The 54,664-nt window shown below is 45.4% G+C and overlaps 1 protein-coding gene and 1 non-coding gene across 4 annotated transcripts; both read left to right on the forward strand.

Annotated features, from left to right (window-relative positions):
- Positions 1-15,406: 15,406 nt before the first annotated feature.
- On the forward strand, positions 15,407-35,638 carry ITGAX (integrin subunit alpha X). 3 transcript variants are annotated; one of them, XM_036825007.1, is made up of 31 exons: positions 15,407-15,495; positions 16,071-16,208; positions 16,789-16,891; positions 17,387-17,490; positions 17,781-17,851; positions 18,005-18,119; positions 19,576-19,706; positions 19,838-19,983; positions 20,231-20,384; positions 20,689-20,839; positions 21,044-21,117; positions 21,283-21,412; positions 21,523-21,665; positions 21,815-21,955; positions 22,044-22,253; positions 24,446-24,576; positions 24,709-24,866; positions 25,009-25,163; positions 25,882-26,013; positions 26,102-26,175; positions 26,393-26,534; positions 29,723-29,833; positions 29,930-30,009; positions 30,100-30,183; positions 32,307-32,385; positions 32,496-32,603; positions 32,714-32,797; positions 33,001-33,114; positions 33,238-33,339; positions 33,608-33,718; positions 34,265-35,638. In XM_036825007.1, exons 2-31 carry the CDS (start codon positions 16,148-16,150, stop codon positions 34,361-34,363), a joined length of 3,498 nt encoding a protein of 1,165 aa, XP_036680902.1. In that variant the 5' UTR covers positions 15,407-15,495; positions 16,071-16,147; the 3' UTR covers positions 34,364-35,638. The 3 variants fall into 3 exon arrangements, with proteins under 3 accessions (XP_036680902.1, XP_036680903.1, XP_036680904.1); XM_036825008.1 differs by having other exon boundaries at positions 15,434-15,495; positions 16,120-16,208; XM_036825009.1 differs by lacking the exons at positions 15,407-15,495; positions 16,789-16,891 and having other exon boundaries at positions 16,130-16,208.
- A 5,299-nt stretch (positions 35,639-40,937) lies between these two features.
- On the forward strand, positions 40,938-41,010 carry TRNAG-CCC. Its single transcript has one exon. It is a non-coding gene; the product is annotated as a tRNA-Gly (tRNA).
- Positions 41,011-54,664: the final 13,654 nt, after the last annotated feature.

Raw genomic sequence — 54,664 nt, forward strand, 5'->3', positions numbered from 1 at the left:
TGGGACGCAAAGTAGAACACACACCTTGACACTTCCCACCCGAGCAGAGAAGGAGCTGGCGTATGGATACACCAATTCCACATAGTTATTGGCTGAGGGTTGCTCTTTGTGGGGAAGGAAGCGCTAATTCCCTGGCACCTCTGGCCGGCCCTGAATGTAGGCAGAGCGGCTCTGGTGGCCAGAGAAAGGGCTACAGATGCTGCCAGTTGGAAGTCTGCCAGGTGAGCATAGCCCCTGGCAAGGCCCGCAGGGATCTGGGCAGGGTACCAACAGCACTTGCTGTGAAGAGTGAGTACAGATGAAGTTTTGATAGCTGTTTCTAGGTAGCCCTCCCTCCTCTGGGGAGTTCTCCCACTGCCCATCTCCCAACCTTTGCCAGTGCAGTACCCACGACTCTGCCCTTAGCACCCATCCTAATGCTCACATCAGTCCTGCTAAGTGGCCATCTCTTGCTATTTACTGATGTCTGAATTTCACTTATGAGGAAGCTGAGACTTAGAGAGATCATCTCAATTGCCTGAGGTCATACAGATAAAGAGGAGATGGAGCTGGGATTCAAACCTGTTTCTGTCTGGCTCCAAAGCTTTTCTCTTTTACTGTCCCAACGGCCTCAGAGGAATGGCCTGTAGCAGGCACGAGGGAGGTAGTGGGGAGAGAGTGGCTGTTGTTTAGCTGTTATAATATCAGGTGAACCATATGAAATCGCTGACACATTTGTTGACAAAAATGGCAATTGCATGCAGTTCATCGAGATACAGGAAAATCATGGCTTAGATGGACATCTGCTCCAGATGTGATAGGAAGGAGGGCAGGTGAGGGAAGTGTCCTAGGGGAGGCGACCCCTGACTCAAGTAGGGGCAAGAGTCTTCCAGTCAGAGGGCAGCACATGTGGGGCTAGCAGAGTGGGCAGGAGCTTGGGCATATGTGCTCTGTAAGCTAGAGTGAGGAGTTTGAGTTTTATTCAAAGTGCAATTAGATGTCATCAAAGGATGACTGATAAGACAATGGCCCTTTGTATCTTTGGGGGTGTTGCAACACATGTCACTTGAAATTGTTCTACATGATTTCTTCTTCTGACTTCAAAATCCATTAAAAATCCATTTTCTTCTTCCTTAAGTTGAAAGACAAAAGACCTCAAGATCTCCAGATGTCCTTAAGTGACCCAGAAGGGAGAGGGCCTCTGTACCTTCAGGCACCTGTCCTTGGATGGGCAGTCAAGGCTCAGAGTCCACATCGGCCTCTTTGCACTGGAAACTTGTGTTGAATTCAGTCAGATAGGAGCTTTATGATAGGTTAAAAAGTAAATTATTTCTAGTGACAAATTACCCTAGCATGATCACAAAGTTACTAATAAACAGGGCCATAGATCTCTGGTGAGAAGCAGATAAACCCAGGAAAGTCTGTCCTTGTTTTTACTTTTTGGGGTTCAGAATAAACAAATCTCTGCAGTCTCCACCCTTCTTTTCTTACTTAGTAATAGGTTCTTATCTGGGACACCGTGGAAGATTGTTATATTGTTATATTAATAGTTATGACCCTCGATGAATTGTGTCTCCCTGCATCCCACTCCCTTGCAATGTGACATTGCTGCTGCTCCCATCAAGTGGTGGGGTCTTCCTCTCTACCCTCTGGAATCTGGGCTGCTCTTGTGCTTTGCTTTGACCAATAGAATGTGGTAGAAGGGCTATTGTGCAAGTTCCTGGGCCTAGACCGTCAGAAGCACTGCAGCTTCTGTGCTCAACCTCTCAGACTCCTGAGACCACTGTGCTGAGACCCAGCTAGCCTATTGGAGAATGAGACAACTGAGGCCCCCAGCCGACAGCCAGCACAACCGCATGCATGAGGCCATATTGGACCTTCCAGCCCAGTCCAACCATCCAACAACTGCAGCCACAGGCAAGTCCAACAAAAGAACTGCCCAGATTGTCACTTCCCAGAACTGTGAGAAATCATAAATTGTGGATGTTTCAATCCACTGTGTTTTGGAGTGGCTGGTTATGATGCAATGGATAACTAATGCAGCCAAACAATGAAAGAACATTTCTCATTTTCCTTTGTGGCTAGGTGTGGCCATGTAGCTAGATTCTGGTGAAGGGGATGTGAGTAGAGTGAGTGAACAACTTTAGAGTCAGGTCCTTTGAGAGAAGGAGTATGCTCCTTTTCTCCTTGCCATCTTTTCACCAGCTGGAGTGTGAATGTTGTGGTGCACCATTTTTTCTTTTTTCAATTTTATTTTATTTTATTTTTTTTAACATCTTTATTGGAGTATAATTGCTTTACAATGGTGTGTTAGTTTCTGCTTTATAACAAAGTGAATCAGCTATACATATACATATATCCCCATATCTCTTCCCTCTTGTGTCTCCCTCCCTCCCACCCCTCTAGATGGTCACAAAGCACGAAGCTGATCTCCCTGTGCTATGTGGCTTCTTCCCACTAGCTATCAGTTTTACATTTGGTAGTGTATATATGTAAATGCCACTCTCTCACTTTGTCCCAGCTTACCCTTCCCCCTCCCTGTGTCCTCAAGTCCATTCTCTAGTAGGTCTGCATCTTTATTCCCATCCTGCCCCTAGGTTCTTCATGATCTTTTTTTTTTTTTTTTTAGATTCCATATATATGTGTTAGCATATGGTATTTGTTTTTCTCTTTTTGACTTACTTCAGTCTGTATGACAGACTCTAGATCCATCCACCTCACTGCAAATAACTCAATTTCGTTTCTTTTTATGGCTGAGTAATATTCCATTGTATATATGTGCCACATCTTCTTTATCCATTCATCTGTCGATGGACAGTTAGGTTGCTTCCATGTCCTGGCTATTGTAAATAGAGCTGCAATGAATATTGTGGTACACGACTTTTTTTGAATTATGGTTTTCTCAGGGTATATGCCCAGTAGTGGGATTGCTGGCTCATATGGTAGTTCTATTTTTAGTTTTTTAAGGACCCTCCATATTGTTCTCCATAGTGGCTGTATCAATTTACATTCCCACCAACAGTGCAAGAGGGTTCCCTTTTCTCCACACCCTCTCCAGAATTTATTGTTTGTAGATTTTTTGATGATGGCCATTCTGACTGGTGTGAGGTGATATCTCATGGTAGTTTTGATTTGCATTTCTCTAATGATTAGTGATGTTGCACATTCTTTCATGTGTTTGTTGGCCATCTGTATATCTTCTTTTGAGAAATGTCTATTTAGGTCTTCTGCCCATTTTTGGATTGGGTTTTTGGTTTTTTTTGATATTGAGCTGCTTGTAAATTTTGGAGATTAATCCTTTGTCCGTTGCTTCATTTGCAAATATTTTCTCCTGTTCTAAGGGTTGTCTTTTCATCTTGTTTATGGTTTCCTTTGCTGTGCAAAAGCTTTTAAGTTTCATTAGGTCCCATTTGTTTTTGTTTTTATTTCCATTTCTGTAGGAGGTGGGTCAAAAAGGATCTTGCTGTGATTTATGTCATAGAGTGTTCTGCCTATGTTTTCCTCTAAGAGTTTGATAATGTCTGGCCTTACATTTAGGTCTTTAATCCATTTTGAGTTTATTTTTGTGTATGGTGTTAGGGAGTGCTCTAATTTCATTCTTTTACATGTAGCTGTCCAGTTTTCCCAGCACCACTTATTGAAGAGGCTGTCTTTTCTCCATTGTAATTTCTTGCCTCCTTTATCAAAAATAAGGTGACCATATGTGCGTGGGTTTATCTCTGGGCTTTCTATCCTGTTCCATTGATCTATATTTCTGTTTTTGTGCCAGTACCATACTGTCTTGATTACTGTAGCTTTGTAGTATAGTCTGAAGTCCAGGAGCCTGATTCCTCCAGCTCCGTTTTTCTTTCTGAAGATTGCTGTGGCTATTCGGAGTCTTTTGTGTTTCCATACAAATTGTGAAATTTTTTGTTCTACTTCTGTGAAAAATGCCAGTGGTAGTTTGATAGGGATTACATTGAATCTGTAGATTGCTTTGGGTAGTATAGTCATTGTCACAATGTTGATTCTTCCAATCCAAGAACATGATATATCTCTCCATCTGTTGGTATCATCTTTAATTTCTTTCATCAGTGTCTTATAATTTTCTGCATACAGGTCTTTTGTCTCCTTAGGTAGGTTTATTCCTAGGTATTTTATTCTTTTTGTTGCAATGGTAAATGAGAGTGTTTCCTTAATTTCACTTTCAGATTTTTCGTCATTAGTGTATAGGAATGCAAGAGATTTCTGTACATTAATTTTGTATCCTGCAAATTTGCCAAATTCATTGATTAGCTCTAGTAATTTTCTGGTAATATCTTTAGGATTCTCTATGTATAATATCATGTCATCTGCAAACAGTGACAGCTTTACTTCTTCTTTTCCGATTTGGATTCCTTTTATTTTTTTTTCTTCTCTGATTACTGTGGCTAAAACTTCCAAAACTATGTTGAATAATAGTGGTGAGAGTGGGCAAACTTGTCTTGTTCCTGATCTTAGTGGAATTGGTTTTAGTTTTTCACCATTAAGGATGATGTTGGCTGTGGGTTTGTCATATATGGCCTTTATTATGTTGAGGTAAGTTCCCTCTATGCCCACTTTCTGGAGGGTTTTTATCATAAATGGGTGTTGAATTTTGTCAAAAGCTTTTTCTGCATCTATTGAGATGATCATATGGTTTTTATTCTTCAATTTGGTAATATGGTGTATCACATTGCTTGATTTGCGTATATTGAAGAATCCTTGCATTCCTGGGATAAACCCCACTTGATCATGGTGTATGATCCTTTTAATGTGCTGTTGGATTCTGTTTGCTAGTAATGTGTTGAGGGTTTTTGCATCTATGTTCATCAGTGATATTGACCTGTAGTTTTCTTTCTTTGTGACATCTTTCTTTGGTTTTGTTATCAGGGGGATGGTGGCCTCGTATAATGAGTTTGGAAGTGTTCCTCCCTCTGCTATATTTTGGAAGAGTTTGAGAAGGATAGGTGTTAGCTCTTCTCTAAATGTTTGATAGAATTCACCTGTGAAGCCATCTGGTCCTAGGCTTTTGTTTGTTGGAAGATTTTTAATCACAGTTTCAATTTCAGTTCTTGTGATTGGTCTGTTTATATTTTCTATTTCTTCCTGGTTCAGTCTCGGAAGGTTTTGGTTTTCTAAAAATTTGTCCATTTCTTCCAGGTTGTCCATTTTATTGGCATATAGTTGCTTGTAATAATCTCTCATGAGCCTTTGTGTTTCTGCAGTGTCAGTTGTTACTTCTCCTTTTTCATTTCTAATCCTATTGATTTGAGTCTTCTCCCTTTTTTTCTTGATGAGTCTGGCTAATGGTTTATCAATTTTGTTTATCTTCTCAAAGAACCAGCTTTTAGTTTTATTGATCTTTGCTATTGTTTCCTTCATTTCTTTTTTAATTTATTTCTGATCTGATCTTTATGATTTCTTTCCTTCTGCTAACTTTGGGGATTTTTTGTTCTTCTTTCTCTAATTGCTTTAGGTATAAAGTTAGGTTGTTTATTTGAGATGTTTCTTGTTTCTTAAGGTAGGATTGTATTGCTATAAACTTCCCTCTTAGAACTGCTTTTGCTGCATCCCATAGGTTTTGGGTCGTCGTGTTTTCATTGTCATCTGTTTCTAGGTATTTTTTGATTTCCTCTTTGATTTATTCAGTGATCTCTTGGTTATTAAGTAGTGTATTGTTTAGCCCCCTTGTGTTTGTATTTTTTACAGATTTTTCCCTGTAATTGATATTTAATCTCATAGCGTTGTGGTCAGAAAAGATACTTGATAAGATTTCAATTTTCTTAAATTTACCGAGGCTTGATTGGTGACCCAAGATGTGATCTATCCTGGAGAATGTTCCATGCGCACTTGAGAAGAAAGTGTAATCTGCTGTTTTGGGATGGAATGTCCTATAAATATCAATTAAATCTATCTCGTCTATTGTGTCATTTAAAGCTTGTGTTTCCTTATTAATTTTCTGTCTGGATGATCTGTCCCTTGGTGTAAGTGAGGTGCTAAAGTCCCCCACTATTATTGTGTTACTGTCGATTTCCTCTTTTATAGCTGTTAGCAGTTACCTTATGTACTGAAGTGCCCCTATGTTGGGTGCATATATATTTATAATTGTTATATCTTCTTCTTGGATTGATCCCTTGATCATTATGTAGTGTCCTTCCTTGTCTCTTGTAACATTCTTTATTTGAAAGTCTATTTTATCTGATATGAGTATTGCTACTCCAGCTTTCTTTTGATTTCCATTTGCATGGAATATCTTTTTCCAACCCCTCACTTTCAGTCTGTATGTGTCCCTAGGTCTGAAGTGGGTCTCTTGTAGACAGCATATAGATGGATCTTGTTTTTGTATCCATTCAGCCAGTCTATATCTTTTGGTTGGAGCATTTAATCCATTTACATTTAAGGTAATTATCAATATGTATGTTCCTATGACCATTTTCTTAATTGTTTTGGGTTTGTTATTGTAGGTCTTTTCCTTCTCTTGTGTTTCCTGACTAGAGAAGTTCCTTTAGCATTTGTTGTAGAGCTGGTTTGGTGGTGGTGAATTCTCTTAGCTTTTGCTTGTCTGTAAAGGTTTTAATCTCTCCGTCTACTCTGAATGAGATCCTTGCTGGGTAGAGTAATCTTGGTTGTAGGTTTTCCCCTTTCATCACTTTAAATACGTCCTGCCCTTCCCTTCTGGCTTGCAGAGTTTCTGCTGAAAGATCAGCTGTTAACCTTATGGGGATTCCTTTGTATGTTAGTTGTTTTTCCCTTGCTGCTTTTAATATTTTTTCTTTGTATTTACTTTTTGATAGTTTGATGAATATGTGTCTTGGCATGTTTCTCCTTGGATTTATCCTGTATGGGACTCTCTGTGCTTCCTGGACTTGAGTAACTATTTGCTTTCCCATATTAGGGAAGTTTTCAACTATAATCTCTTCAAATATTTTCTGAGTCCCTTTCTTTCACTCTTCTTCTTCTGGGACCCCTATAATTCGAATGTTGGTGGGTTTTTTTGTTTGTTTGTTTTTTGTTTTTGTTTTTTTTTTCAGAAATAACATTTTATTGAACATACCCACACACCTTTATCAGTGGCAGAGTTGAGTAGTTGCAACAGAGACCATATGGCCCACAAGCCTAAAATATTTACTTGCTGGTGCTTTTTTTTTTTTTTTTTTCACACACACACACTGTATTTTATTTTTACAAGAGATAAATAGACTGACACCAAGCATTGTACATGGATGACCACAACAAAAGCAACAATGATTGCAATTACCAAACATGAAACACACTCATACTATGTCATAATATTGACATTCAGTCCAGTAATCCTCCACTGTAACAGCTCCTTTACTTTGCAGTGAAAATTGATTTGTATATTCTTTGCCTCTGAGTCCTTGTGGGATTTTTTTTTTTTAATTCAGACAGAAAGTCACAAAAATTATACTCATCCTCATCAGTTCACTCAGTCCCATGTAATTAATTTTTTTTTCATCTTGATCTTTTGTTAGCACTTTTATGAGTTCATCAGTTTTTTATTAGAGTTCTGAAAATGCTTATTCATTCAGTTCAGCAGTACAGTCAGTTACCAGAAACCTGTACTTGTCAGAGTCTTTTCCATGAATTTTTTAAAGATGAAACCCTTTATAGGAACATATTTGCAAAAGCATCAGAGTACACCCAGAACTGTCTGTAAATGACAAAAGACTTAAAAATGACCACAGTTAAAAATTTGATGAAAGTTCATAATAATGCAGTTGACAAGAAAATTAGTTATTTCTGAGATATACATTTTAAGGTAATAACTAGGATTATGACTTATAACATTATACCAGAACATATAAGATTTTTAGAAATTTCATGTAATGTCTGAAACATTTATATTAACATATTTCCATACAAATAACCCAATGAAAGTTTAGTATTAGTTGTTTTGTTTGTTTGTTTTTTTATACTGCAGGTTCTTATTAGGCATCAATTTTATACACATCAGTGTATACATGTCAATCCCAATCGCCCAATTCAGCACAACACCATCCCCACCCCACCGCAGTTTTCCCCCCTTGGTGTCCATATGTTTAAGCAATGTTTAACAAAGCAATGTTTAACAAAGACCTAGAAGAATTAAAGAATAAACAAACAGAGATGAACAATACAATAACTGAAATGAAAACTACACTAGAAGGAATCAATAGCAGCATAACTGAGGCAGAAGAACGGATAAGTGACCTGGAAGACAGAATGGTGGAATTCACTGCTGTGGAACAGAATAAAGAAAAAAGAATGAAAAGAAATAAAGACAGCCTAAGAGACCTCTGGGACAACATTAAATGCAACAACATTCACATTATAGGGATCCCAGAAGGAGAAGAGAGAGAGAAAGGACCCGAGAAAATATTTGAAGAGATTATAGTCGAAAACTTCCCTAACATGGGAAAGGAAATAGCCACCCAAGTCCAGGAAGCACAGTGAGTCCCATACAGGATAAACCCAAGGAGAAACATGCTGAGACACATAGCAATCAAACTGGCAAAAATTAAAGACAAAGAAAAATTACTGAAAGCAGCAAGGGAAAAATGACAAATTACATAAAAGGGAACTCCCATAAGGTTAACAGCTGATTTCTCAGCAGAAACTCTACAAGCCAGAAGGGAGTGGCATGATATACTTAAAGTGATGAAAGGGAAGAACCTACAACCAAGATTACTCTACCCGGCAAGGATCTCATTCAGATTCGACGGAGAAATCAAAAGCTTTACAGACAAGCAAAAGCTACGAGAATTCAGCACCACCAAACCAGCTCTACAACAAATGCTAAAGGAACTTCTCTAAGTGGGAAACACAAAAGAAGAAAAGGACCTACAAAAACAAACCCAAAACAATTAAGAAAATGGTCATAGGAACATACATATCGATAATTACCTAAACGTGAATGGATTAAATGCTCCAACCAAAAGACACAGGCTTGCTGAATGGATACAAAAACAAGACCCATATATATGCTGTCTACAAGAGACCCACTTCAGACCTAGGGACACATACAGACTGAAAGTGAGGGGTTGGAAAAAGATATTCCATGCAAATGGAAATCAAAAGAAAGCTGGAGTAGCAATACTCATATCAGATAAAATAGACTTTCAAATAAAGAATGTTACAAGAGACAAGGAAGGACACTACATAATGATCAAGGGATCAATCCAAGAAGAAGATATAACAATTATAAATATATATGCACCCAACATAGGGGCACTTCAGTACATAAGGTAACTGCTAACAGCTATAAAAGAGGAAATCGACAGTAACACAATAATAGTGGGGGACTTTAGCACCTCACTTACACCAAGGGACAGATCATCCAGACAGAAAATTAATAAGGAAACACAAGCTTTAAATGACACAATAGATGAGATAGATTTAATTGATATTTATAGGACATTCCATCCCAAAACAGCAGATTACACTTTCTTCTCAAGTGCGCATGGAACATTCTCCAGGATAGATCACATCTTGGGTCACCAATCAAGCCTCAGTAAATTTAAGAAAATTGAAATCATATCAAGCATCTTTTCTGACCACAATGCTATGAGATTAGAAATGAATTACACGGAAAAAAATGTAAAAAACACAAACACATGGAGGCTAAACAATACGTTATTAAATAACCAAGAGATCACTGAATAAATCAAAGAGGAAATAAAAAAATACTTAGAGACAAATGACAATGAAAACACGACGATCCAAAACCTATGGGATGCAGCAAAAGCAGTTCTAAGAGGGAAGTTTATAGCTATACCAGCCTACCTTAAGAAACAAGAAAAATCTCAAATAAACAATCTAACCTTACACCTAAGGGAGCTAGAGAAAGAACACAAACAAAACCCAAAGTTAGCAGAAGGAAAGAAATCATAAAGATCAGAGCAGAAATAAATGAAATAGAAACAAGGAAAACAATAGCAAAGATCAATAAAACTAAAAGCTGGTTCTTTGAGAAGATAAACAGAAATGATAAACCATTGGCCAGACTCATCAAGAAAAAGAAGGAGAGGACTCAAATCAATAAAGTTAGAAATGAAAAAGGAGAAGTTACAACAGACACCGCAGAAATACAAAGCATCCTAAGAGACTACTATAAGCAACTCTATGCCAGTAAAATGGACAACCTGGAAGAAATGGACAAATTCTTAGAAAGGTATAACCTTCCAAGACTGAACCAGGAAGAAAGAGAAAATATGAACAGACCAATCACAAGTAATGAAATTGAAACTGTGATTAAAAATCGTCCAACAAACAAAAGTCCAGGACCAGATGGCTTCACAGGTGAATTTTATCAAACATTTAGAGAAGAGCTAATACCCATCCTTCTCAAACTCTTCCAAAAAATTGCAGAGGAAGGAACACTCCCAAACTCATTCTATGAGGCCACCATCACCCTGATACCAAAACCAGGCAAAGATACTACAAAAAAAGAAAATTACAGACCAATATCACTGATGAATATAGATGCAAAAATCCTCAACAAAATAGTAGCAAACAGAATCCAACAACACATTAAAAGGATCATACACCATGATCAAGTGGGATTTATCCCAGGGATGCAAGGATTCTTCAATATATGTAAATCTATCAATGTGATACACCATATTAACAAATTGAAGAATAAAAACCATATGATCATCTCAATAGATGCAGAAAAAGCTTTTGACAAAATCCAACACCCATTTATGATAAAAACTGTCCAAAAAGTGGGCATAGAGGGATCCTACCTCAACATAATAAAGGCCATATACGACAAACCCACAGCAAACATTATTCTCAATGGTGAAAAACTGAAAGCATTCCTCTAAGATCAGGAACAAGACAAGGATGTCCACTCTCACCACTATTATTCAACATAGTTTTGGAAGTCCTAGCCATGGCAATCAGAGAAGAAAAAGAAATAAAAGGAATACAAATTGGAAAAGAAGAACTAAAACTGTCACTGTTTGCAGATGACATGATACTATACATAGAGAATCCTAAAACTGCCACCAGAAAACTACTAGAGCTAATCAATGAATTTGGTAAATTTGCAGGATACAAAATTAATGCACAGAAATCTCTTGCATTCCTATACACTAATGATGAAAAATCTGAAAGTGAAATTAAGGAAACACTCCCATTTACCATTGCAACAAAAAGAATAAAATACCTAGGGATAAACCTACCTAAGGAGACAAAAGATCTGTATGCAGAAAACTATAAGACACTGATGAAAGAAATTAAAGATGATACCAACAGATGGAGAGATATACCATGTTCTTGGATTGGAAGAATCAACATTGTGAAAATGACTATACTACCCAAAGCAATCTACAGATTCAATGCAATCCCTATCAAACTACCACTGGCATTTTTCACAGAACTAGAACAAAATATTTCACAAGTTGTATGGAAACACAAAAGACCCCGAATAGCCAAAGCAGTCTTGAGGGAAAAAAAAGGAGCTGGAGGAATCAGACTCCCTGACTTCAGACTATACTACAAAGCTACAGTAATCAAGACAATATGGTACTGGCACAAAAGCAGAAACATAGATCAATGGAACAAGATAGAAAGCCCAGAGATAAACCCACACACCTATGGTCAACTAATCTATGACAAAGGAGGCAAGGATATACAATGGAGAAAAGACAGTCTCTTCAATAAGTGGTGCTGGGAAAACTGGACAGTTACATGTAAAAGGATGAAATTACAACACTCCCTAACATCATACACAAAAATAAACTCAAAATGGATTAGAGACCTAAATGTAAGACCAGACACTATAAAACTCTTAGAGGAAAACATAGGAAGGACACTCTTTGACGTAAATCACAGCAAGATCTTTTGTGATCCACCTCTTAGAGTAATGGAAATAAAAACAAAAGTAAACAAATGGGACCTAATGAAACTTCAAAGCTTTTGCACAGCAAAGGAAACCATAAACAAGATGAAAAGACAACCCTCAGAATGGGAGAAAATATATGCAAATGAATCAACAGACAAAGGATTAATCTCCAAAATATATAAACAGCTCATTTAGCTCAATATTAAAGAAACAAACAACCCAATCCAAAAATGGGCAGAAGACCTAAATAGACACTTCTCCAAAGAAGACATACAGATGGCCAAGAAGCACATGAAAAGCTGCTCAACATCACTAATTATTAGAGAAATGCAAATCAAACCTACAATGAGGTATCACCTCACACCAGTTAGAATGGGCATCATCAGAAAATCTACAAACAACAAATGCTGGAGAGGGTGTGGAGAAAAGGGAACCCTCTTGCACTGTTGGTGGGAATATAAATTGATACAGCCACTATGGAGACAGTATAGAGGTTCCTTAAAAAACTAAAAATAGAATTACCATATGACCCAGCAATCCCACTACTGGGCATATACCCAGAGAAGACCATAATTCAAAAAGACACATGCACCCCAATGTTCATTGCAGCACTATTTACAATAGCCAGGTCATGGAATCAACCTAAATGCCCATCAACAGGCGAATGGATAAAGAAGGTGTGGTACATATATACAATAGAATATTACTCAGCCATAAAAAGGAACGAAATTGGGTCATTTGTAGAGACGTGGATGGATTTAGAGACTGTCATACAGAGTGAAGTAAGTCAGAAAGAGAAAAACAAATATCGTATATTAACGCATGTATGTGGAACCTAGAAAAATGGTACAGATGAACCGGTTTGCAGGCCAGAAATTGAGACACAGATGTAGAGAACAAACATATGGACACCAAGGGGGGAAAGCGGTGGGGGCAGGGGGCGGCGGTGGTGGTGGTGGTGGTGTGATGAATTGGGCAATTGGGATTGACATGTATACACTGATGTATATAAAATTGATGACTAATAAGGACCTGCTGCATAAAAATAAAATAAAATTCAAAAATTCAAAAAAACAAAAGCTGGATGTGACTGACTCATGATCCCACTGAGCTGAGAAGATGAGTAACTGGGGTGTCCACCCCTTCCTTGCTTATATCATCCCCTTCAATCGCAGTCTTTTTCTGGAAATGTCAAAGTCATGATTCACTGAAATAGGGCTGTGAGTTTTAGACACCCTAAGGTCTTGGCTGGAGCCTCACTGTCCTCATCTGTAAAATGAGTGCGCTGAATTAAGAACCCATCCTGTTCTACACTTTTACGATCCAAGTTATCCTTGCCAAAGGCAAGGTGCCTTACCTTGGCTTTTCTCTGAAGCATCATGGAAGTATGTTGGGCAGCTTGAGAGGAGAGATGGAGTCTTACTGGTCCAGGGTTCTTATCTTGTCCATCCTCACTCATCCAGGGTGGAACCCAAGTCTAAGAAAAGAGAGCGAAGGGAAGGCCAGGTTCAAGGTCCTTCGAAGGCTGGTGGTCTCTCAACCTGTCCACAACACCAACCCTGCGTCTCCCAGACTTCTTCTGGTTTAAATCATTTCTGGTTGTCTTTTATCCTCTCCAGCATCTGGGCCACTTCTCCTTTCTCTTTATTGGGTTTTTCTGTCACCATTTCCTCTTGGAATTGAACCCCTGCACCCTCGCTCTCTCCCTCTCTCAAATTTTCTTCATCGCCAAGAATTCCAGGACCTTTCTCCAGCCATGTTGTGTCTGAGGTCTCCTCAGGGCTGTTCCCCTCCGGGTGACATTGCTACTCCCGTCCCTGTCCCCTCCCCCTCCCTCACTGTCCTGGCACAGCCCACTCCAGGGTCACCAACAGCCTCTGTAGCCAGATCCAGAGACTTCCTCATTTCTTACTTCACTCAGTGTCACTTGACCGCAGCCTGTGATGCTGTTCACACTCCTTCTCTCCATGCTGCCTTTGCACTGTGCCCTTCTCTCTCCTTCTTTGTGGACACTTTCTTTCCCCACCTTCTTGAGCCCCTATTCTGTGGCCATCATTGGCGTTTCCTTGGGACCCAGCCCAGGCCCATTTATCTCCTTCCTCTTCACACTCCCATCAGGATCTCATCCAGCACTTCTGCCGATGGTTTCAGAACTCATCTCCAGCCCAGACTTTTCTCCTGAGATCCAGCTCTGCACACCCTTCAGGATGTGGAGGCTTCCCCCCTTGGGAAGCGCACTTACCTAACACAGTAATCATCATAGCATAGTAAGGATAATAGTCAGTAATAAAAGCTCTTAAATATTCTTTCGAGCATTTTCACACTTACAAACTCAACTGTCCCAGCAACAATAGGAGGTATTTTTATTATCACCCCACTTTGCAGAGGAAGAAGCAAGCATAGAGAGGTCGGAAGAGCCCACTTTTTTTTTTTAACTTTTAAAATTTTTATTTTTTAAAGTTTGTATTTTTATCAAAGTTATACATAGGCACAGTCAAATTATTTTACAAGTTTTGCTATGAAAAATAGCAGGTCCTTATCCTTTCCCTCCACATCTCCCTCCCTGGGAGCAGTCGTTTTCAATGAAAGAGCCCAAACACCTTTTTTTAAAATTAAATTAAATTTATTTTTATTTTTATTATTTTTAAAAATTTTTAGTGGAGTATAGTTGATTTACAATGTTGTGTTAGTTTCTGTACAGAAAAGTGAATCAGTTATACATATACATATATCCACTCTTTAAAATTCTTTTCCCATATAGGTCATTACAGAGTATTGAGAAGAGTTCCCTGTGCTATACAATAGGCCCTTATTAGTTATCTATTTTATATATATAGTGTGTATATGTCAATCCCAATCCCTGAATTTATCCCTCCCCACCCCGCTTTCCCCCATGGTAACCATTAGTTTGTTTTCTATATCTGTGACTCTATTTCTGTTTTATGAATAAGTTCATTTGTACCATTTTTTTAGATTCCACATATAAGCGATATCATATAATATTTGTTTTTCTCCATCTGACTTACTTCAGGTCCATCCATGTTGCTGCAGATGACATTATTTCGTTCTTTTTTATGAGCCCAAACTCTTAAACACCATGTTTTGGTTTCCTCAACACCAAAGTTGCCCTAGCCCACCACCCGTCCCTCCTCCAGTACCCTCCAGCTCAGGGACCATCACCACTGTCCACGCCTTAGGGACAAGTTAGCCTTCAGTTCATCCCCATGGCCACCAGCTCACCCACAGGCCCCCATCACCTCCCTCCTGAATGATCTGTCTCCAGCTAGCTCCCAAGGAAACTGTGCCCTACACTTCTCCTCTTTCTAGCTTTCTGAAACATAAAATTGAAGATCTCAGTCTTCATAATTTGCTTCTATGCTTCCCTCTGTCCTCGAGATAAAATCAACAGGCCTTAAGGGGGCTTTCTGGGCCTAGGGCCTGCTTCCTCTTCCCTTCTCCCCCACTGACCTCATCTCTTGTCACTTCCTACCTCCCACTGTCTGGTTTCTATCACTGATTTCCTAAGAGGCCCTCCTGTCTCATGCCTCTTCCACAGTTGGCCAACCCTTCTGAAATACACTCCCCTCCAGTCAGTTGCCTTCAAGACTCAGATTAAGTGTCACCTCTTCGGTGAAGCCTTCCTGGAAATCCACATGCTTCCAAACTGGGTAAGATACCTTGTGACCGATGGGTACCTTCTCCTCTCACAGCAATGTCTTGCTGTTTACATATTTTTCTTCTCCACTGACCCCAGGGCTGGAGCCTTGTGACTTGTGTTTTCTCCCTCTGCTAACAGAGCACTTGCATAATCAGACTCAAATTAGACTTGTTGAATAAATGATAAACAAATGAGCAAATACCCACTCTGTACCCCCTCCTAGGGTCCAGCTGCTTGAATCCTGGGCCCAGAGGATTCCAGGTCCAAAAAGGAGGGTTCCTACCAGAGTTTCTCTTAGGGCCCTGACCCCACCTTGGCAGCTACCCTTTCCCCTCCCCAGGTTAACTGAAATTTCAAGGTCAAGGGGAAACTTTTGCCAGTACAATGAGGGAACCTGGAGAGGTAGGCGCAGGGCAGGAGATTTGCATCCACCCAAGCCTAGGGTGGGGAGACAAAGAGAAGCAAGTCATGTCATCTCTGGACGCAGAGTGTGTGGGCTGCCTGGCCCCTTTCTCTTCTTATTTTAGTTGCATTCTCCGCCCTCCACCTCTGAGTCATGCTGACAACTTCCCTCCCTACCTCCAGCCTCCTGTGCCCCTCTCTGTTTACTTGCTTTCTTGGCACCTTGGTCCAGCTGTTTCCCTGGTGGCTCAGACGCTCCGATGTCCATGTCTGACCTTCCAGTCATGACCAGGACCAGGATTTTCCTCCTCCTGTTGATGGGTAAGCTGAGAGTCACGACGAAGGGGGAGGAGGGGATGGGGGTCCAGGTAGGGAGAGAGATGAGAATGCATGCTTTGGACTCAGACATTAGGGGAGGGATCCGGAGTTATACCGGGTTTGGGATCTGGAGTTTGTGGAGGTTGAGAGGATACTGAACCAATTTTAGGGAAGTTCAAGAGATGCTGGAAGAGAGGCCAGTTGCCTGGACAATCCAAAAGTTTTTCAAGTAGGCAGAACGAGTCAATCTTATACTCTGTCCACTGCATCCATTTGGCCCCAAGTTTTCCTGGATTCTTCCTCACAGGAGCCCAGGGGGAGGGGTGGGGAAGGAGCGCCTTTAGAGCTTGGGCGTTGCTCTGTGGAAATGAAGAACTGAAACTTGCTAGCAGACCAGTGGGTGAACAGCTATCTCTGGACCATCTGAAGGAGAGAAGCAGGGCTGAGCCTGAGGGTCCAGAAGACCAGGAGATGCTGGGGCATTGCGCCTGGAGGGGACAGTGGGGGAGGGGGCTGGGGGCCAGGGAGATGGAGCAGAAGAGAGACCCTTCACCAAAGTGTGTCTCCTCACCCTCCTCCCCAGCCCTGGCTTCCTCTTTCTGCTTCAACTTGGACATAGACCAGCCAACAACCTTCCATGTGAACAGCGCTGGGTTTGGATACAGCGTGGTCCAGTATGCCAACTGGTGAGGACTGTGTGGTGTCTGACCTTTGGCTCTCATCTACTCCTCCCCTGTCCCTCCCCACATCCCTCTCTTTATTCACAAACTCTCCTCTGTCTGCCATGGCAATTCCCGCCAAGGCTATGAAGAGTTGGACTGAAAGAAGGGCCATCTTCCCATCTCGAGGACCCCAGCTAACTTTATTTATTTCTTAAGCAATTACGAAGTGCCAGGCACCATTTTGTGGGCACTGATTGCGTCCTCACAGCAACCTTATGATGTAGGAATCCATCACTCAACAAATGTTTATTGAGCATCTATTACTAAATGTCTCAGGAGCCAGGCATACACCAGAGCATAAAAGAGACAAAAATCTCTCCCATGAGGAATTTAAATTGTTATTAACCTCCACTTTACAGATGAGGAAATTGAGTCTCAGAGAGGGGAAACAAACTGGTCAAGTGGCAGTCTGGCTCTGGCAGCCACACTCTTAGTTGCCGTGTTCTTTTCTCCCCCCAGGGTGGTGGTTGGAGCCCCCCAGGAGATAAAGGCTGCCGATCAAACGGGCGGCCTCTACCAGTGCGACTACAGCATGGGCAAGTGTGAACCCATCCTCCTGCCGGGTGAGTCACTGCCCCCGGCTGAGACCCAGGTCCAGGCTCCTGTGCTCTGGGGGCCTGTGGAGAGCACAGGAGACCCACTTCCTGGCTTCAGCTCTGTCTGCAGACCCTTACCCTCAGACAGGCTCCCTGACCCACTCAGAGTCTCCCCTCCCAACTCACCCCTGCACCCCCTTAACTCCATCAAGACCTGAGAGCCCCCTTCACCTGTCAGACCCCCTAATCTCCCAGAGGTGAGGTGCTCCCTGCCTCCTCTGTCCTGAGGGTGACCATGCACACATCTGTACCTTCAGTGCCTCCAGAGGCTGTGAACATGTCCCTGGGCCTGTCCATGGTGGCCACCACCAGCCCCTTTCGGCTGCTGGTGAGTTGCCCTGGGTCACGGGAGCATCCTGAGGGAAAGAGTGGGGACCTGGGGCTGCTGGTGCTGGGGGTCTCGTGAAGGGTGAAGGTGCTGGGATGGGAGGGTGGGACAGAAGCAGGGGCAACCCCTCCCACCAGGCCCCTCTGTCCACAGGCCTGTGGCCCCACCGTGCACCATGCATGCAGGGAGAACATGCACTTGACCGGGTTTTGCTTCCTGCTGGCCTCCCCGTCCTGGCAGGCCCAGAGGATCCCGGCTGCCCTGCAGGGTGAGTGTTTGGGGCCACTGAGTCCTTCGAGGTACCTATACACATCTGACTCGGGTTTGCAGTGGAGCCAGAGACACCCCAAAGTGGATAAAAAAGAGGGATGCAGAAAAAAAATTTACTGGATGGTATTGTGGTTCCAAACATGGGCTGGAGGGGTCATCGCCTGCTTTTACACCTGCCCCATCACTGTCCCACCACAGGACCTTTCCTAGGACCTTTCCCTCTCTGAGCTTCAGTTTCTTCATCTGCCTGTGGGATAATATCACACCCAACACTGAGAGTAACGTACAATGATCCTCGGCCAGGGTTTAGCACAGTGCCTGGCATGTGGTGAGGGCTCAATTAATGCCAGCTGCAAGAATTTTTAGAGTGAAGGGCATTTATTTTCACACAATGCACCCTGCAGCACAGCCAATTAGTTCATGCAGCAGGCTGGGAAAGGGTGATGTGGGTGCAGGCAGTCTGCGTAGTGTGTACGCATGTGTGTGGATGAGTATATGTGCATGTGCGTATGTACGTGTATGTGTATGAGTGTGTGATGTATGTATACATGTATATGTGTGTGTTGTGTTATGTATGTGTGTGTGTAGTGTATGTGTATATGTGTATGTGTGTATATGTATGTGTGTGTGTGTGTGTGTGTGCATGTTGAGGCACAGGGCCCAGCTTCCTTGGTGCTGACAGGGAAGGGGGATGAAGAGGTGGAACAGTGAGCTTTTCAGACCCCCCTGGGGCAGGCCGAGGCCCCTCCCTGGTTTCACATTCACACTCAAGCCGCTGGGGAGACTGACGTCTGGGGCCCTGAATGGGGTGCCCCTCCCAGCACCTCCTAGGTTCTAGATTCATCCACAGGTGCCTGGGTTACCATCAGGACACCCCTCTGTCTGATGGGAAGCCTTGGGGGCAGAAGGGGGCAGCTGGGAGCTAGATAGGAATCTCCCTGAGCAGGCCAAGCCAGGAGAGCTTCCGCTGCTGAGGACATATTCTTCGCTTACTCTGAGGAGAGTGGGGTCCAGATTGCAGCTGAGGACAGCACAGGACCAGTGTGCCGCTGTTGCCAGGGATGACATTAAAAATATTTAACAAAAGTACAGTTTGGCGCTGACCAGCTGGGGGTATACCCAGGCCAGGGGCTGGAGCAAGGTCCTTTTAGTGCTGGATGGTGGGCATGTTGGGGGAGAAGGTGCGGTAGGGTCAGGGGGCGGGGCACGGACAGCCGAGGAAGAAGGAGGGGCCCCCCGCCTCTCACCATCTGGATTGGAGGAATTGTTACTTTTTTATCAACCAGGTGTGAGCAGCTGAATCACAGATGTGTCCTCTTTAGAGACTTCAGGAGACCAAAGGGCCCTGCTCTAGGCAGGAATTAGGGCAGCCCCTGGGAGGGTGGGTTCTCGTGGCCAGGAGGCCTGGGCTTTGGGAGTGTCCCTCGGGGGACTGGTGCCACCTCCTTCTCCAGAGTGCCCGAGGCAGGAGCAGGACATTGCCTTCCTGATCGATGGTTCAGGCAGCATCTCCTCCACCAATTTTGCCAAAATGCTGAACTTCGTGAAGGCTATGATGAGGCAGTTCCAGCGTCCCAGCTCCCAGGTGTGTCTCCGGGGAGGGAAGGAAAGGGCGCAGCCGCCCCCTCGCCCTCCCCTCCCTGGGGGAAGCTTGTGGGAGGAACCCCAGGGTTCTGGTGCTTTGGCCCGGCCCCCAGCCCTGTGTGGTTCTCCCAGTTCTCCCTGGTGCAGTTCTCCCACAAGTTCCAGGTGCACTTCACTTTCAAAGCCTTCGCAGCCAGCTCAAACCCACTAAGCCTGCTGAACTCCGTACAGAAGCTGAGTGGGTACACGCACACGGCCACAGCCATCAGGAGGGTCACGTGAGTCCTGACTCCTCCCAGGTCTTCCCCCAGAGCATCTGGGTCTTCCTTTGGGCCGCATCTGTCTCCAAGAGGAAGGGAGAGATGGGTACTGGAGTTCAGCCTGTGGTCTCCCCACCAAGCCGGGGGCCTCCGTGTGGGACGGGGGCATCACAGAGGAAGCGGCATCTCCTTGTTCTCACAAAGGCATCAGAGGCTAAGCAGCAGCTCTGTTCACTGACCTCTGGACCCTCATCTTCTCTGACAGAGAACAGCTGTTCAGTGCCTTATATGGGGCCCGAAAAGATGCCTCCAAAATCCTCATCGTCATCACTGACGGGCAGAAAAAACGTGACCCTCTGGATTACAAGGATGTCATTCCCAGTGCTGAGGCTGCTGGCATCATCCGCTATGCAATTGGGGTAGGATGTGGGGATGCCCTCCCACTGCTTCTTCCCCTCTCGTCCTCTTAAGCCACCTTCCCTTTCAAGGACAGAAACCCCAGCTCTCTCAGCTTCTACTTCAGGATGAAAACTCTGGGTTCCAGCCTGGGGTATCCTCATCCTTTCCCTAAGCTCCTTGCTGAGGCTGTCTGGGCCTCATTTTTCTTGCCTGTACACTGGGTGTAATAATATTAACCTTGCAGGGTTATTGGAGGATCCCAGCATCCAGCAGGCATATTATAGTTATGATTATTTTCACTGAATTGGTCTTTGCTGGGAACAGGTGGGATTGGCTTTTCAAAATATACATTCCTGGCAAGAATTAAAGGACATCGCATCGAAGCCCTCCCATGAACATATATTTAAAGTGGAGAACTTTGATGCTTTGAGAGACATTCAAAACCAACTGAAAGAGAAGATCTTTGCCATTGAGGGTAAGTCAGAGATGGAACTACTCACTTCAGAAGCCCTCAACCATAAATGTTTTTCCTTCTAGAACCTGGACCCCTATGTCATGGGCCAGTCTCTCCCTTTGGGTATTAGTCTCCAACATGTGATCCTCTTAAAGCTGAGATCCTTATTGAACCTGGCAAAGCCTATCTTTCCCCATGGATCCTAGGTGTCATGCCTTTCCCCAGGTACACAGACCATAAGCAGCAGTTCCTTCGAACTGGAGATGTCCCAGGAGGGCTTCAGTGCTGTGTTCATGCCTGTGAGTGGGGCCCCTTTCAGGCCACTGATGTAGGGTGAAGCAGAGATGGGAGGAGGGAAGGCAAGAGTGGGTATCAGGCGAGTGGGCGGAACCATCGGCAGGCATTGTTTTGGAATAGGCTGTCGTCTTCTTCTTCCCACCTGCTCTGGAATCCTTTCCTCCCAGGATGGACCAGTTCTGGGGGCTGTGGGGAGCTTCAGCTGGTCTGGAGGTGCCTTCCTGTATCCCCCAAATAGGAGCCCCACCTTCATCAACATGTCTCAGGAGCACGCGGACATGAGGGACTCTTACCTGGGTGAGGCAAGGCTGTGGTCGGAGGGCCGGGCGGGAGACGGGCTGCCTGGGAAGGGCAGGGGCCCGGGGGTGGGGAGTGGAAGCCTCTGTGCTGAGGCCCGGTCCCTTCAGGTTACTCCACAGAGCTGGCCATTTGGAAGGGTGTACACAGCCTGGTCCTGGGGGCCCCCCGCCATCAGCACACTGGGAAGGTTGTCATCTTCACCCGGGTGTCCGGGCAATGGAGGCCGAAGGCTGAAGTCACAGGGACCCAGGTTGGGTGTGGAGGAGGGTCTCCAGGGCAGAGAGGGAGAGGAAGGGGGTGTGGGGCCCAGCAGGGAGGGGCCGGTATCTGGGGAGAGGCGGGACCTGGCCCAGAGCCGGTGCAGGGGTAGGCAGGATGACTCCACGCTCTGCCCTCCAGATCGGCTCCTACTTCGGGGCCTCCCTCAGCTCCGTGGACGTGGACAGAGATGGCAGCTCCGACCTGGTCCTCATCGGGGCCCCCCATTACTATGAGCAGAGCCGGGGGGGGCAGGTGTCCGTGTGCCCCTTGCCTCAAGCGGTGAGTGGCTGATGAGACCCGGGCTGGGTGGGGTCTGGGTGTGGAGGGGTCGCCTGGGTTGAGCCCTGACACTGTTTTTGTTCTGCAGAGGGCTAAGTGGCAGTGTGGTGCTGTCCTGCGAGGGGAGCAAGGCCACCCCTGGGGCCGCTTTGGGGCAGCTCTGACGGTGCTGGGGGATGTGAACGGGGACAGGCTGACGGACGTGGCCATCGGGGCCCCGGGAGAGCAGGAGAACCGGGGTGCTGTCTACCTGTTTCACGGAACCTCGGGACTGGGCATCAGCCCCGCCCACAGCCAGGTGAGGCCCGGTCACTGTCGCAGTTGCCACAGCAACCTCCTCCAGGCTTTTCCCTGTCTTTGACACTGCTGCCTGGAAAATCCTTTTTTCCCTTATCTTATCTCTTTTGTCCAGCACTGAGCACCTAGTAGACAGCAAGCAAAATCTGTGGACTTTGAGAAGTGGAAACATTGATACATTCCCTGCTTTGCATGGTGACTTGATACTTGAGTGGGTTCTCCACCCAAGCCTTTTAGTCCCCCAGCAGTTTTACACTGTACATACGCCAGGCATTAGCAAACGCATTTTAGAGATGAAATCTGGGGCCTGGAGAAGATAAGTGCCTTGACTTGTCCAAGGTTTATAGTGGATCGAGAATGATGATGAGGGAGGTTCCAACCTCCTGACTCTAACCCAATGCTCTGTCTCTTGGAGCCTTCCTTTGCCAGTCAGTTTAGTTCTGGTGGCCTCAGTCTGCCTGTCCACTCACCCCTTCCTCTCCCTGGATGCCATGACTTTATTCTCTCCTGCCATCAGTAATCCTGCCAAATGCCCATAGGCAGGAGCCTTTCACCCAAGGGGGCAGGGTTCCCTGAGAAGGGAGGGCTACTTCCCCTGGCAAAAGTTAAGGAAGCCCCAACTAAAAAATAAGGAAAGGATCTGAAAAGACTTTTCTTCAAAGATGATATACAAAGGACGAATATGCACATGAAAAGATGTTCAACATCATTAGTTACCAGTCATCAGGAAATCAAAACCACTTCACATCCACTAGGATGGCTAGAATCAGACAGACAGATGACAAGTGTTGGTGAGGGTGTGGAATACCTGGTACTCTCATCCACTGCTGGTGGGAATGTAAAATGATGCAGCTACTTTGGAAAACAACTCCTCAAAAGGTTAAGCACAGAGTTACTCTATGACCTGGCAGATCCACCCAAGAGAATTAAAAACATGACCACACCAAAAAGGTTATACGTGATTGTTTATATTAGCATTATTTATAATAACCAAAAGGTGGAAATAACCCAAATGCCCATCAACTGATGGAACAGATAAATAAAATGTGGTATACCCATACAATGGAATATTATTCAGCCATGAAAGGAACGAAACACTGACACATGCTACAACATGGATGAACCTTGAAAACATTATGCTAAGTGAAAGAAGCCAGACCCAAAGGACCACATATTGTATGATTCTATTTACATGAAATGTCCAGAATAGGTAAATCCATAAAGACAGAAATAGATTAGTGGTTGTCAGGGGCTGGGGTGTAGAGGAAAATGAGGGACGTGGGGATGACATGGTGGTGAGATCAGTTCTCCTGTGCACAAGGCTGTCTGGCTGTGTTTGTACTATTTCTACCCCCTCTTCCTTGGTAATTGGTAAATTTCTCTTTCATTTTATTATTACTACTCTCAATGTCTGCCAGTCCCATCAATGCCCAGAGATTTAAAGGGCATATTCTTAAAGGGACTGGTCGTTACAGGAGCCATGGAAATAAAAGGGGAGGGACCCACAGGGCAGGTGGTCCAGGAGCGTAGAATCTGCATATGGGTGCAGCCCCTCCCCATCCCGACCTGGTCCCACCTTGCCTTCTGAAGAGACGGGGTGGCTACGGAGAGCAAAAAGGGGTCTTGGGCATGAGGTCAGAGAGTCTGATTTCAAGTCTGGAATTGGCCTCTTAAAGGCCCTATGGCCTTGGCACCATCTGCAATGTGGTGGGTAGGGCTGGAGCCCTGATACTCATAATAGTAAGTTACTGACTAGTGACCATACGTCAGGTGTGGTTCTAAGAACTCCATGAATTAATTCATTTAATTCTCTGAGGTGTTATTATCCCAGCTGAGGGATAAGGAAACTGAGGCACAGAAAGACTGACTCCTGGCCTAAGGTCCCATGGCTCATAAGTGAAGGAGCCAAAATCAGAACCCAAGACTAACTAGCTGAGTGAGTGAACAAAACTCAGGTCACCAGGCCAGTCTTTCCATCTCCACTTCTTCATTTATGTCCTAGAAATCTTCCCTTGTCTCTAGTCACCATTTTCCCATGCCCACCTCTCTCTTTAGGCACTTCTTGGAGATGTCTTTTTACTGCTCACCCCTTCGTTCTGTCTCCCATACCCCCAGCTCCCTGCTCCTCTCGTTCTTCTGTTCAACTTGTTTCCATCACCCCCCAACCTGAATTGCCTCTCCCTCTCTGGCCAGCGGATCACAGGTGCCCAGTTCTCCCCCAGCCTCCAGTATTTTGGGCAGTCGCTGAGCGGGGGTCAGGACCTCACCATGGATGGACTGGTGGACTTGGCTGTGGGGGCCTGGGGGCACGCGCTGCTGCTCAGGTGAGAACAGCCTTCCCCAGACACTCCCCGGGTGGTCCTGGGTCTGCCTAGGACACCAGCCTCCCTACCTGCCCTCCCAGGTTGTCCTCCCAGGACCAAGGGCCTGTCCTCAGCTCAGTGTTCTGCCCGCAGGACCAGACCTGTGCTTAGGGTGTGGGCAAACATCCGCATCACACCTCCAGAGATCACCAGGTCTGTGTATGAGTGCCACCAGCAGCTGGCCTTTGCCCAGTCTCTGGGTGAGGCCATTGTCTGCCTTCGTGTTTCTCAAAGTCCCAAGAACCGGCTGGGTGAGTTATTTCCCCTCTGACTCAGGATGCCCTGACCCTGGGAGTCTCCAAGCCCGGGACTCCTGTCTCCTACCTTGCCCCTTACCCAGCTGGGAAGTTCCTCACTCTCTCAGCCTTTTCTATCCCCCGCTTTCCCTTACAGCTAACCTCCAAAGCGTTGTGACCTTTGACCTAACCCTTGACCCTGGCCGCCTGAGTCCTCGTGCTGTCTTCGAGGAGACAAGGACTCGGAATCTGACTCGTGTTCGAGACCTGGGGCTGACACAGCACTGCGAGCCTGTGAGGTTGCTCCTGCCGGTGAGGGGGCCTCAGAGTCCTGGGAATAGAGGCAATTCTGAGGCCGGCAGGGGGCTGGGCAGGGAAAGAACGGGTGTGTTCTGGTCCTCGCTCCACCCCAGCGTGGCACACAGAATGCAAGAGGTACTTGAGGTACTGGACACATGTTGGTGGAGTGAGTGAGGGAATGGATGGATGAGGTTGGTTGCATCTGCCAGAGGCTACACGGCTGGATTTCAGGAAAAAGGGTACGGCTGCTTCAGAGAGCCATGGGGCAGTGGGGATGGGATTCTTTTATCCAACTCCTCCTCTGAGACAGGCCCTGTCCTTGTCACCAGGGACCCCGCAGTGGACAAAACAGTCATGCCCAGGGGGAGCTCTGGGGGAAGATCAAAAGTGATCAGATTCCTAAATAATAGATGTCAGGTAGTGATGAAGGCTATGAAGAGAGATAAAGCCAGGGAGAGAACGGAGAGGGTGTCGGGGGGGGGGTCACCGGGAGCAGTTTGGGGAGACCCTGAGTAGAGTGAGTGAGCCTGTGGGAGGCTGCGGGAAGGATGTTCAAGACCAAGGACAACCACAGCAGAGGTTCTGCACGCAGGATCCTATGGATGAGCATTTATGGGGGGTGGGTAGGTACCACTGTTACTCCATTTTACGGATGAGGAGACTGGACCCAGCTAGTGGCTGCGACAGTGCGTTTCTCAGCCAACTGCTCCCTCCAATGTCCATTCTCCAGGCCTGTGTGGAGGACTCGGTGACCCCCATCATCTTGCGTCTCAACTTCTCCCTAGTGGGCAAGCCTGTCTCTGGCTTTGGAAACCTCCAGCCTATGCTGGCAGTGGATGCCCAGAGATACTTCATGACCTCTGTGAGTCCTGGTGCTGGGCTCTTCCAGAGAGGGTGGAGGGTGTGGACTCCAGATCTTGGGGAAAACCCTGCTTTCCCTTCGCTCTCAGCTCCCCTTTGAGAAGAACTGTGGTGCCGATCACGTCTGCCAGGACGACCTCGGCATCTCCTTTGGGGTCTCCGGGTGAGCGTTCAGCCCCTCAGACCTCCCCTGGTCCCCCAGCCCCCTTCCTGGAACCTGGAACTCCTGCCCCTGGCTCTCCCTAACATCTCTACCCAGTGCTCTGGACCCAGACATCCTGTCCCCATCTCTCCCCCGCTTTCCTACTCTGTGTTTCATCCCCACACCATTTCCAGCCTCAGTCACAGAATCACCTCCTCCCCTCTACCCCAACACCCAGCTTGAAGACCCTGATTGTGGGGAGTAACCTGGAGCTGAACTTGGAAGTGAGAGTGTGGAATGATGGCGAGGACTCCTATGGAACCACAATCACCTTCTTCTACCCGCCGGGGCTATCTTATCGACGTGTGGCAGGGGGCCAGGTATTGTCCTCTCTGGGGAAGGAAAGGCTGATGGTGGGGGATCAGCAGAGACTCCTGTGTTGGGTTCAAGGCTCAGGCAGGGCTTCCATTGTTTAGCAGCCTCTTGTAAGCCAAGAGGGCTGGGCTGATCGTGGTTGGGTGGATGTGGTTGTGTTGGCTGAGGCATGCATTGGCTCATTCTGTGTTCAACTCTGGCCTTGGCATTTTAAGAATGACCGTCAGGAATGAGTTCCCAGGAGGCTGCTAATGTGAAGAGAGCAAGGACCCTGCCTTACATTTCTTTGTATTCCACATCGTATCAATATTCCTCTTTTAAAGGAAAACATATCTCAGCCTTCAAATACTTTATTTTATTTTTTTAGCATCTTTATTGGAGTATAATTGCTTTACAATGGGTGTTAGTTTCTGCTTTATAACAAAGTGAATCAGTTATACATATATATATATCCGCATATCTCCTCCCTCTTGAGTCTCCCTCCCACCGTCCCTGTCCCACCCCTCTAGGTGGTCACAAAGCACCGAGCTGATCTCCCTGTGCTATGCAGCTGCTTCCCACTAGCTATCTATTTTAAAATTGGTAATATATATATAAGTCTATGCCACTCTCTCACTTCATCCCAGCTTACCCTTCCCCCTCTCTGTGTCCTCAAGTCCATTCTCTACATCTGCGTCTTTATTCCTGTCCTGCCTCTAGGTTCTTCATAACCACTTTTTGTTTTTTTAGATTCCATATATACGTGTTAGCATACGGTATTTGTTTTTCTCTTTCTGACTTACTTCACTCTGTATGACAGACTCTAGGTCCATCCACCTCACTGCAAATAACTCAATTTTGTTTCTTTTTATGGCTGAGTAATATTCCATTGTATATATGTGCCACATCTTCTTTATCCATTCATCTGTTGATGGACACTTAGGTTGCTTCCATGTCCTGGCTATTGTAAATAGAGCTGCAATGAACATTGTGGTACATGACTCTTTTTGAATTATGGTTTTCTCAGGGTATATGCCCAGTAGTGGGATTGGTAGGTCGTATGGTAGTTCTATTTTTAGTTTCTTAAGGAATCTCCATACTGTTCTCCATAGTGGCAACAGCCCACCAACAGTGCAAGAGGGTTCCCTTTTCTCCACACCCTCTCCAGCATTTATTGTTTGTAGATTTTTTGACGATTCGGCCTTCAAATACTTTAAAACACTGTTCTGGGGAATTCCCTGGTGGTCCAGTGGTTAGCACTCGGTGCTCTCCCTGCTGTGGCCCGGGTTCAATCCTTGGTTGGGAAACTAAGATCCCTCAAGCTGTGCAGCGTGGAAAATATAAAATAAAATAAAATAAAATAAAAAAGTAAGTAAAATAAAATACTGCTCTGTAGAAGAAGGAGTGGATTTATTGGTTACTCTAGATCAGAGCTTGGCATACTTTATCTATAAAGGGCTAGATAGTAAATATTTCAGCTTTGTGGGCCACAGAGTGTCTTCACATCTTCTCAACTCTGCTGATGTAAGGTGAAAGCAGCCATTGACAATATGTGTATGAATGAGCATGTCAACCATTGGCAATATGTGTATGAATTTACTGTGTGTCAATAAAACTTTATTTATAAAAGTTGGTGCTGGGCTGTCATATGGCAATCCCTCTTCTAGAGGACAGAACTAGGACCACAGGGAGTCAAAGAGAAACAGATTTTTAACAAAAATTTTATTATGAAAAATTATGTTAAACATTTACAAAAGAAAAGAGTAGTTCAACAAACCTCCCCCAAAATTATCGCCCAGATTCAACAATGATCAACATTTTACCACATTTATGTCACCTGTTTGTTTTTTCTTTTCCCTTTGCTCAAATATTTTAAAACCAATCCCAGACATCCTGTCATCACACACCTTCCTATTTCACTGTTATGGACAGTAGGGACATCTTACATGACCCCATAGCCATTATCACACCCAATGAAATGAATGATTCCTTGGTATTTAGACCATAATCAAACTTCCTTAATTGTCTCAAAAATATTTTTTAACTGGTTTATTTGAACCAGCATCTAAACTAGGTCTGCACATTATGTTTGGTTGGTCTCCCATGTCTCTCTTAAGCTAGTCTTCCCAATGGGAGCATATTTTGATCAATGCATGAAGAAATACACTAGGAATGGCAAACTCCAGCTGTGTGAGAGGTGAACACCCTATCACTGGAGGTACTTCTAGACACATCAACCAGATGCCATGTGTGGACCTTTGTTGGATATTGCGTTTAAAAGTGAACTGTAATGTAACCTTTTTGGAGACCATCTAGGAAGACAGAACATGACCTGGATATTAGCTGATCTTAGGGATCAGCTTTTGTTGAGTATGATTTGTTGAGTCTTGTCTTATGTTAAAAAAATAACCTTGTCTGTTGGTGATACACACTGAAGTCTTTCAAGATGAAAGTATGTGATGTTAGGAATGTGCTTTAAATTAATCAGGAAAAAAAAAAAGAGTGGAGAACAGCTGAATAAGAGTAGAAAAATGTTGGTAATTTAAGCTGCGTGATGCGGACACGGAGTAGATTTACCTAGTCTCTCTACTTTTGAGTATATTTGAAATTTTCATAGTACAACCTTTTAAAAAGAACCATAAATAAAGAGGAAGAAAAGCAATTATACTCCAATAAAGATATTTTTTAAAAAAGGAAGAAATGTTAATAAATCTTGGATTTCTACATTAGGAAGAAGTTTGACCAGACAGTGTTTAAAGATTTTTTTTTTTTTTTAATGGGGCAGAAGGAAAGAAGCTTTTTATTTATTTATTTATTTTTGGCTGTGTTGGGTCTTCGTTTCTGTGCGAGGGCTTTCTCTAGTTGTGGCAAGCGGGGGCCACTCTTCATCGTGGTGCGCGGGCCTCTCACTGTTGCGGCCTCTCTTGTTGCGGAGCACAGGCTCCAGACGCGCAGGCTCAGTAATTGTGGCTCACGGGCCTAGTTGCTCTGTGGCATGTGGGATCTTCCCAGACCAGGGCTCGAACCCGTGTGCCCTGCATTAGCAGGCAGATTCTCAACCACTACGCCACCAGGGAAGCCCCTAAAGATTTTTTTTTTTAAGAAACATAACCTTAAGGTAGATTCCAGGAAACTGTCAGTACTTTATGGAGTCTCATTGGAACACTAACAAATGCTCACCGGCCTTGGTTCATCTGTGCTTCCTTAAAACCAGCTGCAGTCACGTTCCCTGCGCCTGACCTGTGACAGTGCCCCCACCAGGAGCCAGGGCACCCTCAGCACCCGCTGTAGCATCAACCACCTAATCTTACGTGAGGGCGCCCAGGTGAGCCTTGCTTCTGCCCCCCCCTACTCCCCTGCCCCCCCGCCCCGTCCTACTCCTCGGTGACCTCCCCCCACCCCATTCCTACCTCTTCCTCAGATCACCTTCACGGCAACCTTTGACGTCTCCCCCACGGCCATGCTGGGAGACCGGCTGCTTCTTGCAGCCAATGTGAGCAGGTGAGCTGGGCCAGGCCCAGGGCAGTGCTCCCTCCCGCTCAGCCTCCTCCTCTGGGGAACTTGCCAGCTGGGATCCTCCTCTTTTTCCAGTGAGAATAACACCCCCAAGACGAGCAAGACCACCTTCCGGCTGGAGCTCCCGGTGAAGTACGCTGTCTACACCGTGATCAGCAGGTGCCACACCACGACCTCAAAGGGCTCCTCCTCCGTCACTCTGTGGGGCTCGGGGAATTCTCACTCTCTGCAGCAGCTGAACATCTGTGATATTTAAGTTTTATCACCACCCTCTCAATCGGTAGATGACACTGCTAGCAGCACTTACTAATCAATCATCGAGTGCTTATTGTGGGTTATTGATGATAATAGTAATTGTGATATTATTATCATTACATCCTACATTTAACAGAGGCTACAGTTCTCAGAAGCCTTTCTTAAAAGCCTCAAGATTGTCCCGGGTTCCCTAAGACATATGACATGTGACCCTGTTTTCAAGGTTCTTACAGCCTTATTGGGGAGCAAGGTCATCCTGATTCAAGGAAGAATCTCATCAGGGGCCTCCCTGTGGTTCTGTATCCTGAGGCTACCTGAGTTTTCAAGGGGGCGAGGGGACGCTAGGGTCTCCTGTCAGGGGAGGCTTCAGCTAAACATTGAAGTGTCCATGGCATTGGGCTTAAGCCTTGGCATCTGGGCAGGACGATTCCTCATCACAAGGAACGGATTTACACTCTGCAGGGCTTTTAGAACCACCCCTCCTCCTTTTCCCAGTCTCCTTTGAGAAGGACAGGGGGAAATGACCTGCTGGCTGCAGAGACTGGGGATCAGGGAAAAGCTGGATGAAAGGGAAAGGGCTTAAATGCTGCCCAAGGAGGGGTACACACGGTGTTTGACACTAAGGAGTCAAGCCAAGGGCTTGAGCAGATACCTTCCTTCAACAAATACCTTCCTAGCATCTGCTATGTTCCAGGCACAGTGCTGCGGTTACTTTCCATAAATTCATTTGTCATTCAACAAAGATTTATTGAGCCCCTATTATGTGTAATCAACACCAGACATAAGCCCCTGCCTTTGTGAGATCCACACACTCGTGGTGTGAAACAGGCCCACATGGCTTAGCCTGGGTACCTTGCCCTGCTAGTTCTGCCCACGGGCCTCCTTGGATTACCTCCTTCTGCCCAGGGTTTCACACTCTCCTTCACACCTGCACACTGGGGGCTCTCAGCAGCCCAGGCAGGTGCCAGCTCGGAGCTTGCTTGCTGGTGTGAGCACTGGGGTTATCACGCCTGCTTGCAGGGGACCCACAAGCAGGACATGCCATGCCTAGGTGTGTGTGACTCTACACTTGTATTCTGCAGTTGTGACTCTGTGGGTCGGGGCACTCCGAGGGGCCCCCAGGACAAGGCTGGGGTGTTTGAGCCCCTCACAGAGGAGGGATGAGACTTTGGAGTCGGAGTGGGGGTTAGAATTTGAATGGTACAGGTAAAGGGCAGGTATGCAAAGAGTAGAGTGGGGCAGAGGCGTGGGGCAGAAGTGAGAACAGCCACCCAGCGAGGGGCCAGGCTGGCCACTGGGTCTCCAGAGGGGCCTAGGCAGCCTCAAGGTGTTGTTACACTGAGACCCAGGGAAGAGTCTGTGTTGGGTCCACCCTCACCTCCAAACCCCAGGCCTAGAAAAGCTGAGGAGGGAATTCCCCGACGGTCCAGTGGTTAGGACACTGCACTTTCATTGTCGAGGGTGCGGGCTCAATCCCTGGTCGGGGAAATAAGATTCCCACAAGCAAAAAAAAAAAAAAGAAAGAAAGAAAGAAAGAAAGAAAGAAAGAAAAGCCGAGGAAACAGGAGAGAAGGGCCCCAGGGAAGGCCTCTGGGAGACCAGAAGGGGCAGGTCCAGTAGACATTTGTCAACAGCATCTGCCTGAGTCTCCCTAAACCTTTGTTGTGTCCTACCTGCCCATCCGGCTCCCTCCGTGTCCATGAAGGCCTGGAAGGAAAACCGAGGCACAGAGAGGACAGGCCCTGGCCCCCGCTCCCCCCGGGTCAGAGCTCTCAGTCCCCTTCGCCGCACCCCCGGCCCAGCCGCCTTGGCGGTCTCCTCTGCGGGCAGCCTCTGCAAGAACCTTGCAGCCAGCTTGAAGCCCAGCCCTGCTCCCTAAACCCTCCCATTACCCCAAGTCAGCCACAGACCTCGTTCCAGACCCCCCCAGGGGCCTCTGGCGACCTGTCCTGTCATGCTCTCAGCCAGAGCCTCCTCAGGAGGCCCTAACGGAACTCCCCATCCGCCCGTGCCTCCTCTCCCCTCAGCCATGAACAATCCACAAAGTACCTCAACTTCTCGGCCTCGGAGGAGGAGGAAAGCAGCGGGGCTCAGCACAGATACCAGGCACGTGGCGGTGACTCAGGAGCGTGGGCTGGGGCAGGGGCCCAGGAGCCAGAGATTCGGGAGGGATGTGGGGCTCGGCATGACCTTTGCCCTCACTGTCCCCCGTGCAGGTGAACAACCTGGGGCAGAGGGACCTGCCTGTCAGCATTGACTTCTCAGTGCCCGTGGAGCTGAACCGGTTGGCCGTGTGGAAGGATATGGATGTCCTCCACCCTCAGGTACCCAAAGACTGTATGGCTCCTCCACTAATGCCCTCTCCCTGGACCCCTTGGTCCTCATGAATCCCTGATGACCCCATCACATGCTTTCTCCCTGTGCCTTTTCCTAGAACCCATCCATTCAGTGCTCTTCAGAGAGAACAGTGCCCACAGAATCCGACTTCCTGACCCACTTTCAGAAGAAGCCTGTCCTGGTGAGAGGGCCCTGGGGTGTCCCCCACTGGAAGCCACACTTCAGAAGAATTTAATTCAGGAATGCATGTTACATTAGATGGATGTCTGCGGAACAGCCTGCTTGAGCTCAGATGTGGCTGCTCCCCTCAAATCAGACAGTTGAATGCTGTCTTCTACCTTCAAACCCACCTTTCTCTGTCCTGATGCCACTTCTCTTCCCCAGGACTGCTCCATTGCTGACTGCCTGAGGTTCCGCTGTGACATCCGCTCCTTCGGCGTCCAGGAGGAACTTGACTTCATCCTGAAAGGCAATCTCAGCTTCGGCTGGGTCAGCCAGGTGTGTCCCTTCCCAGACTCAGGTGGGGCCTGATGTGTCTGTGCCCACCTAAAGCCAGGGCGTTTCTCTAACCCCAAGCCCTCCCCAGAGCTATTTCCCAGCCTTCCCCCTTCTCTTTTGCAGACACTGCAGAAGAAGGTGTTGGTTGTGAGTGTAGCTGAGATCACGTTCAACAGATCCATGTATTCCCAGCTTCCAGGACAGGAGGCATTTCTGAGAGCCCAGGTAGTGACCGTGTGGTAGGCAGTGACCAGGCTGGTCAGAGAGCTCCTGATGCTAAATCTGTGATGCTGGGTGGGGGGCTTGCAAGCCTGGAGAGAGGAAGGATGGAGGTCCCTGGGCAGGACAATTGTTCCTTAGCCCATGAATCCTTCTGTATCTCACCTCTTGGAGCAGAGCCTGATGAAGAAGGGGAGAGAGTTAAAGGGGACCTGGGAGGAGTCTGGGGTAGCAAGAGTCCTGATACTTTCTGATGGGGTCATCTCCACTCCAGATGGAGCTGGTGCTGGAGAAGTATGAGGTCTATAACCCAACCCCCATTATTGTGGGCAGCTCTGTGGGAGGACTGCTGCTGCTGGCTCTCATCACAGCCATACTGTACAAGGTGAGTGTTTTCTTCCCACTCCTGACACCACCAGCATTTGGTCCCACACCTTCTACAGTGTAAGAAAGACTCACCATGGAGTCAGGCACACATTCTTCCTAAGTCACTGCATGTGAGAGATCCCTTCCCACCTGTGACATAACCAGTCCCCAGTTGACCCCATGTCCTTCTATCTGATTCTCAAGCCTCCTCTAATCTGTCTCCATTTCTTTTTCACTCTTCTCCACCTCTTTACATGTTTCCCTTAAACACAAATTAGAACATGAGAGCACAGCCTTGGATTTGAGGTTGACACCACCACTGATTCTTTCCTTGACAATTGGCATGTGCTTGGTCCATGCTCGGTCTCAGTTTCTCATTCTGAAGGTGGTTCTACCCAGCTCACAGAACTGTGGCAAAGTCTAAATGACACAATTTATATAAAGTTCCTAGTGCAGTGCTGGAACATAGTGGGGTTCCAGAAATGGTGATTGCTCCCCCTCCCCATCATCTCTTTTCCTCTCTTCCACTGGACTTCCTGATTTTCTTCTCCTTCCTCCCCAACAGGTTGGCTTCTTCAAACGTCAGTACAAGGAAATGATGGAGGGAGCAAATGGACAGACTGCTCCAGAAAGTGGGACAGGAGACCCCCAAGTTGCCCAGTAAGAAACTACCTCCTGGTCTCCTTTGGACCTGCTCTCCCCTGAGAGGTTTCCTGGCCTTCTTACTTTCACCCAAGTCAGGCCTGATGGGGAAGAACATTCCATCTGAGGGAGGCTGGCATCAGGCTGCTTTCTCTCTTTGGGAGGATGCAGTGTGTTTGCACAAAGCACCTAGCCTGGGAAGGGCCATTGGTCTTGTCAAGGCTCCAACTGGAAATCCCAGGACAGGATCCCTGACATGTCTCTCCTGAGGACTTGACTTGGAATTTCTACCTAGAAATAGATGGACAATGGCCTCAGGCTCCAGTCTCCCTTCATCCACTAACTACCGATGGTCTTCCTAAAATACAGTTCTGAACCAGGCTCTAATCCTCATCCATCTTCAGTGGCTTCCCTTTACTCGCAGTGTAACTTCTGAACTCTTCAGCTTGTGAACCAATACACAGATGTTTCTTACAAACCCTGGGATGTATTGAATGGAACATTGTCTGCATATGGTTAGTGATTGGAGAGCACTTTGAAGTCCTCTATCAGAGACGTGCTGCCCCCAATAAGGTCATTCTTATTATTATGCCACCCGTCTCAGCATAATGCTCAAAGTGGTGCCTGGTACTGACCTGGGAGTCAACACACAGCAGGCAATTCCCTGCCCTGGAGAGATCCCACTGCTGCCACAACCAACGTGCCTGGGCCACGTGGATGTTTTAGATAGAAAAGCAGAAGGGGAGGCAGTTAACCATGTGACTTGAGGTGACATGGTCAACTGTATCCCCTTCTGTCCCAAAACTATCTCCCCCATCCATCATAGGGTCCAAAACCCTTTAGGATTTGGAAGCTTTGGGAACTCAGAAGGACCAATTATGATGAAATTGCCTCAAGCCGGGCTCCATTTAGACTTTATGAGGATTGGGCTTTAGAGTATTATTTCTCAAAAGGTGCTCCATGAACCTCTGGCGGTCTCCAATGGTCTCCTAAGTGCTATGTTTTAGAGGGGAAAAAAAAGCAAGAAACAGTTTTAAACCCACGCATCTCACACATTTGAACCTGGTGACTTTCACAGAAATCCTGCTATATTCTTAATAATTGTGTTCCTAAAGCTTGTCCCTGGACTCCAAGGACTGCAGGGGGCTCTTGTCTAACATGCAGGCAATGGGTGCTATTTTTACATAATTTTCCTTCATGTTTTATTGCTTCCCTTCATTATATTTGCATTTTTTCAGGATTGCTATCTAATTGTATTATATCTCCAAATCAAAAAAAAGGATCAATGGCTCAAAAATTATTCATTGAAGCATAAAAGTTGTGATTAAATAAATAAAACGTAATTGCTGCAACTTAGAATAATGTCATCAAAATCAGTACTGAACGAGTTTCTAGTGCACATTGAGTATAGGGATGCATGAATGCTGGGATGAGTGATTATGAGCCAAAAAATTAAAATCTATCTAGAATATATACCATCTGAAAATTGGATTTTATTGGGTCAGGTATCTGTTTGTTCCTAGGCTGCTGTCCATTATGAAACTTTGTCAAATTGTACCATGAAACTATCAAAGCTTTTGTGTCATTTTCAAACAAAGTATAATGACCTCTCACATAAAGCAACAGAGGTTTCTTAGAATGACTGCAACATATCACTTTCCCATCTAAAATCTATTAATTTTATCATTGAAGACAGAGAAGACAGAAAAACTCCAGTGGCATAAATCAAAGTTGCTTTGATAGCAAAAGCATGTGCAAGTCACATAATTTCCAAGAAGCTTACAGAACCAGCAGTGAGGTTAATGTCTCCACAGAAGATTGCTTTTGTTTGCAAGTAACAGGAACCCACAGAGTACATAAAGGCATATAAAAGGCCTTCACCCAAGAGGTCCAGTAGACCCTTGGCCACTGAGTCTCAAGATCAATTTGCCTTCACATGGGAGGGGCAACAGTGAACTTTTCAAGTGCTCCCCAAGGCTACCTGCACAGCCCCACCGTATGTCACGGGATGGTAGCCCGAGACCTGTTCCTGTTCTCCTTCCCCACGTTAGTAAAACGGGCCCATTACACTGATGATAGAATACTAACATAGGAAGACTTGCCTCTGCTCAGGACACTCTGCAGACTTTGCTGGAACATGTGTGAGGGAGAGGATGGGGTTGTTCCCACAGAAAATTCAAGGCCCAGGCACTGCCTTAAAGTTTTGGGGAGTCCTTTGTTGGGGTAAGGGGCACACTGTCCCAGAAGCTGTGATGGATGAGGTGCAAGCCTATCCAACCCCTAAGAATGGGAAGGAAGCACAAGTGTCTGTAGGATTTGGGGTTTGGAGGACTTGTATTCCTCACCCTGCACAGTGCCTCCGTCCCTTATACTGCCTGATAAAGGAAGGGCACGTGTGGGACTGGGGATCGGAGCAACAAGCCGCCTTTGAGAAGGCAAGACAGTAGTGAAGCAGATTAAAGCCCAGGTATCCCCCAAGCAGGACTACCATTGGAGTCAGATGGGTCTGTGACTCTGGGAGGTATGAGTTCGGCACAGCCTCAGAGACAACAAGAGGGAGTATCCCTAGGATTTTGGTCCCAGTTCTAGAAGGGTGTAGAAACCCAATAAACCTGCATATAGCACCAGCTCGTAGCAGTGCACACAACGCTCGTCCAAGTGGAGTCTCTCACGAAGGAACAGCAATCATGGTAAGAATCTCCCTTCCTACTGAGGGGCAGGTTGACAACATGTGTCACCGACCCACCTCTGCCATGGCGCTAACTCTCACGTTGACGAAAGGGCTCGCCCGTCTGCAGCAGAGGGACACCCCCTGTCCTCCAAATTCTCCTGCCCCTAATCCTGCCCCTGTGGCCTGTAGGGAGGGAGTGGGGAGATGCCTGCTGATGCCTGGTATACAGATGGGTCTGGTTGGGGTGACCCGTCTACAGGGACTGCAGTCACTGTTCAGCCCAACACTGACACCATCTGGAGGGAAACAGGAATGAACCACAGCTACCAGTGGGCTGAACTCAGAGAGGTTTGCCTGGTGATCTGCTCATGAGCTCTGGCGGTTAACGCTTTGCACTTACAGTTGGGCTGTTCTAAAGGGATTAACCTTACAGCTTAGAAAATGGGAAGCTGATGGGCAGATGATCATAAATAAGCACTTGTGGGGTCAGGATATGTGGAAAGACATTTGGATTTACCTGCAAGAGCCTGAGTCAGTCCTCACTGTCCTCCATGTCCCGGCTCAGAGGGCGCCAACACCCTTGGCAACGAGGAAGCTGATGCTGTAGCCCGGATATGAGCCCTAACAACGAACCCTTCAGTTATAGTGCCCGAGTGGGACGGTACATTGCCAAGGATGCTGGCTTGCCCTTGAAATACAGTGACTTAGCTAATGCAGTAACAGCATGTCCTGTATGTTCTAAACAATAAACAGAGCAACTGCCAAAGGAATCTGGGGCCATCCACTGGAGTTGCCAACTGGTGAGGGATTGGCAAATTGAGTATATTGGCCGGCTCCCTCTGAGCAAGGGCTCTGAACATGGCTTGGTTTGTGTGGACACTGCATCTGGTCTGACTCAAGCTTTCACCTGTTGCTGCAAAAACCAGGCTGCAGTTAGGGGATTAGAGAAGCTGAGTACCATGGCCAGGTACCCTCATCGTGTAGACAGTGATGGGGGTCACATTTCGACGGTCATGAAATGCAAGACTGGGCAAAGGAACATGACACTGAATGGAGGTTCCCTCTCCCCTATAAGCCGCAGGCAACAGCGTTGGTAGAAAGGAAGAATGAAATATTAAAGCAGCAGATTAAATTACTAACAGGTAAAACCACCTTGGCCGAGTGGACTAAAGTACTGTCCTAGACTTTAATACGTTTGGATGACAACCAGTAGGGCCTGTTGCCCCATTTGCCCAACTGGGGACCCCCTGCCGAGACACCCAGTGCCTTAAAGGTATGGAAGTCATGAGAGACAGACATTGCCGTGGATCAACATGGTGTGCTGCTGAGAACACCAAGCCCCATCACGCCGGGAAAGGTGTTATCTACTGGAATTTGCGATGGGATGTCCCACTGGGATGGGTAGATTACTTCTCTGCTGAATCCCATTGTCCTGCTGTAAGCCGGACCGGTTGAAGTGCACTCTACCTGGAATGGAACATGCACCATTGAAAGAGGGGAGAAGGTGGGGTCCTGGTCCGGCATATCCCCCCCCCCACCCCAGTCCATCTCCTCATGCCTGACAGTCTGCCTCCCCGGAAGCACGACCAGGTCAAGTTCCTAAAGCTGCAGCCACATTAATATCCAAGGGTCAGGCCACAGGTGTAGTTCATATAGAAGGGGAAGACCTCCCCTATAAGTTCCTACTACGTATCTGTCTTTTTGACCTTAGACTTCTGCTGCTCCTGTGGTGTCCCGTCACGGATGGGCACCTGACGGAGATACCTTTCTACGGTGGGCCCACTTGATGTCCGGCAAAGGAATCAATCCTCCTGTTGGGTATGTGGGCAGCTGTCCCCCTCAGCTCGTCAGGACTAGCATGGTGGGTATCACCACTCCAGGGAGGGGATTGGAAGTCTCTAAAGAAGTACATTAAGGAAAAACAAGCTAGGACTAGTACTCTTTTTCTCTTTTTCTTGAAGTATTGTTGATTTACAATATTGTGTTCGTTTCAGGAATACAGCAAAATGATTCAGTTATATATATATAAATATATATTTTCAGATTCTTTTCCATTAGAGGTTATTGCAAGATATTGAATATAGTTCCCTGAGCTATACAGTAAATCCTTGTTGTTTTTCTATTTTACTTATAGTGGTGTGTATCTGTTAATCCCAAACTCCTAATTTATCCCTCCCCCTCCTCTTTCCCCTTTGGTAACCATAAGTTTGTTTTCTTTGTCTGTGAGTCTGTTTCTATTTTGTAAATAAATTCGCTTGTATTTTTTTTTAGATTCCATATGTAAGTGATATCATATAATATTTGTAGGACTAGAACTCTTAATTCATCTGATATCACCAATATGATCCAGAACCCTGGCCTGTGGCACCCATGATCAATAGCACTGGGTAAGAGTACTCTTTTTCTGTCAATCAAACTACAGAGGCAGCGCATCAAACTGCTGGCAGGAAGGGTCCTAAAAATACCACCATCAGAGCCATGGGTGGCTGCACTCAGATTTGGGATGGGTTCATGTGGGACACCCTGGGTTGTGGACATTTGAGCACCTGGGCAACTCTATGTTGGGAACAGAAAAATCACTCTAAAAAGAACCAACCCAAGTGTACCCTGGGACATGGGAAGGATATCGCTGGAACTGTATGGTCATTCTGTCGCATGAAAGGATAGCAATTGGTTTGGCACTGATTGGTCACACCCCCCGGATACTTATTGGGTGGCCCTGAACGGGACCCAGTGGCTGTGTGGCTCATATCCTTGGCCATGTGGTTGGGCTGCTGCACCCTGCGTTTTCCTGAGCCCAGAGAAGAATCCACCCACGGTAACAAGAACTGCCAACCCTCTCTCCTCAAGGCCAGATGGGCACGTTCTGTTTTCCACTGGTACGATCATTTGGCCTCCATCTTTGTCCTCTCCATTGGCCTGGAGGACATCATAGCACACATAGAAGCTCTTACTAAGTTTACCCAGCAAGGCTTCGATGACAGCAGGCAAAGCTTGTCCTTACTAAACACTGAAATGTGTCTAGTGAGAAAAGCCATCCTACAAAAGAGGATGGCCTTGGACATTATTGCTGCCTTGCAAGGAGGCACAGGATGTTGTGTGTTTGCACCTGATGAGTCAGCTAATGGATCATCTTTATTAAACCACATGAGGACACAAGTGATTGCCTTGAGTGATCCAACCCCATTCACTCTTTTGCATGTAGTGATCCAGTTTTCCCAACTTTATGCCTCTTTTTAATCTCAGGCAACCACTGATTTTCTTTTTGTCCTTATATGTTAGTTTTGCATTTTTAAAAGATTTTCTATAAATGGAATCATACAGGATTTGCTACTTTTTGTTAGGCTTCTTTCTCTCAGGATAATGATTTTGAGATTCATCCATATTGTTGTGGGTACCAATATTTCATTTCTTTTTATTGTAGGGTAGCATTCCATTGTAATTCCATGGGATTTTTAAATGGCTAATGAGACAAAGCATTTTTATCAGACTCTGATGATGACCATAAACCCAGTTTTAAAATTTCAAGTGGTTTGTTCAAGTTTCACATCTCAGCAATATATTATTTAGTATCTTAAATAGCTTAAACCTGTCTAAGGCCAAAATATCACACTTTTCAAGTGTGAAGGAAAAGCCATTGGGATTTCTTAAGACCAAATTGTGTTACGAACTTTTGTGTTTGCCCGACTTCAAGATGTTCTTTACTCATCAGAGAAAAACAGATAACAAATAATACAGTGGTAGGCATGATTCAAACCTACATCTTAATGCTGCAGCAGAGCACAGAGTCTGAGAAAATGCAATCAAAGACAGAGCTAGGAATCCATGTGCTACTCTTCCTAAATACCAGCACTCAAGCTTCCCTCTTTGGAATGTTCATCAACTTAGCAACTGATGAAACTCTAAAAGTCATCTGAGAGGGACTTCCCTGGTGGTCCAGTGGGTAAGACTCTGCACTCCCAATGCAGAGGGCCCAGGTTCAATCCCTGGTTGGGGAACTAGATCCCACATGCTGCAACTAAGAGCCCACGTGCTGCAACTAAGACCCGGCACAGCCTAAATAAATAATAAAATAAAAATAAAAGTCATCTGAGAGAATTTTTCATGACTTTAGGTGTTCATGTTTTATCTGGAAATCTAGGATTATCATGCACAGCTGTCAACACATGCAGCCATTCTATTGACCTATAGTTTTGAATTAGGATTTTCTTGTTCAATCAAAATAAATAGTAGGAGAAAGAAGAAAAAAACCCACCAGATGTGGAAATTAAGCTGTGGGGACCTGTGTTCATGCCTCTGTTACTGAGGCAAGCACAGATCATTCTGGTGAAAGGTTGCAAAAATATCCTCCCTCACACTGATTTGAAGAGAATATTAAATGTGTTGATTAATTATTTTTTTCAGCCCTGGGAGCTCTTTATTGAAACAACTCGCAGCACAGTATTTGAGACAGAGAGCGTTGGCTGGCCGAATCCCAGGAGGCTGAGAAATTAAGGTTCCGGCGCCCGTCTCTGCCCTCCTGGGGAGGTTTCCTCCATGAAGGCAACCAGGCCTGAGCAGCCCCAGGCTGGAAGGTGAGTGGTCCATACATAGAGGCAATAAGAGCACTTGGATCAGGGTGGCCCTGCAGCACTGCCCTAGGCTGGGCCCCCAAAGTCCGACAGTTGTGGCATCCATGGGGGGGCAGGCACACCCTTCTTTAATTAAGTATAGCTTTGACGGTTCTGAGCACCCCAGTATGAATGGTGTGCATGCGTGTGTGTGTGTGTGTGGTTTTCTATACTACCAAGCTATTCTAGGACACCAGCTGGGTGTCCTGCAATTTAACTCAATTCTGACACTACCCAGAGAGAGCATCGGATTCCACAGGTGAAGGGCCCAGTCTTACAAGTCTGCTCCTCACCACCAGACACTGATTGCAAATCCAGGCTATCACCTGTGCGTCTGACCAGCTGGCTGTAGATTAGATGGTCCCACCATCCCCCCTCCTTAAGTTTGCTTAATTTTGCTAGAGTGGCTCACAGAATTCAGAGAAACATTTTACTCACTGGATTACTGGTTTAATATAAAAGGATGTAACTCAGCAACAGCCAGATGGAAGAGAGGGCAAGGTTTGGGGAAAGGGTACAGGGTTCGACCTCTCTGAGCGCATCAGTCTACCCAAATCTCCACTTGTTCACCCGGATGCTCTCCAAATTCTGTCCTTTTGAATTTTTATGGAGGCTTCGTTACATGGGCATGTAGATTAAATCACTGGCCAGTGGTGATTGAACTCAATCTCCAGCCCCTCTCCCTTCTCGGTGGGGCTGAAAATTCCAACCCTGAAATCACTTGGTCCACTCTACTGGCAACCAGCCCCCATCCTTAGGTGCTTTCCAAAAGTCACCTCATTAACATAACAAAAGACACCTTTGCCACTGAATTCCAAGAGTTTTAGAAGCTCTGTGCCAGGGCCCATGACCAAATATATATTTCTTATTGTAAATCATAATATCACAGTCCAACCGCTGGTCTTCCAACATGGCTCTCTTATAGTAAAACAACCAGAAAAGTCAGAAGTACTGGTATATTACTAGAATCCCTATTAATAACTATCAGCTACTGATAACAATCCAGTCCATCGTCCTATGGTATGAAAAAGCCTATCAGGGTGAGGCCACTCAGGTTTTCAGGCTTCCATTTAATCTTGTGAGGCCCCAAAAGCAGGAGTGGAGTCAGCAATATGTGGCTTCACCCTTTCAGGCCTCTGGTATAACTGAGCTAAGAGACAACATCATCTCTTGCTCTGAGCCCCTTGGAGGTGTTAATGTAATATTAGATTTCCCTTGTTACATAACCCATTTATTCATTCCTTTACCTGGAACTACTATTTTTCCTTCTCTCCTTTTATACCCACACTTTTTCACCTTTGGAAGAGACATTAAGTTTGGCCACTGTGCTGGTCTAGATTGCAGGCGGCAGCACTGGTGTAGCAAATGCCTCCCCTTCAATCCACTTCTATTCAGAAGAGGTAAGGTTACACAGGTGCAGAACTGGTGGGCTATCTTTACCACCAGGCCATATAGCTGTATTTATTGTTAGCCCCAATTTTGTCAGATGGGGTGAAGGTATGTCCTGCCCCATCAGGCCCTTAGGAATTCCAACATAAGGGTTAAAAACACAGTCAGAGTTTCTTGCTTAGGAATCACCCCCATTTCCTGCCTTTGTAGTTGCAGCCCTGGTCTTATAACCACTGCATCAAGAAGGGGAGGAAAGAAAAAAAAGTTGAAGTGATGCAAGGAAGAGAGAATAGCAGCACCTTCCCTAACCTCCCTTCCCCAGATCTGAAACCAAGCAGGACCCTGGGGGGCCTTCCCAAGTACAAAAGCCCCTCTGAGTCCCTCATTTCTTGCTTGTAGAAAGAAAGCTTTCATCTCCTAAGCTTTCCCTGAGCTTCAAAGAGCAGACTCAAGCAGTTGCTAATTAGGGAGGTGAGGGAATGCAGCTACAAAGGAAAAGTAGTCAAGCAAGAAAAGTAACGATAGCTTAAATAATAGTTCAATGATAAAACAGAGTCCTAGTTCCTCCTCAAGGAACATACATAATGATCTGACACATGTCTTTGAGTTGTTCTGCAGAAACTAAGACCCTTACCCAGGTGGAGGATGCTACCTACATGCTGACTACAAGCACGTAGATCCCAGACTGGCTGCAACCAGAGGGTTGACGACTAAGATTCCAGAAACATCACCCTGTTACCTCACCACCAACCAATCAGAAGAAAGTGCAGGAGCTGCACCCCTCACACCAAGTGTTACCTTTAAAAACTCTTCCCTGAAAGCCATTGGGGAGCTCAGGTCTTTTGAGCATGAGCTGCCCATTCTCCTTGCTTGGTGCTCTGAAATATTCCTTCACCATAACCAGTAGACTGGCTTTGCTGTGTGGCGGGTGAGCAGACTCAAGTTCAGTTCTGTAACAGATCCACCAAAAAAATGGAGAAATCTATCCAGTGGGGACACTCCTTTAGCCCCACTCGTTTTCGTGTTGGATGTGAGTACACACTTGTGAAGCCATGTAAGCCAGCTTTTCATGCCTTTATCCCCACCCACACTCTGTTTTAGACAACCAATCCTTTAACTGTCAGTTCCAATTCTCTATCAAACTAGTACTCCAAGGAGGATATCTCTCTGCCCGTTGTTGGACATTATAGGCTCTAGAGTGAGTTCCTTGGTCTGAAGAAATGACGGTTAGCCATCCATATTGGTATAATATCTTCTCTTCCAGTTCTTTCATCATGCTCTAAGCATTTGCATCTACAACCAAGTAAGCAAAGCCCATTCCAGAGTCAGTGTTTATTCCTGTCAGGATCCATCTGCAGCCCCCAGGGCTACGAGAATCAGTCTGATTTGACAGCTATGTTCAGGGCCTTCCCACCAGGGAATCTGCAGTCTCTAACCACCTGCAGTCTCTGTCTCTTTTGCTGGAAGACAGTACAGTTCTTATTGACATTTTGTACCTTAGAGAGTGTGATAAAAAGGAGACAATGGTCCCCAAATGGAGTAACCTTTGTTAGGTTCCCATGTCAGCACACCAAGACTTAATACATAACTAATTACAGTTTCAATCTTCCCCAGGAATGCGACCTTTAGCCAGCAAACCTGGAATTTCCTGGGCAGCACAAGGAAGAAATCTGCTGATAAACCCCTTCCATTTCCGCTTAGAAGGATGACCTTGCCTAAAACAATGCTTTCTTTGCTGATAATTTCCTTTTTTCTGTTCCCTCTCTGCCTTTAAAGACCTTTTCTTTTCTGCAGGTTGATGGAGCTCCTTTCTATTGCTAGATGAGATGCTGCCCAATTCATGAATCATTTTATAAAGCCAATTAGATCTTTAAAATTTACTTGTTTGAATTTTTGTTATTGAACAGGTGCAAAAGGAACACGTCTAGATTCAGTCCATCTCTGCATTGCTGCAGTGCCCTCATGTCCCCTCATTTCTGGACCCAAGGGACCATCTCAAGAGAGCATGTGGGGGGACTTCCCTGGCAGAGCAGTGGTTAAGAATCCACCTGCCAATGCAGGGGATATGTGTTCGAGGCCTGGTCTGGGAAGATCCCACATGCTGCGGAGCAACTAAGCCTGTGCACCACAACTACTGAGCCTGCGCTCCAGAGCCTGTGCATCACAACTACTGAAGCCCGCGTGCCTAGAGCCTGTGCTCTGCAACAAGAGAAGCCACCGCAATGAGAAGCCTGTGCACTGCAACGGAGGGTAGCCCTTGCTCGCCGCAACAAGAGAAAGTCCAAGCACAGCAACAAAGACCCAATGCAGCCATAAATAAATAAATAAATTTGTAAAAAAAAAAGAAAAAGAGAGAGCATGTGGGAATGTCTGCTTGTTAATTCCAGTCACTTTCCAAACCTGGAAGGGAGTTCTGATGGGCATAGACATGTCCTAATTTAATGCATTCCTCCAATTTCCATAGGGTTGCGCCCCTTATGGGCATCCCTTTAATAGGTCAGGTTTCCTTTAACCTCCCACCTGACCAAATGGACTGGGCATTGGCCACTGCTCATGAGTCATTAAAAACCCAAACGTAGGGGCTTTTACCACTGTTCAACTCTTCCATCACTGCTAGGAAAACAGCATGCAAGTCAGCACACCAGGCTGATCTCTTTTTACCTCCTTCAATCAGATTGGTGGCCTTCCAATCAGAATGTTGTCCATTTACCTTGGAACTGCCATATACAAACCAAGTAGCTCTTTGTCTGTCAGTGGAGAGCTGTTTATAGGGCACTGACCAAGTGACAATAGAATCCATCAACTCCTCACACAGTTCCAGAGTCAGTCTTAGGGGGGAAAAGGCTCCCTGCTGGTATCTATTTCCTCCTTGCATTCTCCCCAAAATAAGACCCTATATAAGCAATTTCCATTTTACTATGGAACTCTTCTGGGCACCGCCATCTTCATTAGAGTGTTTCAACTCTCTGGTCCGAAGTCCCAGTAGGCATTGCTCATAGGCTCTTGCCATATGTCCCAGCCTGTGCTCCACGCAGGGCTATCTCACATAGGGCTATTACAGGGAGAATTTGTCCCCACCAACACTCCAGCTTCTATTCTACAATGTGTGAGCTCAGGGAATCTTCCTGATTCCCATTTAGCATGTCCAATTAGCATTGCTTGAAGGGTGGATTTACATGCCTTCTGTTTTACACAATACAAGGTAGGGGAAATACTCCCCTGTGAGAGTTGATATCCACCCCCATAATACAACCAAGTAAAAGAGATGCAACCACTATAAAGACTGTTGGAACATATCAATCTTCCTACAAACTTTTACCTTACATTTCTAGCCCTAGCCTCCATTAGGACTTCATCCAGAGGTTTTGGTTTGCAATACTGGGTAGGGGAAGTGTTCCACAGCCAAAGATAATATCCATTCCCATAAAAGGAGACACAAATTCTTTACGTATAGCCTGTTTAAGCATTCCAACTTTCATAATCCTATCAATCATTACATGTTTACATTCTCTCAATCTAATTGTTGCCCATGTAGGGGCTTCACCAATAGGTGTGGCTTCTGTATCAAGGAGTCCTGGAAACTTTTCTCCACCCTCTGACCATTTTGCCCACTCTTGTGCCAAAGTCTTTTGGTCACCAGTGAGGGACTGAAGCAAGGCACTTTTGTCAATCTTTAACCTGATTACTCTAACCACTGTCCCAAAAGATGACTGGTCAGGTTTCTCACTGTAATTTCTGCATTCTGACATTTACTTTTCTTTTCTTTTTTTTTTCATTATTTAGAGAATACTTTATTCGTTTCTGTAGTCAAACCCATGTAGATAAGACGTTACCTATTTAATACAGTGCATTAGCCCTGTACAAATGGAAAAAATTATGTTTAATGTTTCTAGACAAATATAGCTGCTGACTTTTTCAATGTCTCCAAAATCATCTAAAAATTTCCCTCCTGCTGGGACGGGTCCCATGACTCTCCCCTTTCTGTTTCCTCTTTGTTTTGCTCCTATCAATATTTGCTTATTCACCTTATTTCTTAATAACCATTTAAAAATTTCCACTCTGTTGGGAAGTCCTTTGAGTCTCCCCTCGGCCTCTTTGCATTCTCTTGTTAATTAACTTAATGTTTTTATTGCCATCTGTGAAACTGAGTTCTCCTAAAACCAAGTTCCCTTACCGAGTTCATGATTAATCCCTTTATGCAAAACTTTATTCCTCTTCTTGTCCCCTCTAACCTCAATTCTGTGCTAACTGAACACTAGCCAACCAGAGTCAGATGACTAAAATTTTGCTGTTGTCGATAAAGTCATTAATGTACTAAAATTGCTCTTATAGATATCATCATTAACGTACAAACTCAGGTTGTTTCTTCAGGGTAAGATAAGCTCACAGACTCCCAAGCCATGGACCACCTGGTCAGAGAATCATACATCAGAGACATCTTGACTTCCAAAACTATGATTAAGAAATGTCATAAGAAATGATTAATCCAGGCTCTTTGTTCCTCACCTTAAAAAAAAACCCCAAAAAACCTTTAGTTCAAAGATCGAGTTGGAGTGGATCTGAGGCTTGTCTCCCATTCCCTTTCTTGGCACCCTGCAATAAATCCTTATCTTGCTGCAAACGCCTGCTGTCACAGTTTGGCTTTCTGCGCTGTGGGTACATGAGCCCTTTGCTTGGTTACATCTGTAAGACCTATGAGGGGAAACTGAGACAGGAAATTCGATAAAGCTTCCTGCACTGTTTTTTGGTTTTGCAACAATAGGGTTATATGGGCTGCCTGTGTGAAAGGGGACCTCTTAACCACAGTATTTACCACGTCCTGGGTAATGGGCATATTCATCAGGTAAATATCTCAGTCATCACAAAGCCCGTCCCACATGGCTTACATATGAAGCATATCAGCTGCTTCATTTGGGGTGTTCCACTTGGCATTCATAGGGGGTGATGGGCAATCTCCCTTCTCAGGGTTAACGGATGTTTTCTCCAGTCCACCAGGCTGGCTGAGCCCTCAGGAATAACCTCGTGTGTGTCTGGATCACATATAGCCATCTGTGATTTTTCCATAGTGAGCTGTGGGTCCTGTATCAACCCAAACATGCTCTTCTACTCTTCAGCACTCAACCAGAGACCAGTCCCCCAATTAATTACTCTCACAATCCATTTTAGTAAAGTTTCCTCAGGAAGCTGATAATATCAATTCACAAAATGAAACAACTCCTTCACACTCTACTCCCTGGTTTTAATAGTTGCTTGGTTTTGCCCTTCCTTCACCTTGACTGCCTTCTTCATGATCAGGGATCTTAGAGGTACCTTCTGTTGTCCCTTGTTTAAAAAAATCTTTTTCAACTGAATAAATTTTATTATTTATTTATTTATTTTAAAGTACTTATTTATTTGGCTGCACCAGGTCTTAGTTGCAGCACATGGGATCTTGTTCCCTAACCAGGGATTGAACTTGGGCCCCCAGCATTGGGAGAGTGGAGTCTTAACCACTGGACCACCAGGGAAGTCCCTCAACTGAATAAGTTTTAAAGATCTAATTGTCTTTACTGAACCATTCATGATTTGGGCAACATCCCATCTAGCAAGTAGAGAGGAGTTCTGAGGAGCTGTACTAAAAGGAAGGCTTTTCTAGGCAGAGAGTGGATTACCTTGTCTTCCTCTGGGGGATGGGAAGGGCCCGTGTGGCAGATGACCTCACTGGTGCTGACCAGAAAATTCCAGACCGACTGGTTAAAACTACATTCCTGGGAAATGTTGAAACTGCAATTAGGTTAGTTATTAAGTCTTGGTTTGCTGATGTGGGACTTAGCACAAGTGATTCCATTTTGGGCCTGTTGTTCCTTTTTAATGATTCTCCCCTTTTGATCAGACTCTATGCTTAGCTGAGAGATGTGATAAAAATTTTAAGGCATTAGTGTCACTCTCAGCTACTGCTCTGAAGTTCTCCAATTTTTGTCAGTCCTTTGTGTAGTGTCCATAGGTCATAACATTTTTGCTTAATCCCTGTGATATTTACAGGTCACAACTTCAAGTTTACAATCTTTAAGTCAGTCATTCTCTTTCTTCCTTTTTAAATGTCCCAGTCTTAGGGAGATCATTTGCTTGGCGGTTAGCAGCTGTAAACATGCATTTAAAGCTTTTGAGAGAATACAATGCACCTCGGAGCGTGTTATGATTATAAATAAGCAGGATAATCCCCAGTGTCTGGAGTGCACTTTGGACTATGGTTCCTAAGACCCAAACCAATCAAAGTCAAATAAGTCAAAGATGACCGTGCTGAAGGAGTCATCTTTTTAAGCCAAGTGGCTTGCTCAGTGATCTTATGTAATTGAGTGTCAACTTTCCCAGAAGTGTCAATCCAGGTGCAACAGGTGGTGTTGGCCATGGAACACATACTTCATTCCTCAGCTAAAAGGTAATCAAGGGCTATCCTATTATTAAGAACAACTTTGGGGAAAAAAACCTCCACAACTTTGGCCAGAGAGTATAACGATTTTTGTTGGGCAGCTATTGCTATTACAGCAGATTCTGTAATATTTTCAATAGTTAAGGAGAGGCTCCTCATTTGCATTTATGCATAACCAGGGAAGTAGGAACCTAGTAAAAGGAGCTAATTTTGAATCATGACCGCCTCCTGATAATTTCAATTTGAATCTATGGCTCAGAACTGGAAATGTGACAGTCATGAAGGCCAACAAAATGTTAGGGGTATGTAGACAATACAGGCAGTTTTATTCCTTTTATTTTTAATTTAATTTTTTATTTTTTATGACCCTTGTTTTGTGTCCCTTTCTTTGCATAAAGCCTGGATGCAAAGTTCTCCAAGCTTGTGTTGTTAACCAGAGACAGGGAAAGGGACCAGGGGGTCTCTAGCATAATGGACAGATCAGAGTTTTTGATGACAAATCCAGCAGTCTGAAATGTTACCCCCCATTTAGCAATGGCCTGGGAGATACAGATGACGGCATTATCTTTCCAGACCAATACCAGAGTAAAGGGAAAAAAGGGAAGAAGAAAGTGTTTCATGTTTTGTTAAAGTATAAAGTCTTGATTTTATACTTGATTTTTATACTTTCTCCCATCTTGGGAGAAAGCAGTCTACCTTAATGTCAGCTACTTCTCTTCCTAGTTAATTTGATTTGGAGAACTCCAGCATTTGTACAGATATCAGGTGGAGCCTTCTTTAGCTGTATTCCCAAGGCTCGAGTCCCTGAAGTTTGGCTGCCACCTGGGTCATGAGGAGGACCTGGTATAGTCCTTTCCAAAGATATTCAAGAGCAATCTTCGGTCTTACTGATTCCAACTCAGAAGGGTGGGAGAAAATGGGAAATGTTATTTTGGAGAGTCATAATCAGATATTTGAGGAAACTAGAAGAATTCAGAATCCAATCCAGTTTATAGGTACTTAATAAAACCTCAAGGACAATTAACAAGACTAGAACAAAATATCTACAAAGGTGCAAACATAATTTTTTTCTCAGTTACCCCCATTTTTTTCTTTTTTCCAAGGATAATTACAGTAAAACTAATTTATTTGCATTAAACTTGAACTGATTATTTATACAAATGCATCAAAAATAGTGATTGATCATTGTTTCTTTCTTTCTTTCTTTTTAAAAAAAATTTTTTTGGCTGCACCAGGTCTTAGTTGCAGCGTGCAGGATCTTCACTGTGGTGTGCGGGATCTTTAGTTGCAGTTCCTAACATGGAATCTGGGAAAGGATTCCAAACAAATGGGGAACTGAAGACTAATCTGGCAGCAGTTCCCAGTGTGGAATCTGAGGACAGAATCAAGGGCTGAGTTTAGAAGGTACTGCGGACTGGCCAACCCAAGGCCCTGCACACACCACTTGCATCTCCCGTGGAACCTTGGGCTGGGGAGAAGTTTGAACCAGCAGACCTCAGTAAGTGGGGACTTCAACTTGGGTCTCCACATTGACGGGAACTGTGCACTGCCACTAACAGTTCCCACGTGGCTCTCAGGATAGAATTAAGGTTGGGGTTAACCTCTCAAGAACAGGGGAATTGTGGACGGAAAAGCCGATTAGATGGGGAGCTCGATGTAAAGAGAGTGGACCACAGAACTGAGAGAAACTTACCTACAACTCTTAGAAATGGCAAAAAAGACAGTGACATGACCTCAAAGAGTTTACGGGGTACCATGCTTGTGTTTCTCGGTATCCAGATGCCATGAGAGGTGGCTTTGGATCTGATCCCAACGCTGCCACCAAATATGTTAAATAAAAATTCAACAGAGTTAAATTCAAAGTTCTAATTGGCTTTATGAAACATTTCAACTAGCAGTAGAAAGGAACTCCATTAAGCTGCAGAAAGGGAAGGGTTTTTAAAGGCAAAGAGGGAGCAGAAAAAAGGAAATTAACAGCAAAGAAAGAATTACCTAGGGGTACTCTGTTCTATTGTCTCTGCTGCCAGGCTCAACCCACAACTTCCAGAGTCACAGACGCATCTAACTCCAATGGTAGTCCTGCTTGGGGGTTGCCTAGAGATTTAACCTGCTTCACTAGTGTCTTGCCTTCTCAAAGGCGGCTTGTTGCTCCGATCCCCAGTCCCACACGTGCCCTTCCTTTATCAGGCAGTATAAGGGACGGAGGCACTGTGCAGGGTGAGGAATACAAGTCCTCCAAACCCCAAATCCTACAGACACTTGTGCTTCCTTCCCATTCTTAGGGGTTGGATAGGCTTGCACCTCATCCATCACAGCTTCTGGGACAGTGTGCCCCTTACCCCAACAAAGGACTCCCCAAAACTTTAAGGCAGTGCCTGGGCCTTGAATTTTCTGTGGGAACAACCCCATCCTCTCCCTCACACATGTTCCAGCAAAGTCTGCAGAGTGTCCTGAGCAGAGGCAAGTCTTCCTAGGTTAGTATTCTATCATCAGTGTAATGGGCCCGTTTTACTAACGTGGGGAAGGAGAACAGGAACAGGTCTCGGGCTACCATCCCGTGACATACGGTGGGGCTGTGCAGGTAGCCTTGGGGAGCACTTGAAAGGTTCACTGTTGCCCCTCCCACATGAAGGCAAATTGATCTTGAGACTCAGTGGCCAGGGGTCTACTGGACCTCTTGGGTGAAGGTCTTTTACATGCCTTTATGTACTCTGTGGGTTCCTGTTACTTGCAGCCAAAAGCAATCTTCTGTGGAGACATTAACCTCACTGCTGGTTCTGTAAGCTTCTTGGAAATTATGTGACTTGCACATGCTTTTGCTATCAAAGCAACTTTGATTTATGCCACTGGAGTTTTTCTGTCTTCTCTGTCTTCAATGATAAAATTAATAGATTTTAGATGGGAAAGTGATATGTTGCAGTCATTCTAAGAAACCTCTGTTGCTTTATGTGAGAGGTCATTATACTTTGTTTGAAAATGACACAAAAGCTTTGATAGTTTCATGGTACGATTTGACAAAGTTTCATAATGGACAGCAGCCTAGGAACAAACAGATACCTGACCCAATAAAATACAATTTTCAGATGGTATATTTTCTAGATAGATTTTAAGTTTTTGGCTCATAATCACTCATCCCAGCATTCATGCATCCCTATACTCAATGTGCACTAGAAACTCGTTCAGTACTGATTTTGATGACATTATTCTAAGTTGCAACAATTATGTTTTATTTTTTAAATCACAATATATATGCCTCAATGAATAATTTTTGAACCATAGATCCATTTTGTGATTTAGGGCTATAATACAATTTGACAATAATCCTGAAAAAATGCAAATATAGTGAAGGGAAGCAATAAAACATGAAGGAAAATTATGTAAAAATAGCACCCATCGCCTGCATGTTAGACAAGAGCCCCCTGCATTCCTTGGAGTCCAGGGACAAGCTTTAGGAGCACAATTATTAAGAATATAGCAGGATTTCTGTGAAAGTCACCAGGTTCAAATGTGTGAGATGCATGGGTTTAAAACTGTTGCTTGCTTTTTTTCTTCTAAAACATAGCACTTAGGAGACCATTGGAGACGCCAGAGGTTCGTGGAGCACCTTTTGAGAAGCAACCCTCTAAAGCCCAATCCTCATAAAGTCTAAATTGGAGCCCGGCTTGAGGCAAATTCATCATAATTGGCCCATCTGGAGATCCCAAAGCTTCCAAATCCTAAAGGGTTTTGGACCCTATGGTGGATAGGGGAGATAATTTTGGGTGGAGGTGAAGGACCACTTTCCAGCTTCCCCTCCAATCACACGGTCAACTGCCTCCCGTTCTGCTTTTCTAACTAAAACATCCACGTGGCCCAGGCACGTTGGTTGTGGCAGCAGTGGGATCTCTCCAGGGCAGGGAATGGCCTGCTGTGTGTTGACTCCCAGGTCAGCACCAGGCACCACTTCGAGCATTATGCTGAGACGGGTGGCATAATAATAAGAATGACCTCTCTGTGGCCAGCAGGTGCTTGATAGAGGACTTCAAAGTGCTCTCCAGTCACCAACCGTATGCAAACAATGTCTCCTTCAATACATCCCAGGGTTTGTAAGAAACATCTGTGTGTTGATTCACTCCAGGGACCTTTCCACCTGGGAGAGCAGCCACTGCGAGCTGCCCCTTCTCCTCGTCTCTCTGTCTCCTCGCCCCCACATCCCCATAAGCTTCCCATCCGTGACAGCCTTGAAAATGGAGTGAGCAGATGAATTGGCCAGGTTACTCCCAATCAGGGATGTTTGTAACCCCCACTCTGTTTAACTGTCTTCTCCTGGCGCCAGGCATCAGGGCTGGCCAGGGTCCGCCATGATTAGGGGACACCACGGGCATCACTGTTCAGGACTCATATCCAAAAAAGGCCTTAATTTTACACCTCTGCCACATTTCCCAATAAACACACATATGTCTCTTTTGAGCAATGTGTTAATTTGTTAATACAAACATTTTAAATACACAATTTTTATAACCATGTTCCAGCATTTCTTATTTACTATAGTTGGAGCCTTAAAAAATGGAGGTGGCCTGGGACTTCCCTGGTGGTCCCGTGGCTAAGATCCCACGCTCCCAACGCAGGGGGCCCGGGTTCGATCTCTGGTCAGGGAACTAGATCCCACATGCCGCAACTAAGAGTCTGCACGCCACAACTAAAGATCCTGCATGCTGCAACTAAGACCCGGTGCAGCCAAATAAATAAATAAATAAATATTTTTTTAAAAAAATGGAGGTGGCCTGAGCCTCTTTTGATCACTGAGGAACTCTGGAGCTGGTTGAGCCAAAGTGGCATCAGGGCAATACCCTTCCTGGGGGACAACTCATCCCTCCCAGCCAGCAACGCTGACCAATCCAAGTTTACAAGTTCAAATGTGCAGACGTTTCATCCCCAATTCAATTTGGGAAATGTGAACTCAGATTGCCTGGAGGAAGCTAAGAGCTGACTGACGGTATTCTATAGAAATGGAGATGACAGAGACACAGAGCATCTCATGCGGTGTGCTCCGAAGCCAGCCTTCTGGAAACGGAATTGGATTCCTGACATCAGGCTGGAGAGTTTAGAAGTTACACTGTGAGTAATGGGGAGCCACTGAAGCTGCATGAGGATGAGAGTCTGGTTCAGGACTGTATTTTAGGAAAACCATCGGTGGTTAGTGGATGAAGGGAGACTGGAGCCTGAGGCTATTGTCCATCTATTTCTAGGTAGAAATTCCAAGTC

Source organism: Balaenoptera musculus, chromosome 15 (genome assembly GCF_009873245.2).
Source record: "Balaenoptera musculus isolate JJ_BM4_2016_0621 chromosome 15, mBalMus1.pri.v3, whole genome shotgun sequence".
NCBI lineage: Eukaryota > Metazoa > Chordata > Mammalia > Artiodactyla > Balaenopteridae > Balaenoptera > Balaenoptera musculus.

Bases quoted from the DNA above. Each gene is read 5' to 3' on its own strand.
- ITGAX (XM_036825007.1), top strand. From the start codon at position 16,148: ATGTCCATGTCTGACCTTCCAGTCATGACCAGGACCAGGATTTTCCTC. The intron at 20,385-20,688 runs GTAGGATGTGGG...TGCTGGGAACAG, and splicing joins TCATCCGCTATGCAATTGGG to GTGGGATTGGCTTTTCAAAA. The intron at 21,118-21,282 runs GTGAGTGGGGCC...CTTTCCTCCCAG, and splicing joins TCAGTGCTGTGTTCATGCCT to GATGGACCAGTTCTGGGGGC.